This window comes from Cibotium barometz, chromosome 4 (genome assembly GCF_041138505.1).
Source record: "Cibotium barometz isolate CiBa-2024 chromosome 4, ASM4113850v1, whole genome shotgun sequence".
NCBI classification, from domain to species: Eukaryota; Viridiplantae; Streptophyta; class Polypodiopsida; order Cyatheales; family Cibotiaceae; genus Cibotium; species Cibotium barometz.
Window position 1 is genome coordinate 23,071,277 of NC_141049.1, and position 72,089 is coordinate 23,143,365.

Sequence of the window (72,089 nt, forward strand, 5' to 3'; positions counted from 1 at the left end):
GTAACGCCCGTAGCGGCGTTACGGATATCTAACAGAATAAGTAAGAAAGGATATTGTGCCATCTCCAAGACTTTCTTCAAGTAGCTTAAGCCTTGATGGTTGCAGGTTTTTGGTCTACCAAGGCCATACACTATGTGGTAACATGAGAAGTTGGGTATTTCTAGCTTGATAGGTGAGTACACATACATAGAGGAAACTATGCCACTACAATAGACAAAGAAGAAGAAAATTATGCCACCACAATAGACAACGAATAGCACATTCATATATAATATATTCAACAATGTTTTTGTGGATGTGAGGAGAGCACAAGCTTGCATGGTTGAGTATTACCGAATGACAATTGCAGGTGATATATTATTTGAAACCACAAAAGAGTTTAATTTTTTTTTCATTCCTTTTGTTTGCAACAAGAAGAGACATCTATCAAGTCTCTTTCTAATTATATTATCTTTATTATACATAGTGCAATGGCAAGCTTGTGTTTGTGCTTAAGCTTGATGAGGCTCAAGTTCTTAAGCATCAAAATATGGAACAAACAAGCATTTCATTAATGAATAAAGCTTTGGATGACTCCTAATGCAAGATTGATCTGCTTGGGTTTAGTGTGGTGTAGTCTAAAATGGAGATATGATGGATAGCATCAACTCAAGTGCTAAATGAGAGTCATGATATCCTCAAATGGATGTTCTCACACTATGAGATTACATCCATTATTGATGCTTAGAACAAAGGTGAGTTGCTACGAGTGGAAGATATAGGGGCCTTCACAGTAGAGTGGCATATGAGTGCAAATTTGAAGACCTTGAAATGTATTTTTTGCGTATCTGAAGATTCAAATACAACACACCCTTGCTTGTATTGCATGTAAATTATGGAAGACATGATAAACCGGTCCAGTTGTATGGTGACTCAAAAAAATCCTCCAATGAGATATGATGAAGCTAGTGTTCAAATGTTAAAGAAGCAACACGATGTTGAAGAAATGTGTCTATCTAAGAAGAAGAAGTCTTCATCTCACGTTTTGAAAAGCACCAAATCAAAAGGATTTGCTATCTCATTGTCCACTAATAGAGGAAGGTCATCCTGCACAACCACAACTTGTACCTGAGGATCCTACCTGGGATCTAATATTACCTTTAAATTTGGAGAGGGTGCATGTATATGCATTGCATGCAAAGATAAGGATAGTCGATAAGCTACTACAAATTCATCTTGATTATGCTTACTCTATAATACCACGAGAGATTTCAGATGCATGAATTGAACAATGTGAAATTTTAATTTCCAAAATGGGTTTCCATGGAGGACATGTTGAGATTAAGAGGGATGCTACAAAGTACACCAAATGCATGTGAGCAAAGAGCCTTTTGTTGTAGATGGTCCTTGTCATATCATGTTATATCACACCGATCAACCACTCAAGAAAGCCCAAGTATGACAAGTTTGAACGCTAGCCATGAGTCACATAAGGCCACCGAGAGGCGAGTTGGCCTATCAATGGCTATCCAAAAATGATCCTAACGATGTGAACACATGCTTGAAGACTATAAGACTTACATTAAAGATCACCGCCAAGTTGAGATTCTAAAAAGATGGTTGTTTGTTTAGAGCATTTAGGGTTGATTGAAGCAAAGTCCATGCAAATGCACGTGAAGAAAAATGGTGCTCACCAAATAAGAGATGTAGAAAAGTAGCGTCCCTTTCAATGTGGTATGAGGTCATCCTCTTTTCTTAAGTGTAGATCCCGTTTCTCCTACTACAAAAACGTACTAGTAATTATGCCCACTTTCAATGACCATTTATTTACGAAAATAAGGCTCCTCTTCCCGAAGTTTCAATGCATAGAGCATTGGATTGAGCAACTACATCCCTTCGCCCTCAAGTTATGAAGGAGACATTTGTAGATCATATACAAAGTTGAGGATCATAAGATTTGGCTACAAGGTTCATTATTGAAAGGAGTCAAATGGCACTTCCACACTAAATGACCCAAGTTTTAAGTCTAGGTACACTCAAGGTAGTTATATCCTTGGAAGGGGAGAGCATCAAGATCCACATTGTAAAATATAGCTTTAAAAATTTTCTTTTTTCTTTTGTCACAAACATCATTGTAGGTCCAACACGTACAAACTAGAGAACTTGTAATATGGCGCTATTTGATTGTGCTCTTCAAGATAATGACTACCTTGCCTCATGGTAAATAACTATATTCTAAATCAAAATTATATTATTAATAAGCACTTAAACAAAGCCCAAGTAGCATTAATCAATGTGTTTTCGAGTCCACATGTAACAATAAATACACATCTCAACCAAAAGGGTTCCCTCAAAGACAACAAAATATCAATTTCATGTAACTATAGTCACAAGAAACGTTTCGTCGTTTTATCATTTCAATGTGTTTCATTTCATCTTTATGGAACGAAACAAAGAGGTTTCATATGACACTCAACAAATCAAATTGAAAACAAGTGAGAATTCAAGGAAATTATAAGAAATTTCAACAATTTGGTGTAGTTAGATGTGATTAAAGTTGAAGGTAAGAAATTGGAAGAAAGTGAATTTGAAGAAATTTTAGAAAATTTTAACAATTGGTGTGACAATAGGTGCAATTGAAATTATAATATAAAATTATAATTTATAAATTGGAAGAGAGTGATAAATTGAAGAGCTAGGAACACTTCTAAACAAATTCAATAGATGGATGTGAAATTAGTTGAGATTGACCAAGAAGCCGAGTGTGGACAAAGCGATGTTTCGGCCGCTCAAGTTAAAAATACGAAGTTAGGATTTGTAAATTGAGGAACATAGAAGAGCTAAAGGAATACTAGTAAGAAATTTTAACAAACGGGTGTGAAATCAAGTGATAGACCAACTGGCTGGGTATAAGAAGACTTGGGAGGAGGCATAGAGGAAGTTGTTTGTTGGGGGAGAGGCCTTTTCTCCTGAGCTTGGGTTGTTTGCATTTTGATTATGTTTTTAAAAAAAGAGAAATGTGAGGTTGGCTTGTTCTCATGGTGCAAAGTGCAAAGCCATAGACGAAAGAAGTGTGTACTTAGGCTTGTGGCCTTTTTTTTTCTTTGGGTTGTGTAATGGAAAATTTCTCAAGCATCTTTGCCTATGAGCTTCTATTTAGTATGGACATTTTGCTTGCCCAAAAGTCTAAAGTTAACAAGAAGTGCTCTATATCGCCAAGAGGTAGCTATCACGTTAATTTTTGGAAGTGTAAACACATGACTAATAATTTGAAGAGAAAAAAGTTATTACAAATGGCAAATGGCTTGCTGTGAGAAGCATGGAAAGCACAAACATGTGGGGCAATGTAGGATATGTCGGCATATGTGACTTGTGACACAAAGGGATGGATCAAGCTAGAATGCTTGACATAAGTAGATGGCATAAAAGTGTCATGCATATGGCACAAGGATGAGGATAATCCACATGAGCATATATGAAGGCAAGCAATCCCACAAGGATAAGGATAATCCATATGCACATAGATAGGCAAGCAAAGACAAGGAACCACCAAGGTGCATTGCATGGCTGGGTAAGATGTGGAATAGGCGCAAGACAGGCTAGGATATGCTTCTACATGTCACTCCCAAACATGTGTTTGATTCCGTTGCCACCAGTACTTCCGTTTTGACAACTTCAACCATTTGTTTTACAGCCATGACTATTGGGTATTTCGGAGTCAGCTGGTGTGAACAGCCCTAATTAAAGTCTAGGTCAAAAGATAAGCCTTGATCCCTATAAAAGCATGTACTTGGGTGGTTCTATCATAGCAAGGAGTATCATTTGAATTGTGCAACTATTTCTGTTGTGCTTGCTATCACCTCTCTCTCATTCTCTCTCATGCCCTCTATCTCCTTCTCAGTGCACCATTGTCATGGCTTGAACTTATATCTCTCCTTTAATCTCACACACATCATGGATATCGTCCACCCGCCATAGCATGAGCTCTAATCCTGTGAATACCAAGAGACTCTGTACTATATTAGAGAGAGCTTGCCATATAAGGGCATGTATCAAGCACGCCATTTAATTCCCCATGTAAACCAGCAACAGCTGTATCTTCACACACTTCTAGTTTAAGAGGACCAAATGACGCAACAGTGTCATGTATGACCCCGATTCTCCATCACAAAGGGGACACCCTTAAGTATCCATCATACCATACAGTTTCTAAAGATTTTATTTCTTCACATGACTCAATGATTGATGTTAATGTGACCATAAGTGGAGGTTGGCATCATCATTAGCAGCCGAGTCATCAATGTCATGTACATATGGAACCTCTTCTTCATGCTTCCTCTTCTCGAGATTCTCTTCAAGATGCTTTTGCATAACTCTCTTCATATACGAAAACCATACTAAGCTCATTATTCTCACTGGAATGACCGAGATCAGCTCAATCAGAGCCTTTGCTAGAGAATCAGCAGGTATGCAGCCTCGTGCCAGAACACCGATAAGAAATCCACTGAAACTAGTAGTGATTAGAAGATCGCCTCTTTTTGCTCCCTCTAGAGTCTTCATAGCTACATCATCAGGTGACTCTGCGTGTGCTCTTTTGTAAAAACAGAGCTTATACAAAAGATCGGAACTGTGACAAGCTTTGTCAGCTGAGACAATCAAAAGAAACACTTTAAAAAACCTGACAATGTTTATCTCGGCACCATAATTACACTAAACAGCAAGAAAGTAGATATCAAAACCACAGTTCAATCTTGAAACACAAACCTCTCTCTCTCTCCCCACAGGTTTCTCCAGTCTCCCCATGCCCTGCAGGGGGGTTAAACTCCCAATCTTAGGGGACACAAATAGGTCATCCCCAGCTCTGCGTGACCACTTCCAGCTACATCTCTGGTGCTGCCTTGCAGCTGACCCTATTATATCTTCCAAAAATGAAATGAGCCACCTCATTTTTCCAACAAAACTGCAATCATACAAGGACTTTTCTTACAACTTACCAATGATGGCTCCATTCAGACACAAGGGATTTCACCTTGGCATATCGAGCACATGAGGATTACTTCGACCCTAGAACAAGGTGCTTCATGCCAAGTTGACTAACTGTGAGTTCTTTAAACAAAATTGATGTACTTTGGTTATATCATCATGGTTGATGGTATCCCACTGTCATCATTCATGCATCCGAGAAAGAGTTGTATGCAGTGATCTATGTTTTGACAAAGTGGAAACCCACTCTTCATGGAGTACCCTAAATTGTTGCACAGACAAGCAAAGCATCCAAACTTCATGGGCGGAAAAAGCACTTTCTAGCTTGCTTGGCTGGAGGATATGTACACCTGAAGCAACAACACTTCCAAGTTACTTCAATCAGATCCCTCACCACAGCCATGTATGGACACCCAATCTCGCATCTCTAGAATGGAGGCTGGATTATGATGATGTTGCACCTTATCTCTGGGAATCCCTCCCATTAAGCTAGCTGTGTTTGCAACACACATGCCCAATCAAATATTGACACAATTCCCAGCACAAGGGTTACTATTACATCCTGCCGGGCCCAGGATTAGAGCTAGGGACGTATGCTAACCCAAGACTAGGGTTAGGATTAACCCAAAGATTAGGGTTAGGAGCTTAGTTGGGGAGTGGGGACCTGGAGGGTTCACACGTGTGCTAAGAGCACTAGCAAAAAGAGGTCAAGATTGGCCAAGAGCTTATAATTAATAGCCTAGGGATAATAATGGCTAAAAGCATATAAATAAAGCAGGAAAGCTAATAAATAAAGCAAGCGCCAACAATAGCTATGTTATTACTAGTGCCCTCGGGGTCATTTATTACACACAAGAGGTCAAGTAGTCACGCGGTGGCCTCGGGCTCGTGGCCATGGAGCTGCAAGGTGGGTGGTTTGGTCTAGTGGTATGGGACGCTAGGTTGGGGCCATCGATACCTCAAGCTCAGGGGATGCTAGGATAGGCTTAGTGGTATGGGACACTAGGTTGGCCCACAACAATTAGACCTCTGTGAGAGAAGAAAAGCTAAAAGAGGTATTAATGTTAAAACGAGAGGAAGCATGAGTAAAAGAAAAGCATAAATTGTCAGAATATGCAGCGGAGATGATGACAAAATCTGAGAATACAAGAGCAAGTGCAGAAAAAATACAGCAATGGAGAGAGAGAGAGAGAGAGAGAGAGAGAGAGAGGCGTGTAACTCTGCTCTATATACACATAGAAAATCCCGAAAATAAGATACAATGGTGTGGGGGCCATGGGGCCATTTTATATGGCCCCAAACATACAGTCGGCCTGTAGAAAAGGCAGCCGACTGGACCTAAATGTCCACGACCAGATATATCCACCAGTCGGCCAGCTGTACACAGTCGGCCAGCACACATAAGAGGTCGGGGACCAGAAGAAGCACTCCAAGGGTGATGTGAGAGTGCCAGACTCAGTTCCAGGAATGAAGCCCAAGACGGTGTTCAGAGTCAGGGCAGGAATGGATTGTGGACTAGAGGAAGACCAGATGCATAGATCTTCATCAAAGGCAGAGTGGTTTGGAGAACAGACCGGATTTTCAGAGAAAAGGGTTTGCCAGGGATGGATGATGACAGAGGAACTTCGGGACAGGATTGGGATGATAACAGTCATCCAAGAGCAGGTTGGATTCCCGTCATCAAGTTTAGCAGAGGGGGATGTCATGTGCATCACAGATGCCATGGACATTCTCAGGGCTAGATCCAGAAAAGGCAACCAGATAAAGATTATGAACCCAGTAGAAGAACCAGGATGATGGAGCACAGAGCACCTCTGCAATGTAGACTGAAGCAAGGCTTGGAGAAGAACCAAAGGGAATGCTGTCGGCTGCTCACAGAACCAGTCGGCTGAGTCAGAGGACATGGGTAGCATCAGGCGCATCATAAACCAAGCAGCAGATCCAGTCGGGCAGAGTTGATCATCAGTCGGGCAGCGCTGCATATATGTATGGACATGGAACTGGCCGACCAGCAGTCGGCCAGCATAAAGGGGGTCAAAGACCCATATAAAAAGGGCCAAGTGCTCATTGTTTCATTCATTCAACCCACTAGGGGTATGAGTCATTAGGAGTCCTAGTCTAGGGCAGAATTTTGGTGTGTAATCACCTTTTTATGAAGGCAGCCAAGGGCTGCAAAGATATGTACCTTTTTGTACCATAGTATATACTGAATTTCCAGCACTTCTCTCTCTCTCTCTCTCTACTCTCTCTCTACCTACGTTTTTGCATCAGATGGTGCGTTTTTGCATCAGAAGGTTTCCAAGAGTGTTTAGGACTGAAAGAAGACTCCCCAGAGCTTCTGCGCGTTACAAGATGTATGTATGTGAAAGAATAGATGTAATTATATGTATGTGAAAGAAATGATATAGATGTGGAATGTGGATATGGATATATGGATGTAGATATGGAATATGAATGTGGATGTATGTGAATATGAATGTGGATGTGTGAATGGGGATATGGATGTAGATATGGAATGTGGATGTAGATGTATGTAAATGTTGAATGTGAATGTGGATGTATGTGAATATGAATGTGGATGTGTGAATGGGGATATGGATGTAGATATGGAATGTGGATATGGATGTATGTGAATGTGAATGAGGATGTGGATATGGATGTATGGATATATGGATGTGAATGTAAATGTGGATGTATGAATGTAGATGTGGATGTGGATGTATGAATGTGGATTTGGATGTGGATGTATGAATGTGGATGTGAAAATGGATGTATAAATGTAGATGTGAATGTGGATGTACGAATGTGGACGTGTGTGGAATAATGAATGCAAATATGAATGTGAATGGATATGAAGTCGATATGAGCGAATGGATGAGATAAGATGTTATGTGAATCAGAATGTGAATGAATAATATAAGATCTGAACGAATGAGATATAATGAGAAATGGATGTGAGGAGACATAATGTAAATTAAGAAAGATAGGAATGGATGTTATGTGAAGTGAATGAATCCTATGTGATGGGATAGAAAATGATGTATCTAATCAAGAATGGATACGCATATGAATTGGAATTGGATTAAATAATATGAATTAATGTTGGAATAATGTGGAAAGACGAGAGTTCAATATAGAACTTGTATTTGTGACCTGTTTGTAAATGACTGTTTTATGTCAAGAATGCTGGGGAAGCATTTTGACCGTCTTGTGATTAAGGTCGTGGAGACCTACCTGATAAAGTTGCAACTGCTGAGACGGAGAGTCAATGGAGGACGTCTCGCGTAGCAAGGTCGGCCGAGGTCTTGACCAGCCTCGGTTCGATTTAAATGGTGAGCTTCCGGTACGGTGGATGAGGGACCAAGGAAGCGGCCTATGAGTGAAGCGCTAGGTGACCTGCGAAGGATCCTAGAGGGTGCTGACCATACGGTGCTCGGGCTTTGGGTCGCCGAAGATACCCACACGTGCGTCGTGGAAGATATTGAAATAAGGAGTAAGAGATGTTTTCTGAAACCGGGCATGGATCTGGTTGATTGACCTTGCTGGTCCTCAACGGATGAGTCCATGGCTCTTTTATATGGATTTGTTGGTTGATCTTGCTGATCTACCACGGAGATTCCATTTTGTTATGTGAATATATTGCCGGTTAGCTAGGAACTATCGAAAAGGCCCCTGAGTGAACAGGTGGTGAGTGTTCTGGTTGCCAATGATGCCATAAGTACACCGATGAATGAATGATTGAAAATATGGATTCAACTAGAGATTTTGAGGATTGTGATCAGTGACTTAATGGTTTCATTAAAGGATCGTTTTAAAGTTAGCTTATGAGGGAAAAAAGGCAATTTCATATTGGGTGTGTAAGTGGTGTGACTAGTTTTATGTTTGCATGAACTTCCGGCTAGGGGGCCTAGGAACTCTTTTCCCTGGTACCCGGGACAAAACCTAACCAAATTCTAAATTGGATCCCATCACTACAGTGGTTGGGCGGTTGGCTAATCCATGGGACTGTATGGGGTTAGGCTGGACTGATGGATCCGTAAATCGAGACTCAATTTCTGTTTAGTTCGATAGATGAAGTAAATCCCGGACAAAAATTGTTCTATGGAAAAGAATCAACGGCTGTGCCTCTCAATGAGGAAAAAAGCGTTGGTCTCTATGATCCAAGTACAGTCTTTTTCCCTGATCTGACTATGGGACTTACGGGTTCGATCAGATGAGCTCAGTTAGTTAAGGTTTTTGACTACGTTAGGGAAAAGTTATCTGGTGGAATCGCCCGTGCTTTCCGGGCAAGAGAAGTTTTTTCCGAGTTTGATTTGGAAGAATCGAGGAATTAGTCACTTGTCCAGATATCCGTGGGCGAGGCCCCGAGTGTGGGACCCTGCCCCGCGCAAGATGTGCTACTTCCGCTGCTAGCACCCCGAATCCGTTGCACGGTGGGGACAGGGATCTTACACCATGCCTCCGCCAATGGATGACCATGGGGTTCGCAAGTGGTGTCAGGCGGCCTTAGCTAAGTGGGATTCAAGTTTGAATTTGTGCACACATTGGTGGGTTCAAGAATGGCTCAATAGTCTTTGACTTCAAAGAGTAAGTCACAACGCTTGTTTTACATACTTTTTTGTACAACCCCTAATTAATAATTTTTAATTTTCAAGATCTTTGCCAAATTGTGATGAAATCTCGTTTGTTGCATGCTCTTACACTTCCACCTAAAGGAATAGTTCTTTTTAAAACGGTAAAGAGATCATACCTAGTTTTACCATGAACCCTTCATGTTATCCCAAAAGCCACTAGGTGGCAAGTGGCAAGCAGTCTTGTTATCCAAAAAGCCACTAGGTGACAAATGGCAAGTAGTCTTATCAAAAATTGCCAAAACCTTGGAGTCTGGACAAGGTGCCGAGTTAGACAGTCTTGTGGTGACGGTCATAATCCAAGATGCCTAGGCCAAGATTCCAAATGGCTTACAGATAGCCAGTTGTATTGACTACAGACGCTAAGTAGAAGGATTCAAGCGTGAAGATGGTGGTATCTTTCATCCTTGACTTTGCATGAATTAGGTTGGCCCTCCAGTTGATCTAAGGTTTGACCTTGGTGTTTAGAGAGGATCTTGGTTGGTAAAAGCGTGGGTTGTATGGGAGGAAAGTTGGCCATTCCACCTACAATCATGCTTAACAAAGGTTTTATGTGGGGTGTGCTCTGGTGGCATGGGACGCCAGAGTGTATCCCCACGTAGGATCTCTTGAGGCTTCGCAGGTTTCTTGTCTGAGATACACCATTGTCTTTCAAGATCTCTATTAATGGAATGTTATAACCATTGTCTTTCAAGATCTCTATTAATGGAATTGCGTGGACTTCAGTAACCTTAAGTCCATTCCAATTTGATGGGGTGAGAGCCGTATGGTGTCTTCATGAGGATTGGACAAGAGAGATCTTGTGGTATTGTACTGAAAGTACATGGCACTAGGACTTGATTGTGCGCTAAGTAGACTCCATACGCCATTTGGTATAACAAGTGAGTTGTGTTGTGGGTCTGTGCTAGGAATGTTATGATAGAGCTTGTTGCAATTTAAGACTAGATGCATGCTCCTAGGACTTGGTGTGAAAAGATTCCTGCATACTTGGTTGCACATGGTTTTTGCAACAATCCTACTAAGAGCACTCTCTATGTCCAAAGGACTCAGGATAGTTTCTTGATCATCATCTTGCATGTTGATGACATGAGCAATAGATTTTAGCTTTCAAAGCCAAATTACATTCATCATTTGAGATGTCTCATCTGTGCCAATTGCATTTTTACTTGGGCATTCAATTCTTACAACATGATGATAGCATAGTCATGATGCAATCAAAGTACATACAAAGACTGCTTGAGAGGTTTAATCTTGAGAATTGTAAGCTTGTGTTTACACCAATTGAACACATGACAGGCTTAGCATTCAAGATTCTAAAGGGCCTTTTGATCAGACATTATATCAACAAGTTGTTGATTGCTTGATTTACTTATGCAATATGAGGCCAAACATTCAGATTGTGGTGTCTCACTTGAGCAAGTTTTATACATAGCTCAGGCTCCAAGCATTAGCAAGCTATCAAGCGGGTTTTCCACTACTTACAAGGCACTCAACACGTCGGATTGTTCTATCCCCAGGGGGTGATCCACACCTGTATGCCTTTAAAGATTCAAATTAGGCTAAATGTTACAACACACGAGCTTTTTCTTTCCTCTTCGTGATTCATGTATATCATGGCTCCGCAAGAAGTAGCCAACAATGGCCACTTTCAACTGTGAAGCTCAATAAAAGGCAGCTTTTACAACTACAATTGAGTGTGTCTAGCTTAGATACCTTATGGCTGATTTGGGTATTGGATAGTCGTCTTCCACTACCATTTTTACTAGCAGTCAGAACGCATTGGCAGTTGCGAGGAACCCAGTGTTTCATGCTCGCACTAAGCACATTGAGCAACATTATCATTATTTCACGGAGTGACTCTGCAAGGGAGACTAGCTTGGTTTATGTGCCTACACACGACATGATGGCAAATTTGTTCATGAAGGCTCTCTCATGAAAAATTCGAGCTTTCCGAAAACCTTTGGGCTTGTTGCCTTTTGGGGATTGATCAGCCATCCATGTACATGTTCACATCAACGTTTCAAGGAGGTTTGTTGATACCTATGTCATATGAGGAGTGGAGTGTGAACACTAGGATCTGCCGCGACACTTTTTACTCTCTTTAGGAGAGGTTTTTCCTATTTCGATTCTTGTTGCTTTTGAATTAGGAGGCAAGAATTGGGCATAAAACCACTCCTTACACTCATCCCAAGTAGCAATGGAATCCAAGAAAAGACTTTTGCAGATTCACCAATGGACAGCCATGCCCTTCAAGTACACACGTCTTATCTTAAACTTCCCCATGAAGTGTTCATCACTAAAGCCAATGTCAAATTGTGTAATAAAAGCCATTACCTTGCTTATATCATACTCACCATGATATGTTTCAAATTTGACCAACTTGTCGCCGGCCTTGAATTCCTTGAGCTTCTTGACATGGTGCACATCATCTTCATGCTTTGTCTTCCCCTTGTCCAACGGGGCAGCCCTTACTACATGGGTCTCATAAGTGCTCTCCGAGTTGGTGGGCTTGACAACGGTGGCTTTCTTGCATGCATAGAAACATCTCTCCTTGCATCACCATACTCATCTTTGGCATGAGAACTTGGAGCTGAAATGTTATCACGTGCATCGCCTACATAGTGGGAAAATCTCAACCCAGGTGTAGTTTCCCCACAAGACAGTTCTATAGGCAATGTACCATGCTTTGCATGAGATGCATGACCACATGGCTGTCCACTAGCCCTAGATGTGTTACTAGAGGAATCTATATCACTGTTGTTTGTCGTGTCTTCGCCCTTTTTTTTAGATGAAGAATTATCCTTGGTCTTAACCTTCTTCTTGGACAAACAATCCTTGGACAGATGTCCTCTCTTCCCACAAGAGAAGCAACTTGGTGAGGATAAGTACCACCAACTGAGCAGAGTACAAAGCAGCACCCATTGCTAGTAACTCATAACCTTGGCCTTCATGAGGAACGACTGCATAGAACTTCCTACAAGAAATAACAAATCGTAGAGCAACTACCCTCATCAACGAATCTCGAGCAAAGAGATCCTCCAATTTAGTCCATACCTGATGAGCACTGGTGAGAGTTTACACGGTCGATGAGACCTCCTGTGTGATGGTCCGTACAAACACTGAATGTCTTGGAATCACGATTCTCCTAGTCTTGTAATTCTGCAAGGAATTCATCCTCTTGATCCTGAGTCCACTGCCTAGAGTTATGAGGAAGCTCGGCCTTCTTCTCACTGCCCTAGAGCCAGAACAATCTCCCACAAACCCTTGTGGATGAACCAGATCCGCATTTACAGCTTCCAATGAACATAGTTGGGTCCATTCAGCTTGTCATCCTTCTTCATACAGGGAGGAGCCATATCCACAGCAACAAAGAACACAAATCTCAGCACTCCAACACTCCTCTCGAGTGCTTTCCAACAAAGCAAGGCACCAGGACCAATCAGCCCCCTCTCAAATCTAAGAGAGAAAAGAGGTTGGACAACAGCAAAACAGTCCTAGAACCACCAAGAACCTCCTACCGGTAGCGCAAGGACTCGTGGAGGAAGAAGAAGATGTAGTGCTACTTGTCTAGCAACACCACATGCAAGAAACTCACCACCAGCTAATGCCAGAGTAGAAACATAGTTACTAGGTGTTTCAGAAACACCTGATTTGAAACGGGTTTCAAAAAGGTTTTAGAAGTTTGATATTTTTTTGAAACGGTTAAAAAAAAGTTTCATACAAAAAATGTATATATATATATATATATATATATATATATATATATATATATATATATATTTCTCAATATAGAATATACATGAAAATATGTATTTAGGCCATGACGAAGGCTCAAGCATCCTTGTTGAGATAATCAACTAGACACTACCAAGCAAAAAAGGAATGTCAAAAAAAAGTTTCATACAAAAAATGCAAAAAATATAAGTTTAGAATATACATGAAAATATGTATTGAGGCCATGGCCAAGGCTGAAGCGTCCTTCTCAAGATGGTCGACCACTCATCGGCAACGAGGAAAGGACGTGCGAGTGCAAGTCGAGTAGCAAGCAACAAGAAAAAATGCGCTTCGGAAATGCATATGTATGAAACTGGCATGTAAGGTTTTTGGGTCTTAAAAATTTTAGGTGAATAAAAAACAAGTTTCATATTCTAAAACATTTCGTAAAAGTTTCGATCAGCCTCGTATGATTTGAAACAGGTTTCGTTGCTACTATGAGCAAAAAACGCAGCCACAACTCCACAACCCGCCTCTGTAGAACAAAACGTAGCCTAGAAGGCTGGCCGACAGCAAAAAATGGTTGGACCAAAAATTGCAGCAAGGTACATAGTAACGCAACCATTGTTGATGCTAATCTGCAGCTGGAGAAGCAATGGAAGCAAACGCACATCACTAAAGAAGACAGCAGGCAGAATGCAGAGTGTTGGAGCAGTTTGAACTAAGCGAGTGATACCATGTTGAAGAATGCACAGGCGAAAGCAAGAGAGAGAGTAGAGAGAGCTTGTGGACAATGTAACTTGGTTGAACACAATGCTAATCAATACACTTAAATATACTAAGATTTAATGGATAACCTACTCAATACAAGTAGTAATTTGCTGAATTGACGCAATGAGCCGGAACACCCGGCCCCTCCCTCAAATAAAGTATATTGATCATGGGAGAATCAAGTACATAGTGTCATGGGCATTTCTGACCAAATTTCCATACCAATACATATAAATACTGTATTGCATACAATGTGGTTGTCGATGTAGACTTGCAACTCACACTACCCTCTCAAGTGCCCATGTTCCCTACCATCTGCTCTCTATTGTTCCACCAACACATGGTAGCAACAATCTGCAAGAGAGCAAGTAGGTCAAGATAACACTACACACGGTATGTGATCTTGGAGTCCGGTCCTCCCTCTTGCTACTTGCTTCCATATTTAAGCATAAAAGCTTACCAATTGTAAGTAGAGTCGATGACAGCGGAAGTATTCGCAATGGAAGTGTTTGGAGTGTTGAAATCTTCGTTTTGTCGCTATCCTTTGCGACAAAAGTCTTCCAGAGGATGAAGGGAACCCTCGGAAAGCTTCCCCTATGCTTCAACATGCGTGTGAATATAGGGCTGGTCATAATTTATAAGTGAGTTTTGGTCGCCCAAAACTTAATGAAGTGTATACACACTCACTTGTAAATTAGTGCTAATTCCTAAGGCAGGGTTTATGACCAATACTTACCACATGTCACATGCCACATAACCATGTCAACAGACCGTTTCACACGTACGGTTCATGGACGGGCGTCTCCTTACCCAGAACTACACACTGATTAAGCAAGCATGAAAACAGCATGCAATTTCAATTGCAAGCAAGCACATACAGATGCTATGCAATGCAGCATTGGTATAGACAATTCCCGTTCATGAGACTATACCAAAATATAGACGTGCTCCACGCAAGTACATGAGATACCAGACCCAATGGAACACCAATCTACCAGGCATTTCGGGCATGTACACAGAGACATAAGTCCCAACGGAAAGCCAATTCCACAGTATCACATGAGCGGCATCAATCCCCGACATATACAACTGCCATGGACGCCAGTTCAATGTACATACATGATAAGAAAGCACGGCTGGACCAATTGGGTTGCCAAATGATGACAGACAAGATCACCATTTATAATAGAAAACAACTTTACAATGAAAATGGCCAACAAGAGAGAGAAACAATGTGCAGGGATTGGATGGATCTAGTGAATAATGAAGAGACTCCTTATATAGTGAATATGGGAACTAGTTGACAGCCCCTAGAGGCTGGGCGACTACTCCATGACCAACTCCATATAAAGAAAATAGATAAATGTCCATAAAATAGGCTTTATCCAAATGCACAAATTCTAACAGTTTGATTGTCCTCCATAATGTAAAGTATGCTATTTATATGGTGTCCAAGCCCACAAGATTGTTTTATTGCTGAGGAGGAAACAACCTTGTGCTCATTTCAATGTAATTCACCCTGTTGGGTGTGAGTACGTATTGGACACCGTCTTGTAAACAACAATCACTTAAACACTATTGAAATGAACACAACACAAAACTTAACAAAGCTGAAAATCAAAAATTGCACATGTATACCACCACATTGGGACAAGAACCCAAGCCGCCCCCCCCCCCCCCCCCCCTTAATACCACGTATATTATTGGAGTATTAGGGTTGTACAATCCTCCACGGACTATAAAAGCTAGATTTGCCATAAACAAAGAAAATACCACGTATATTATTGGAGTATTAGGGTTGTACAATACTCCACGGACTATAAAAGCTAGATTTGCCATAAACAAAGAAATGAATACAAATACCAAACAATGTTTGTTTGAGAAGAATTCCATCAAAGAAGACTTTCAACAACGATTTTCCCACCACAATAGGGTGCCCTGAGCACTTTGTAAAAACGTCCACCCATTTATAAATAATTGAAAACCTATACAACTTATAAACATTACAAAGCATTTTAATAAACTAATATAAGAGTTTTTGAGTACACTTATTGCTTTATAGGGTTTCAGCACATAGAGGGGACTCTATGTCAACCTTGGGAAAACCAAGGTTATAATATTCCAGACCTCCTAACCCAATTGCCAACCATATAGAGACCACGTACATGGGTAGCAAGGTTGAGGTCATGCATTTATATGTATATCTTGGAGCTACCTTCACTAGTCCACGCTTCTCTATGAGACGACAGCAGCGGATAATAGACTTATAAGAAGATATGGAGCTCTAGCCCTATAGGAGAGGCAATGTTCTCAAACACATTTTCAAGAGCCGAGGACAAAGGCTTTTTGACACCCCAGTCACCCCAACACTCATGTATGCGGCACCCTTAGTCCTTCTAGGCACCACATTTATCCCTAACAGATCAGCAGCGCATAAAGTGTCCTCAGATCAAGATGTTATCATGGAGGATACACAGCAAACCGTCTATTCCGCTTCAGATCATCCAGCCAAAGTTTGTTGCAGCTCCCATGTTGATAGAGGCTCTGTTCCGGACAGTCACATATAGAAGGTGAACAAGATGGATCCACGATGACTCCCACAAGGTTTATTGACTATTCTAATTTGGCTCTCCCATATCCCATCACTTATTGTACCCTATACCTAGCATAGCAAGATCTAATTTTTTCATCTTGTATAATCTCACTCTCTGAGATCCTAGCTTTCAGTTTTCAGTTTTAGTTTACTAATGCTTTTTCTTTTTTCATCCATGACAAGATTTCATAGACATTATGTATACATCATTTTGATCTCATACACCTTTGGGTCTTTTGAAGACGTTATTAAAACTCTCTCTCTCTCTCTCTCTCTCACACACACACACACACACACAACACAGAAAAGGCACCCTTTTCCTATAAATTACCTTCATCAAGCATAGGGGTATCTGTAAAACCTGGGCAGGCTAAGCTCACAGGGATGTTGTAAGGCATCAGCTCCATCCTCAAATAATCTGCAAGTCCTTTCAAAGCAAACTTTGTCGGAGTGTACATGTTAGCGTCATTAGTAAAAGCCTGCAAACAATAACCAACAGTTTCTTTTCATGGATGTATTTCAAAAATGGTCACAACCATCATAATAGAAGACCATGCAAATCTCAAGGGAGTGCTTGTGTACCATGCTCGACAAAGAGCCCATGATAACGATGGAAGACGGGTTTTCAAAGCTTCTCAACTTCATGAGTGGAAGCGCCGCATGCAGGGGAAACACACAACCTAAGATGTTAGTTCTGGTCACAGATTCCAAATCTTCCACATTGACTTTATCAAGTTGACCTGCAAGGACTTGACCGGCATTACAGATCAACATGTCTATGGGTCTCCAATAGAAACTCTCTTTGATAGCCAACGACACTGCAGCAGCATCACTCACATCAACTGCCTAGATGGAAACAAAAATAATAGGTTGATTTAAACATTGATACAACAGCATTTTGAACTCTAAAAGAAATGTGAAGAAAAGGACCTTTAAAAGTATGTGATCAGGTGGATAACCAAAGGTTCTGATGAGCGTTTCACGGGCATCGAGAAGTTTAGCATGGGTCCTAGCCATGAGGGTAACAAAGGCCCCCTCTGATAGACAAGCCTTTGCTAAAGCAAAGCCAATACCGCTTGATCCACCAGTGATCAGTACATGCTTACTTCGCAGGGTCTTCATGTGCTTAGGTTTGCGAAAAAAGAAAGCTATCAGCACCATCAGAATAAACCATGCAATGACTGCATTCGCAACGAGGCTCTCCATATTCTGATGCGTCTCTGACACCTTTCCAACGACTCAAGACAGTTCTGGTTTCTCTTCAGTTGAAGTTTTTCTTATGACAAATCCAAGTACATGAGTAATTAGAATATTCACTGTGCCAATGTTGAATTTAAACAAAGAAAAACACCTAATCCGTTAAAATTCTAAACCTGATAAGAAAGCAAAGAAAAGCTCAATACTACATTTAAAAGAGGCAAACCCCAATCTGCCGAATGCTAAATCTGACACAGATGCAAACCCTAATCTGCTAAGTGATACAAAGGCAGACCCTGATCAGCTAAATCATACTATACCTGAAAACAAGAGCATTTAAACCCTACTGTACCCATTGCGGTGCCTGATAAACGGAAAAGCCAACCCTAATCTGCTCAAATCTTATTCTCATACCCTAACCTGCTCAATGCTAACTGGGTTGGAGAGACAGAGGCTACCTCGTAACCTTGTGCGTTGTAACGAGCTTACTGCTTTTACATTTTGGTCTAATACACGCACGGGCACAGACAAGGGCACGTTAGACGTGGAAGAAAATGCAGGGAGTTTAATGTCTTCTTCAAGTACTGTAAACCTGGCAGGGTTGTAATTATTAACAACAAACACATCAGGCATTTAATGCAAGTTTTCATTTTTGAGAATTGTGAGACCTTAAATAGAAACTAGTTGGGAACCCTCTCACATCTTTTGAGGCTCCCAAACCTTCTCAAACCTCCTCCTCCCTTTCCCAAACCTCCAAATTCTTGCCACGTGGCAGCTTTGATAATATAGAGATATAGAGAAGAGAAGGGTATGGGTGAGTGCATGGAAATAGAAAGCATATGGGGGTATTATTTCATTGCCTTACATAGTCATTTCATTGACTTTTTCAAGTCATACTAAAATGGAACCTTAGAAAAACACTCTTATTCTTGAAAATCTTACATAATATATTTGAATGCAAAAAATATTTTGGTGCCATATATTGTTGTGCATTCATTCTCCAACTGTACTAAAATCAATCGTGTTTGCTTTTGGCTGACCAAACTTACAGTTATGATCAAGGCAAAGTTTATTGAGTTTGCGGGAAAAGCCTCGAAGAAAAGTCCCACCAGTGGGTGACCAGCAGGAGGTGGCGAGGGGAGTTCCACTTAACGTAGCGCCTTTTTACTACAGCCAATTAAGTGACGACCACTCGAGCGGAGAGGAAACTCATGGAGTCGAGATCACCGTCTACGGTCGGTTTTGGGGCAGGTGGTGGATGTTGCTAAGTGTAGTTGTGAACATGCACCAGTGGACCTTCACAAACTGAAATGCAATTGGCATATAAATTTTCCTCCAATGGACGACCAGTTGTTGGCAACTTAATACCAAATTTGTAGCGATATCAGCTCTTCCAAAATTTGATTGGTAATGGTGACAAGCAACTCAAGAAGATCAACTTAATACCGAATTTATAGCGACATCAACTCTTCCAAAATGTAATTGGTAATGATGACAAGCAACTCAAGGAGATGAAGAATCCTAAAAAGAAAGGAGATCCATTTTAACAATGAAGATTCATCAAATGGGTGACCCAAGCTTGATTTTTGACGGGCACCCTTGCCCTTCAAAATTGACAGGTTTGGTGAAATATAACAAGTTGTTTTGTATTTAGTGTAATTTTTGTGCAAGTATGTTTTGGCCAAAATGCTCAAAAATGGGCATGACACCCTTTAAGAAGCAACTATGAATGGGTCTATTTTCTTTTTAGGATTCAATAGTGGAGATTGAGGGGTGGGGCATCGGGCATTTTGGGTTGTGGCTCTATTCGGGATGTTACGAGTTCGATTCTCCTTCCCTTCGCTCAACAAATATGGGTGCCAATTTCTTTTTAAAATTTAAATAGGGTATGTAGTGTTCCTTACCAAAACAAACACAATGGGGATTGAAATTTGATGACCACTACGTGCACTGTAAAGATATGTTAATACCCTCATTTAGAATATAATAGCTTAATACCCTCATTTAACCCTTTTTTTGGGGGGGGGTTTCTATTTCTTTGCACAGAATTAGGACCAACACTCTTTGGTGCTGTTCACATTGAGATACCGGGAGCTCATTACAATGCTCGCCCACTGTCCAAGGTGGTCAGCAAAATTTCAATCTCCACCATTGAAATGGGTCTCCCTTTTTTTCAAGATCCTTTATCTCCTTAAGTTGCGTATCACCATCAGCAAACAATTAAATTCTGGAGGAGCTAATGTGGCTGCTCCTCGCAAATTTGGTAGTCTCCTCCTGTCATTCCAAAAATGGGAAAACCCATGTGTCAAACTTCAATGTTTTGGTTGTCATTGTTTGTCAAGGCTGGAATGTTTGACTCCCCTAGACTATGAAACAGCCCAAAATGGTCATGGGCTAACATGGGGAATCTTTCCCCCCCTCAACAAAATGGGGAGCCATGTTAGGCCACCCCTAATGGGTTAACAAGGTCTAAAGCTTCACAAATTAATTTTGCCAACAATGTTAATGAGTTTAAAAATTCAATTCATAGCATTTTTTCCTGCTAACATTCACCTTGCTCCCTCATTAGCACTGGTGGGATGTATGGCACAGCTTTTCTTCACCTTGCCCTTCCCATAAGCCCTAAAGGGACACCTCACACATCTACAAGATGCAACTTTCGCTTATGAGTTTGCTAGCTCCTTGTCCAAGTGGCTCTTTATCGTCACTAGTCGCATTGAAAAGCTTCGTTTTTGCTAGCTCCTTGTCCAAGTGGCTCTTTATTGTCACTAGTCGCATTGAAAAGCTTCGTTTTTGCTAATGGGGTGTTTAGGGGGAGATTTCCTTTCCTTAATGGAAGCAAGAGGATCACCTTCACTCGACTCTATTCAAGCTAGAGATAGAAGAAGAAGCTCTAAGAAAGAACAAAGACCAAGCCAATCCTAACGTAGCAAGCTATGCTAGATTCAACACAAGGCATGCAAGAGAGTAAGAGAGAAGAAGAGAGAGGGAATGACTTGTTGTATTGCAAAATGTCAAGATTACTTATATACAAGAAGCTATGTTCACACTTGACTAGCCAAGACTAAACATAGTCCTTGGCCTATAGTTTAGCTTCCAAGAGATGTATCCTAAACTTCTCCAAAATAATACATTAAGATCAAGGTAAAATCGTTGTTCCAACTTGGATTTCTTCATTAACACTCTGGACATAAGTTCCCTAAGCCTAGATTCTAGAATCTCTTATAGGCCTTTAGGATTTAAGGTTCTTTCCTTAATATATCTAAATGGATATTGTTTTCCCAACTTTGTTACATAATGTCCACTCTTTAGCTAAACGGGGTCGCCCGAACGCTAGTGTGCCATGCTAGTGAATTGGTATCGTGAGTGACCCCACATTAAATTGAGAAAGTTTGTAGAAAAGATCAAAGAAGGAAGTTTATAGCAAGTTTGAAACCCACAATTTGATCAAAAGTGAACATGTTTCAACCACACTCTCTTAGGTAGGCTATTTCTTTAGCCTTAAATTATGAAAAGAAAAATGGCATTCCCAAGGAAGCAATGACACCCCAAACCTCAACATCAAAGTTCTTGAACCCTAAAACCTTTCCAAAATCATTTGATAAACCCCTCAATGGCAATAACACAAGTATTGACATCAAGATTGATAAGTCACAATAAGCTAATAAAGATGATTCAAAGAAGTGCTACAGGTGCAATGAGATTGGACATATCGCATTGAAATGTCCAAGGAAGTCAAAGTATATTTCACTTGGAATAAATATGATCGATAATGATGATGAAGAATACCCTGCTCGAGACGAGTATTCCGACTCCTAAGGTAACATACTCATTTTATTTGATTATTTTTATAATAAATTTTATTTAAGACTTTTTATAAATTTCAAGGAGAGTTTTGATGTATCAAAAGTATAACTTCTTGGAGGAACTAGTCCTTCCATCTTGAACTATGCTTTATGAATTTTTCACTACGTATTAGTCTTGTGGTATGGGACACAAAAATTAATTTTGTGTAAAGGATTTCGATGCATACTTATCTCTAGATTTATGTGGGATAATTTCTAGTGGTATAGGACACTACACATAGAATTCCTTGATACATTCTCTTTTTGTCATAATTAGAGAAGATACTAGAATTAGTATATTGTAAGACATTGATATCCTTTGCTCGCAATAAGCAAACACACAATTGAGGTCAGTTGCTTATCGAGGCAGGGATGTTGCATAATGTCCACCCTTTAGTTGAATAGGGATTCTCGAACGCTAGTGTGCCATGCTAGTGAATGGTGATCCCATATTAAATACTAGTTACCTAGTGTTTAGTATGTTGTTGAAGTGTAACAAGTAGTGCCATGCTTGATGACCGTGTGTGGTTGAAGTGTAACAAGTAGTGCCATGCTTGATGACCGTGTGTGGTTGAAGTGAAACAAGTGGACTACACTAAACAACTGCGCATGGTTGAAGCGTAACAAGTGGTTTATGCAAATGATGTGCCATGCTAATTGAAGTGTAACAAGGGGTAATACACGCCATGCTAGATGATGTGTAAAATGATACTCTCATCAAAGTGTAACAAGTGGTGAGTGTATGTTGTATTTGTGTCTATCAACGTTTCATATTGGGATTAATTGTGGAGATAGCAATTAATTGGAACAACTAATGTGCTTAAGTTTGTGAGATAGGTAATGAGTAGTGCATGTGTTGTACATGGAGGATCTTGTCTATATCATCTTAAATTATTATTACTCATATGAGTTATTTTGTTGGTCATGTGCCAAATGATTGTACGTATTATTTATGCATGCTTATGTGTGGTGTTGCTATATTACTAGCACATATCTTAGAAGAGTTTTGGTTATTTTACACTTAGTGTGTGAACAAGATCTAGTGCTTGAGTTATTTTTGTAAAAGTGGAAAAGCAAGCCCTATTTTTTATACACAACTATCATAAGCTCCGTGAGCTATATTTTGAATACAATTCTCAAAATATTCATGTAGTGAGAGAAGGAGTTGCATGCATGAGGGAGGAGATTGCACCCAATAGTGTGTTGGTGGTGATGTTTACTCTATCTCATGTTTTATTTTATGCTCAATCTTGTCAATTTTATTCAAGTCTATGGTTTAATCCTTGGTGTATAAGTGAGTTTGATTAATTCTTCAAGAACTAGATGAGGTCCCGACAAACTTTCTCTTCCTAATCATTTTCTTATAGAAACACCCTTCTCCACATTCGTGGTAATGAGTCCCACACATCATATCCTTGGTATAGCTCATTTTCAGGTGCTTTAAATCCCTTAATCTAGATACACCCTGACTCTTAAATCTCTCTTTATAAACACACAAGTTATAGTGAACCTATGACATGTCTCCTATGTCTTGACTTCCAATGTTTTCTAAACCTTTAAATGTACAAACTTATATTTGATGGTCCCACTTGTGAATGTGTAAACCTAAGAAATGTCCCTCATGTGAAGTCATAATACACTACTCTGGTTCAAATATCATGCAGCAGCAAATCTAGAGACATCACTTGGCTCTTAAGTAGGAACCTCTAATACATCGTTTAAGAAAATCAGTAAGCACATAATGTAAGATCCCCATCCCCACTGAGCAACGGATTCTGGGTGCTAGCAGCGGAAGTAGCACATCTTGCGCGGGGCAGGGTCCTACACTCGGGGCCTCACCCACGGATATCCGGACAGGCGACTAATTCCTCGGTTCTTCCAAAACCGAACTTAGAAAAACTTCCCTTGCCCGGAAAGCATAGGCGATTCCTCCACTGGACAAAGATATACTCTAACGTAGTCAGGGTCATTACTGACCAAACTGATCCAACCGAACCTAAAGTCACTTGGTCAGATCAAGGAAGAAACTTGCACTTGGATCATAGAGATCAACGCTTTTTTCCCCATTGAGAGACACAACCGTTGATTCCTTTTTCCATAGAACAATTACTATCCGGGATTTACTTCATCTAGCGTACTATAATAGAAATTGAGTCTCAATTTACGGATCCATCAGTCTAGCCTAACCGCATCCAGTCCCATGGGTTAGCCAACCGCCCAACCATTGTAGTGATGGGATCCAATTTAGAATTTGGTTAGGTTTTGTCCCGGGTACCATGGAAAAGAGTTCCAGGCCCCCTAGCCGGAAGTTCATGCAAACATAAAACTAGTCACACCACTTACACACCCAATATGAAATTGCCCTTTTCTCAGTATCAGCTAACTTTAAAACAATCCTTTAATGAAACCATTATGTCACTGATCACAATCCTCAAAATCTCTGGTTGAATCCATATTTCCAATCATTCATTCATCGGTGTACTTATGGCATCATTAGCAACGAGAACGCTCACCACCTGTTCACTCAGGGGCCTTTTCGATAGTTCCTAGCTCATAGTAACCGACAATATATTAACATAACAAAATGGAATCTCCGTGGAAGATCAGCAAGATCAACCAACAGATCCATATAAAAGAGCCATGGACTCATCCGTTGAGGACCAGCAAGGTCAATCAACCAGATCCTTGCCTGGTTTCAGAAAACAACTCTTACTCCTTATTCCAATATCTTCCACGACACACATGTGGGTATCTTCGGTGACCCAGAGCCCGAGCACCGTATGGTCAATGGTCAGCACCCTCTAGGATCCTTCGCAGGTCACCTAGCGCTTCACTCATAGGCTGCTTCCTTGGTCCCTCATCCACCGTACCAGAAGCTTACCATTTAAATCGAACCGAGGTTGGTCAAGACCTCGGCCGACTTTGCTACGCGAGACGTCCTCCATTGACTCTCCGTTCTCAGCAGTTGCAACTTTATCAGTTAGGTCTCCACGACCTTAATCACAAGACAGTCAAAACACTTCCCTAGCATTCTTGACATAATACAGTCATTTACAAACAATTTACAAATACAGTTTCTATAATGAACTCTCATCTTTCCACATTATCTCTCATCAGTCCACATTACTTATTCCACATTCCATTCATGTGTGTACTCATTCTTATCCAATCACATCATTTTTCATCTCATCATATCAGATTCATTCCCATCACATATCATTTATTCATATCCCAATTTACATGCCATCACATCTCATCCATTCACTCATATCGACGTCACATCATTTCACATACACATTCGCATTCGTTATTCCACATACACATCCACATTCGTACTTCCACATCCATACATCCACTTCCACATCCGCATTCATACATACATATCCATATCCACATCCATACATCCACTTCCACATGCATACATCCACATCCACATCCATTTCCACATCCATACATCCACTTCCACATGCATACATCCACATCCATTTCCACATTCACATCCACATCCATTTTCACATCCACATTCATACATCTGCACATCCATTCTTTCACATACATATATCTACATCCATTCTTTGTTCTTTTTCATCTATCTGATTCATTTCACATCCTCATATCTATTTATAGAATACAAGAGAATTCTTATTTTTTATATAAGATTTCTTTACGCATCTATTTATGCATAAATTCCATTTTAAGAAGAATAACACTTTCGAAATAAAAATCAATCTTTTATGTATCTTCCTATGCTGCATAAATTCATTTTAAATGAGAATGACACTTTTGAATTAAAATTCAATCTTTTATGTATCTTCTCATGCATAAAATCAAAATTGATGAAAATAACTCTTTTGAACTAAAAATAGATTTCTTTATGCATCTTTCTATGCATAAAATCAAAATTGATGAGAATAACACTTTTGGGTTAAAATAAATTCTTTATGCATCTTTCCATGCATAAATCCAATTTAGTAGGAATTAGACTTTTAGAATAAAAGAATTTCTCTTATGCATCTAATTTATGCATAAAATCATTTATGATGAAAATCACACTTTTAATATAAAAAAATATCTTTTATGCTTACAAATCATTTATGATGAAAATCACTCTTTTAATATAAAAGAATTTCTTTTATGCATCTAATTTATGCATAAAATAATTTATGATGAAAATCACACTTTTAATATAAAAAAATATCTTTTATGCATACAAATCATTTATGATGAAAATCACTCTTTTAATATGAAAGAATTTCTTTTATGCATCTAATTTATGCATAAAATCATTTATGATAAAAATCACTCTTTTGAATTAAAAATAAAATTCTTTATGCATCTTTCTATGCATAAAATAAAAATTGATGAAAATAACACTTTTTGGATTAATTTAAATTCTTTATGCATCTATCCATGCATAAATCCAATTTAGTAGGAATTACACTTTTAGAATAAAAAAGTAAAACTTATTTTTACACAATTTTAGAAAATTTTGCCATAACCTCCTTTGTATGGCTGACCATTTTTCAATTTTTAACTTTCTAAAATCAACTAGAATTTCACCAAGAGTATTTAATTCATTCTAATGTAAGCAATTTCTACTTATTTAAGAGAAACATTATGAAAAACTTGATTTTATCCATTAATCATTCATCTGAGATAAAGAATGGTTGGATTTACTAAAGAAGAGAAGGGAATGCCTTTTTTCAATGAGGCATAACATCATTTTCATTTTAGAGAAGACAAAAATCATAAAAACCATTAAAATTAAGCATAAATGGGAATTTATGTATTTCCTTACTACCATTCATCAATTAACTTCAATAGCATTAAAAAGCCATTCCAATTAAGCTTCTCAAGCTTGAGAGGGGTTGAGAAGAGAGAAACATTGAGAAATTATGGAAAAAGATCAAAATTCACACTTTACCTTACAAATTGCTTGATTCTTTGATCACGGTAGAGGCCCCCAACCAATCAATTGGTTTGGTGTGTTGATGGAGCCACCAATGGAGATTGAAGGAGGAGGGAAGCTCCAATTTCTTCAATTTGGAGAGAATTTTAGAGAATAGTAAAAATTATCATTATTTTAGCATAATTCTGGCATAGTATAATTCTCCTATTTTTTTACAAAGTTCGGACTAGATTTGGACCTAGTTTGGTTTCTTTTTAATTCGGTTTGATCCAAGAGAGAGGAGAGAGAGAAATATCACATTATTTTTTAGTTTAAGACGCATGTGAAGTAGGCGCCTCCTTGAAGGGACTCCCCTTACTTACACATGTGTAAAAATGGAATCATTATACCCAAAATATCTCATTTTTTTAGTAATACTCATAGTTTTTTATGTACATAGTCAACTCTTCATCTTATGTGAGCATTTACTCATTTTTGGGTATTTTTCTTTTACAAATTGAATTTATCTCCTCCCCACACATGGATTGATCTTATTGGCCCATAGGAAACTTAATTTTAAATTTTGAAAAAATCTTGACCCTCAAGATAAGGCCTCTTGAACAGATTATACTTGACTTCTAATGCATCTTCTGAAAATCTTTTTGAACTTCTGTTTCGGGGGAGCTTATTTTAATAAGAAGAGATATTTTTCCATCCAAAAATATTTAAAAACTGAGTTACCACTCTCTAGAATATTTTCTCTCTCTAGGCCAAAACTGGCAGAAACAAGATCTTTTATATTTCTAAAGAGGGGATTGATTACAGGGGAAGATACTGGACATCCTGAGAGGCTGGGGAGGAATCTAACATTCTACCCCACTTAAAAAACGCGAGATGTCCTCATCTCGCAAAACTAGGAGAGAATTCTTTTTCTTAAGATCCAACTGATTTTGGGTTCCTTATAGTCTGGAGAACCCAACAGAATCCTGGGATAAAGATCCCTATATACAACTCATCATCAGATAATTAATTCACTCAGATCGTAACATTCAATTCTTATCACAATAATGGTCCATTCAACCGAAATTTCTATCTGAACAGTTCTTCATAGAAATTTTTCATTTATGCAGATTTTTAATTTGACCTCCTTTAACTTGATCCACTGGGTCAAGTATTAACAGCAGCAATCTGCCAGCACAATCCACTAATCTCATAGTGATTTACTGGAGTCATTAACATCATTCTAACTAAGAACATTATCACAGGGACTCCTCCCATTCATCCTCATTGAGGTTTTGCTTAGTTATTACAATTCGGCCAAAATTAAGAAATCTTTATTTTTCAATCAGAATCCAAATCAACTCATCATTTCAATCAGAATTTAAAATCATATCAACCACATTCGAATTCATCATCTGGACAGCATTAATGCTTATAATTCCAAGTCTTAGATTTACTCGTATTTACTGCCAGTAAAGAGCTGCATTTATACCCTCGATATATACGGGTAGTCGTGGTTCTTGGAACTATAAGGTAAATACCATCATGTCTTAGCCTCAAGCAATTCATTTTCATACAATTGCGGTACTTCCATTTGAAGACCCAATTACTAATGTACGATTTTCAATTTGAATAACAAATTGTATGAATTTTATCACACAATTACAACCTTTTTGTGCTTCTTGATAAGTTTTTGACATATTTGGCTTCTCGGTTGATCCTCATTAGCCAATTAGCTCTGATACCAAGTGTAAGATCCCCGTCCCCACCACGCAACGGATTCTGGGTGCTAGCAGCGGAATATCTTGCGCGGGGCAGGGTCCTACACTCGGGGCCTTTCCCACGGATATCCAGACAGGTGACTAATTCCTCGGTTCTTCCAAAACCGAACTTAAAAAAACTTCCCTTGCCCGGAAAGCACAGGCGATTCCTCTAGGATAAAATTTTACTCTAACGTAGTCAGGGTCATTATTGACTAAACTGATTCAACCGAACCTAAAGTCACTTGGTCAGATCAAGGAAGAAACTTGCACTTGGATCATAGAGATCAACGCTTTTTTCCCCATCGAGAGACACAGTCGCCGTTGATTCCTTTTTCCATAGAACAATTACTATCCGGGATTTACTTCATCTAGCATACTATAATAAAAATTGAGTCTCAATTTATGGATCCATCAGTCCATGGGTTAGCCAACCGCCCAACCACTGTAGTGATGGGATCCAATTTAGAATTTGGTTAGGTTTTGTCCCGGATACCAGGGAAAAGAGTTCCCACGCCCCCTAGCCGGAAGTTCATGCAAACATAAAACTAGTCACACCACTTACACACCTAATATGAAATTGCCTTTTTCTCAGGATCAGCTAACTTTAAAACAATCCTTTAATGAAACCATTATGTCACTGATCACAATCCTCAAAATCTCTGGTTGAATCCATATTTCCAATCATTCATTCATCGGTGTACTTATGGCATCATTAGCAATGAGAACGCTCACCACCTGTTCACTCAGGGGCCTTTTCGATAGTTCCTAGCTCATAGTAACCGACAATATATTCACATAACAAAATGGAATCTCCATGGAAGATCATCAAGATCAACCAACAGATCCATATAAAAGAGCCATGGACTCATCCGTTGTTGAGGACCAGCAAGGTCAATCAACCAGATCCTTGCCTGGTTTCAGAAAACAACTCTTATTCCTTATTCCAATATCTTCCACTACGCACATGTGGGTATCTTCGGTGACCCAGAGCCCGAGCACCGTATGGTCAATGGTCAGCACCCTCTAGGATCCTTCGCAGGTCACCTAGTGCTTCACTCATAGGTTGCTTCCTTGGTCCCTCATCCACTGTACCGGAAGCTTACCATTTAAATCGAACCGAGGTTGGTCAAGACCTTGGCCGACTTTGCTACGCGAGACGTCCTCCATTGACTCTCCGTTCTCAGCAGTTGCAACTTTATCAGTTAGGTCTCCACGACCTTAATCACAAGATGGTCAAAACACTTCCCTAGCATTCTTGACATACTACAGTCATTTACAAACAGTTTACAAATACAGTTCACAAATACAATTTCTATAATGAACTCTCATCTTTCCACATTATCTCTCATCAGTCCACATTACTTATTCCACATTCCATTCATGTGTGTACTCATTCTTATCCAATCACATCATTTTCCATCTCATCATGTCAGATTCATTCCCATCACATATCATTTATTCACATCCTAATTTACATGCCATCACATCCCATCCATTCACTCATATCAACGTCACATCATTTCACATACACATTCGCATTCGTTATTCCACATACACATCCACATTCGTACTTCCACATCCATACATCCACTTCCACATCCGCATTCATACATACATATCCATATCCACATCCATACATCCACTTCCACATGCATACATACATATCCATATCCACATCCATACATCCACTTCCACATGCATACATCCACATCCACATCCATTTCCACATTCACATCCACATCCACATCCATACATCCATTTCCACATCCACATTCATACATCGGCACATCCATTCTTTCACATACATATATCTTTATCCATTCTTTGTTCTTTTTCATCTATCTGATTCATTTCACATCCTCATATCTATTTATAGAATACAAGAGAATTCTTATTTTTGATATAAGATTTCTTTACGCATCTATTTATGCATAAATTCCATTTTAAGGAGAATAACTCTTTCGAAATAAAAATCAATCTTTTATGCATCTTCCTATGCTGCATAAATTCATTTTAAATGAGAATGACACTTTTGAATTAAAATTCAATCTTTTATGCATCTTCTCATGCATAAAATTAAAATTGATGAAAATAACTCTTTTGAACTAAAAATAGATTTCTTTATGCATCTTTCTTTGCATAAAGTCAAAATTGATGAGAATAACACTTTTGGGTTAAAATAAATTCTTTATGCATCTTTCCATGCATAAATCCAATTTAGTAGGAATTACACTTTTAGAATAAAAGAATTTCTCTTATGCATCTAATTTATGCATAAAATCATTTATGATGAAAATCACACTTTTAATATAAAAAATATCTTTTATGCATATGTTTATGCATACAAATCATTTATGATGAAAATCACTCTTTTAATATAAAAGAATTTCTTTTATGCATCTAATTTATGCATAAAATTATTTATGATGAAAATCACACTTTTAATATAAAAAATATCTTTTATGCATATGTTTATGCATACAAATCATTTATGATGAAAATCACTCTTTCTTTTATGCATAAAATCATTTATGATGAAAATCACTCTTTTGAATTAAAAATAAAATTCTTTATGTATCTTTCTATGCATAAAATAAAAATTGATGAAAATAACACTTTTTGGATTAATTTAAATTCTTTATGCATCTATCCATGCATAAATCCAATTTAGTAGAAATTACACTTTTAGAATAAAAAAGTAAAACTTATTTTTACACAATTTTAGAAAATTTTGCCATAACCTCCTTTGTATGGCTGACCATTTTTCAAATTTTAACTTTCTAAAATCAACTAGAATTTCACCAAGAGTATTTAATTCATTCTAATGTAAGCAATTTCTACTTATTTAAGAGAAACATTATGAAAAACTTGATTTTATCCATTAATCATTCATCTAGGATAAAGAATGGTTGGATTTAGTAAAGAAGAGAGGGGAATGCCTTTTTTCAATGAGGCATAACATCATTTTCATTTTAGAGGACAAAAATCATAAAAATCATTAAAATTAAGCATAAATAGGGATTTATGTATTTCCTTACTACCATTTATCAATTAACTTCAATAGCATTAAGAAGCCATTCCAGTTAAGCTTCTCAAGCTTGAGAGGGGTTGAGAAGAGAGAAACATTGAGAAATTATGGAAAAAGATCAAAATTCACACTTTACCTTACAAATTGCTTGATTCTTTGATCACGGTAGAGACCCCCAACCAATGAATTGGTTTGGTGTGTTGATGGAGCCACCAATGGAGATTGAAGAAGGAGGGAAGCTCCAATTTCTTCAATTTGGAGAGAATTTTAGAGAATAGTAAAAATTATCATTATTTCAGCATAATTCTGGCATAGTATAATCCTCCTATTTTTTTACAAAGGACTCAAGTTCTATTTATAGGAGAGGGAGGCTCTAACCAAGACCAACTAATTTCTAGAATTTTCCAGATTCAGTTTGGTTGAATTTGGACTAGATTTGGACGTAGTTTGGTTCCTTTTTTATTCGGTTTGATCCAAGAGAGGAGAGATAAAAATATCACAGTATTTTTGAGTTTAAAACTCATTCAAGCATGTGAAGTAGGCGCCTCCTTGAAGGGACTCCCCTTCCTTACACATGTGTCAAAATGGAATCATTATACCCAAAATATCTCATTTTTTAGTAATACTCATAGTTTTTTATGTACATACTCAACTCTTTATCTTATGTGAGCATTTACTCATTTTTGGGTATTTTTCTTTTACAAATTGGATTTATCTCCTCCCCACACATGGATTGATCTTATTGGCCCATAGGAAACTTAATTTTAAATTTCGAAAGGTTGGCAGGAAGAGTGGTAAGAGCCGTGTGATAGGCCACTATTGGAATAACTAAAGATAGGCTGTGGGGAGATAGGCCCGCCCGAACTCATCCAGAAAACCCGAAGATGTGAATTCTCCTGATAAACCCTTAATCTGACCACTTTCTTTAAGGTTGGTTCCACTTTGGAAAACGGGGTAAGCTAACTCGTTTCCTCGTTCTTGTTTCGAGGTAGCGCATAACGCTCTCCCGTCTTCGGTCCTTTGTCGATGTGCCAAAACCCGGGAACATAAATGATCGATTTCAAAGATAGATGAAAAATAACGTATATAAAGAGGAACCGGTTCCGAAACCTTTTCTTTGGCAGGTTCTTTGACAACAGGTTCCGAAACCTCTTCTTTGACAGGTTCCAATGGAGAGGTTTTCGGTTGCTCACTATAATTGAGCACAGAGGACCATAATTCCACTAAATTTTTGATATATTCAACTAAAGAGCCCTGATCAGCCAGGCTGAACGTGTGCGAGAGAATTATGCCTAATAGGAGGACCAAAGGGAATATCAATATGAAATAAAGAACGAATTTGAGAGCCAAAAATCGCTGATATATTTCGGAAAATCTTTTCCCGCTTGCCTTGCTACAAGGGCTAAGGCAAAGGTTGTTAAGGTGCTGACGACAAATGTGTAATCCAAATAATTGAAGTTATTTAGATAGGATCCACTGGATTTCATCATCAAAACTTGAACGATTATATAGCCCAATAAATGCATTAATAGTGTGGTCAGACTCGTTGATAACAAATGATATTTTAACTCCACAAATTTGTTAGTATCTGCAAAGCCCGTGATCAATTTCACGATCTTTATGTAACTCACTCTCCTTATGAGAGGCATGCAAAACCCATAGTAAATAGATGAAAATACCTTAGCAACCTTGGCTCCTCTTCCTCCGTATGTATTAGATCTTGTACTCGGTTCTGCAGTGGGCCTATCGAACTGGTTGTTAGGTACTGTATGGTAGCCTGAAGGCGGCCGACCCGTTTCTGTTGGAGCAGGTGAACACGAACCTTCAAGGTTGGTTGAAGGCGGCATGCCTTTAGGACCCGTATATCTGTTGTTGGTTTTGACGAACCCGAGGGTGGCTTATCTTTAGGACCCGTATCTGTTGTCGGTTCTGACGAAGGAGGCTGTTTATCCTTAGGAATCGCTTCTGTTAGGGTTGTGGCTTCTGAGCCCGTAGTGCTTGAAGGTTTTGACGAACCAGAAGGCATGTATTTGAGATCATTAGAAAAAAAGATTCCGAATTCACACCATATCGAATTCTCGCAGGTCTCATTGTCAATATTAGAATCATTAAGCATTCGAACGATGGATTACCAATTACTTGATTCTGCGATGTGGGGTGTGTGCTGCTAAAGTGTCTAACAACTCTTGACCCCAGCTCATTACATGTTTTCAATGGTTCACCGCCACCTATAATGCGCGAAACTCCTATTGGCCTTCACCGGTTTATGAAGATCATCCCTTCTTTTACGAACATTTCCCTTTCTTTGATAAGCATCCGGTATCTCAGCAGATGAACATTAATCCAAGCTCTAGCTATTTCTGCTCATAGTACGTCTGCTTCCATGATCTGACGAAAAGCTAAGGTTTCTTAACGTTCTTTGGCAATAATCTTGGGTACATTACGAGTAGTCCCTGCGATTCTTACTTTCTTGACTTCGCGAGTAGGCTTGACATTCTCTATGGCTAACGCCAGAAGTATGATAACATGAACATCGGGTTCGGTTCAGGAGAGACGAGAAGAAGTTTAGGAAACAATAACACGAGATTTTGTTCTCTTACCATCAATCATACAAAAGTGGACTAATTTCTTGATTAATCTTTTTTGTTTATTATCCACTCTCCAGATGTAGCTTAATTTCTCCGAGCAACTGTATGTGCTTTCTCCACGGCCTCCCTTGGGTCTGGGTGACAAAAGCCCTGCTAGATGGGCGCAGAAATATTTGCAATGGGATCAAAGCGGATGGCTTTCCGTTCCGAAAGTTCCCACCGGTCGTTCTGAAAGTCTTCCCGAGGAAATAAACCGGTCTGAAGGTGATGAGCGAGAAAAGCAACCATTCCCTGATTTGACCTTTTTATTCGTATCGAATTCTTAGGTTTCTCAGTACCATATTTTAATCTGCCTCATTTTCAATCCGGGATTCCCTACGAATCTTTAACTCCTCGAATACGATGATAATTCACACCTAACAAATCTTTCACTCTACCTCCTCTAACCGTAACCGCAGGATGCTCCTATAAATTATAACCCTCGCCAAAAATGTAACCGCAGGATGCTCCTATAAATTATAACCCTCGCCAAAAATGTAAGCAATAATATTCCTTCGATTGCTTGAACGTGCCTTGGCTATCTTGCAGAAAGCCAGATTAGGTTTTTTTGTGTTCTTGTCGAAACACGCGGGCATACCCCAAACTTTTAGAGACATTAATTCGAAGCTCAAGTACGTGTTTTGTGACGTTTTGCCCTTCTACAATGACGAAGCAATTGATTTATGGTAGGCGTATTTCGCAATTTGTGTTTTTCCTTCTGCGTGCGGCCCTGAAAAGTGTTTATCATGCATTGCCTTTAAATAATCTCATTTAGCAAACGTTATGGGTGCGCTATAAAACAATTTTTCATAGGAAAATATAAATATGAACTGCAGTGAGGAACATACTGGCCCCATTGGCATACATGTAACAAAGCAACCAGCCTCCCTTCACATCTCTCATAATGTGTTCTACGCTGTTGAAAGCCAGATCGACATGGGGTGTATGATGCATAGCTGAAAAGACGCCGGTAATGATCTAAATGACTGGACGAAGATCGGCTAACAGACCAAACCCCCACCGATAACTTATATTGCTCAGAATCAGATGATCTATCGAATGCTAGTTAAATATAGAAAATAAAGGCTGTTTAAGAATTGAGAGTCACCTGGCCGTGATAGTAGTAGTAGTATTCGGTTCATCCTGGGTTTTTTTCTTCACGTGCGGCCCCCGTTCATCAGGCATCTGCCTCGGAGCCTGACTCTTCAGTGTCGGTTACTCCCGATCCAGAGCGCCCTTCTTCCATTCGTGAAGAAATCCAATGGTCGAAATCCGTACAAACACCATCATAGACCGAAATCCAAACCAACCAATCTTGTTCGAGGATACTACCTAGGGAAACGAAAAGGTCACTTCCGAATCGAAGATAATGAATGAAGGGAAGACCGAATAAGGTCATGTATCAAAACGACTTCTGGCATCACCAAGTAGGTCAGAACCGCGTTCGTGAGCTGACAATTTATCCGGATAAGCCGAACCTTTTGAAGCGAATGCGAAAGAAGCACCGATTAGGATTTCCTTTCCTTTTTTACAGAATAAGAAGAAAATAAAAAAGTTTCTTCATGCGTTCCATTCTCGTGTGTTCGTGGGATTCCCTTCCTTTCCTGTATCCATAGCTTTTTGTTTTCCGATGAGATTCTTGCCGCACTCTGTTCGAAATGCATAGCCTGCGGCCTAAGATTCGAATAGCACTTTCACTAGAAAAAGCAGCCCGGATTGCACGTTCTTTGGTCCCTCTTATGGTTACAAATTCATTCCACACTTTGTTGCTATTTCCACAGGTAACGTTAGACTAGGAACCCAGGGGATTCAAGTGATTCGAGACACCGGAGACCCTCCCTTCTGTTTCTATTTACAATTATGGGGGCACAAGCTCCTTGTGCTTTGGGTGCAGTCGTATCCCGTGAAGACTTCCAAGTCCAAGTCCAAGCTGTAGTTTGCCTCTATCTTGTAGAAGGATTTCTACGAGGTTTATGTATCAAGCATCTGCGTCTGATATAAGCCCATCCCGGGTTTCTTCACAGTTAACTACTTTTCTTAACGTCAAAAAGATCTTTAACTTTAATAAGAGGGGAGGTGTTTTTGTCACCTTTAAACCATTCAAACTGGATAATATTGATAACTTTCATCGTCATTATCATAATGATAATGGGGACAATTCCTCATCTTCAACCACTCATCCCGATGCTCATTCCAAATTATTTAAACTATCTTGGGATAATTTCAAAGAGAAAATGAATATAGAAGAGGATACTTATTCTTATTCAGTAGAATAGGTTACTGTAGAAGAATCTCATATTATGGATCAATTCGAAGAAATAGCCGAATCTTTTAATACGGATCAATTCGAAGAAATAGCTGAATATGATAATACGGGTCAATTCAAAAGTTTTTTTACAGAGCCTTTTGCCAAAGCCAAGGCGAACGCGCAAAACCCGTGCCAAAAGGCTTCCACAGGAAAGGCTTTTGGACCATCCTTCGCGTTCTTATCGAGATGGCAGACCTCGTGGCATGGTCCTGGGTGCCCACTTTCTTCGCTTCGCGAAGCGTTCCTGCGGGCAGTTCTTCTCCTTACACTGCAATTACGACCATTGAACAAACTTGGTTGACACACGTGGTCTATGCGCTGCTAATGTTGCAGCTTCTTAAGCATTTGACAAACTCACACCATCCGTTTCGGATGAGATCTATCCCGTCACCACACGAGCCATCCAACCTGTAGAATTTCCTTTTCCTTTTCCCATTCTCACTTCCGTGGGTTTACGGGTAATGGGAATATCTGCGAAGATTCTTACCCATATTCGACCATTTCTCTAGAAATGTCTGCTTGTAGCGCGACGCGCTGCTTCAATGGTTTAATATAGAATACGACCCGCTGAACAACTTTTAATGCCATATTCTCCGAAACTAAGTCATGTACCGTCCGTTCTGCAACCTTTACATTTGCCCTTTTAACATTTCCAAAACTTTGTACGTTTTGGATATAGCATCCGAATTGAGTCCCTTCTTGTTCTTTGAAACATGTTTGGAATACGAAATCCACACTTTGACTCCCGGGATCCCATAACGAGTGAATGTTTCTGCTCTTGTGTAATCAATATAATCAGAAGATACATGTAAGGATGTTGAACCATATTTCATACATTCAGTTTAAGCTATTTGTCACGTAGGCTGTAATGCCTTGACCGACGGCAGACCGGATGGCCATATCCGGGGTTCAGTGGGAGAGGACGCCCATGCAGAGTCATGGGCGGCCAGGCTAGTGTGGACGGCAGGCCACACACTATATAGCTTGGGGGATGAGGGGCAATCCTCATTCTTCCTCTATGGCTGGGTGGTGAGCCAGAGGCCGTCCCCTCGCAATGTTTGGAATGCATCGATTCCCTTTAACTTGAGTACGTAGAACCCCTACAGCCTAAAGACTTAGCAGAGGCAATTCAATATGCACAGATATTCGATGACATCAAGTGCCGTAGTGCGCGTGGTGGCTTTAGCAGGGCCGAGGGTAGTGAAAAGAGGAGGTCAGGCCTCAAAAGAAAAGGGTTCCGTAGTGAGAAACAAGGGGATAGGACAGACCAGGAAGGACAGGGTGGTCATTGGTCTAAAAAACCGCGACCATCCAGAAAAAAAAGCGACACCGAAAACCAAAAGAAAGAGCAATATATTAAAGCGCGAAAGGAAAATCGCTGCTTTAATTGCAATGAAGTAGGACACACGAAGGCTGAGTGTCCAAAGCCTAAAGCCAGCACGAGTGGCAACGAGCCCAAAAAAGATGGTAAATCTTCTAGGCAATTGCATACAGTGCAGAGACTCCCTCTCAGTTCCGCAGAGTTCAGAGAGGTGACAGTGTGTCATTGTGATGAGCATCACGCTTGTTCAGTGACACCAGCGATGTGGCAGCCTACTGTAGGTCCGCATGACATGGTGCGCATGTATGGCACCATACGTGGCCGTAGAGTCACAGTTTTTATTGATGATGGAGCTAGTCACAACTTCTTGAACTACTCGTTAGTTAAGAAATTGGGATTGATTGAGACCCGGAGTGATCATGAGTATACTGTTGGCCTAGCCAACGGATATGACAAAACGGTATGGAATACCGTAGTATTGGGGGTCCCATTATCTATGCAGGACTACAAGGCTCCGCTTGACTTTCAGGTCATGCACTTAGCCAGAGCAGACGTATATCTAGGCAGGGAGTGGCTGTATGGCTTGGGCCCTAGTCTAGCTCGGAATTACTTACATAATACGCTATGTTTTGAGCATGGAGGTAGAGTCATCACCCTGCAGGGCAACCGTACTGTCCCTGCCACACCACTTATTTCCTCCATGGAGCTGTGTACAGCGGTCCGCAGAGACCAGATAGCAGAGGTATATGCTTGTTACCCTCTTTTGAATTCTGTTTCCGTAGAAGAAACGATAAATGATGTTTGCGTAGACAAACAAGAAAAACAAAATAACCTTGGATGAGACCCACTGTTTGAAAACCCTGTTTGGCATGCATGTGATTCAAACAAGAAAAAATCCAAGGTGAATGAGACATTAAAGAAAAAGTATGTAGATACTTTAACGAATTTATTAGAGGAATTTCAGGATGTTTTTCCTGATGATTTACCAGATGGTTTACCACCATCTAGGGAAGTAGACCATGGCATCGACGTTATGCCAGGATCAAAACCTATAAGCAAACCTGCTTATAGATTAAGCCACTCCGAGGCACAGGAGGTGGAAAAACAATTAACGGAATATTTGAACAAAGGCTTTATTTGGCCTAGTTCAAGTTCGTGGGCATCGCCTATTCTTCTGGTAAAGAAGAAAGACGGATCTATGTAGATGTGCATAGACTATAAGGCTCTTAATCAGATAACGATTAAGAACAAGTATCCGATGCCACGCATGGATGAGTTGTTTGATCAACTCTATGGATCGAGATACTTCACAAAAATAGACCTGAGATCTGGGTATCATCAGGTTAGAATAAAAGCAGAAGATGTTGCGAAGACAGCATTTAGGACCCGTTTTGGGCATTTTGAGTTTTTGGTTATGCCATTTGGGCTAACCAATGCTCCAGCGACGTTTATGACGCTGATGGACAGTATTTTACGTCCATATCTGGGAAAATTCGTACTAGTTTTCCTAGATGATATTCTTGTGTACAGTAAGACACAGAAAGAACACATAGAGCATTTGCGTCTAGTGTTCGAGTTGTTGCGAGAGCACAAACTATTTGCAAAGAAGTGCAAATGTGAATTTTTTGAAACAGAAATTCACTATCTTGGCCATATTATATCCGCCGATGGTACGCGGATGGAGCCAGAAAAAGTAGAGGCTATTCTTAAATGGCCAGCGCTGAAGAATCTCGAGGAACTGCAGATTTTCTTGGCATGTCGGGGTTCTACCGACAGTATGTGAAGGACTACGCGAAGATCGCAGTCCCGTTGACTGACCAATTGGTCAAAAACAAAAAACATTAGTTGGGGGGACGCCCCCAACAGAAGAGCTTTGACAAGCTCAAGGTGACCGTAGCAGCTGCACCTGTTTTGACAATTGTCGATCCAAATGAGCCGTTTGTTTTGGAAACAGACGCTAGTAATTTGGGGCCGTACTTATGCAAAGGGGACGCCCAATTGCATTTGAAAGTAAAAAGTTAGATCGTGCGCAGCGTAACTACTCGGCTTACGAGCGAGAGTTACTAGCGATAATTCATGCACTGAAAAAGTGGAGACACTATTTATATGGTGCCACTTTTGAGGTCCGGACGGACCATGAAAGTCTGAAATGGCTTTCAAGTCAAAATGAACTGAAGGGTAGAAAAGCTCGGTGGGCGGAGATTCTACAGGAGTTTGACCTTCAGATACGTTACCAGAAAGGTAAGTATAACGTGGTGGCAGATGCACTTAGTCGCATGCCACAGATAAATGAACTTAGTTTCACAGTCTTCAAGAATGATTTCTTGGAGTCCCTACGTGGTTTATGTGAGCACGATCCATCTTTTACAGAGGTCTGGCGCGCTGTACGCGTACGCACTTCTTCATAGACGCGACCACCTCCCTCGTTGGCACGTATTGCTAGTCCGGAGAGACTGGCCGAAGGTGCAACGGGAAGGGAAGTGAGAGTTAGTCCGGAGAGACTAGCCGTGTCTTCTGGGTATAGTTTGGAGCCGGAGACTTCTGACGTAGGCCTTTCATCACCTTTGACTGCCACGGCTTCAAAGGGGAGTGATAAACTTCATCGGGGGGAGAAATATGCTAATTACTCCATTGACGACGACGGGTACTTACTCTACAAGGGTAGAATATGTGTACCAACTATTGGTGACTTTCGGGCCCAAATTCTTAAAGAAAGTCATGATAGTCCAAGTGCGGGTCATCCCGGGATTCAGAAGACCTATGCGCTAGTAAAAAGACAGTTTTATTGGCCTAGTTTGTTTAAGGACGTCCAGACTTATGTGCTGAAATGCAGTAAGTGCCAGGTCAATAAACATGAACGTCTTAAGGTTGGAGGACTACTCCATCCGCTGAAGATTCCTCAAGGGAAATGGGAAAGCATTTCCATGGATTTCATTACTGGTTTACCCAAGACGAGTCGAGGGAATGACTCGGTGTGGGTGGTAGTGGACAGGTTAACTAAAATAGCAAAGTTTATTACCACGAGAAAACTGTAAAAACGCCAGAGTTGGCAAAACTCTTTATTGAACATCTCTATAAGCTATATGGCCTGCCCGCAGATATAGTGTCGGATAGAGATAGAAAGTTCAACAGTCATTTTTGGAGGGAAGTCTTCAAAAAGCTGGATACTACTCTGAGTATGAGTACGACAGATCATCCGGAGTCTGATGGTCAAACTGAAAGAGTTAACCAAATTCTAGAGGATATGTTGCGTTCTTATGTTAGTAAGAAGCAATCTAATTGGGAAGAGTACTTACCCTTACTGGAGTTTGCCTATAACAACTCCAAACACTCAGCAACTGGATTTACACCATTCATGTTAATGTATGGATTCCAACCGAGATCTCCGATGGCTGTAGGCCTAGAAAAGGAGAAGATTCAATCTATCAAGGATTTCCTTGAAGATATGAATGATATGCTCAGAGTCGCACGTGAGAGCATTCGTAGCGCTCAGGATCGCGCTAAAACTTATGCGGATAAAGGACGAAGAAAGGTGACCTTTGTAGAAGGTGACTTTGTATTCCTCAAGCTTCCTGCGCAGTCAGAAACCATGAAAACGGGAAAGTGTGATAAACTTTCTCCGAGATATTGTGGTCCTTTTAAAATCCTTAAGAAGATTGGGGACGTAGCATATAAACTTGAGTTACCGGAGAGTTCTCAAGTCCATCCTGTCTTCCATGTCAGTAAACTGAAGAAATCAGTTCACGGGTTAGAGAACGCAGTTTCTCCAGAGATTTTGGTGGACTTGATAGAACCACCAAAGATACCACATGAACCTGAAAAGATTCTACAGTATCGTGATAGACAGACCCGACATAAAGTGTACCAGGAGGTACTTGTTAAATGGACAGATAGGGATGAGGAGGTAGCTACCTGGGAACGTCGTAGTGCAATTTCCAAAAGGTTTCCCCAGTTTGTTTTCGAGGACAAAAACTCTTCTTAAGGGGGGGTAATGTCACGTAGGCTGTAATGCCTTGACCGACGGCAGACCGGATGGCCATATCCGGGGTTCAGTGGGAGAGGACGCCCATGCGGAGTCATGGGCGACCAGGCTAGTGTGGACGGCAGGCCACACACTATATAGCTTGGGGGATGAGGGGCAATCCTCATTCTTCCTCTATGGCTGGGTGGTGAGCCAGAGGCCGTCCCCTCTTGTGGTAATGCCCGTAGCGGCGTTACGGGAATGTAACACTATTTCTACACCATTCGATCAATCTGGACAACAAATACGGATTCCCTTCACACATTCGCAGTTTTCAATCTATTAGGATATGGATGTACAAATTTATACAAATGATTTCTTTTTTTCTGGTCCCCAAGGTATCTCCTAAGCTATTGGAAAAGCACTTTAATGGGAAAAATCAGCTCTTACTGGCTTGATCAAGATATTAGTGCTTGTTTCACTAGATGAAAAAAGTTACATTTCAGGCCACCAAGGTTTAATCTTCTTCCGGCAACAATGACTGCATACTTTCTTAGTTCCCCTGAATCAGGCATTCGCTATGTACGAGCGTCAGCGGGCATCTCCTCCTGAAGAAGAGTAACTACTGCACGGATCCTTCTCTTTGGGTTTCGTACATTCGCGTGAGGCATCCCTATTATAGTGGTACCGACAGCACGGATTCCTAGCTTTCTCACGTAAGGCATTCCCTATATACAGACACAGTTTTCTCTTTGCAAACCTACCCCAGGCATTCCTCATTTTATCAAAGCGTCAGGCGGCATCCCTACCATAGGAAAAGGATAACAGAGAGGAAGAGAGAAGCAAAAGATTGTCATCAGTTATGTTAACCGTAGTGGGGTCAGAATGAATTTGGTTCTTCATACGAGGAAAGTGTTGCACGACCAGAGGCGTAATAGGTGCGGTTGCCAAGGGGCGGCGGGAGTTTTCGGAGGCCTTCTCGCGGTTTTCCACTAGTAATCCTCCCTCTTCTCTCCCTTTTCGTATTGCCCTGCGGTCCGTGAGATAGAGTCGGGAGTCCACCTGCGCCTAGTGAGAGGGGTCGGGCGGAGCCCCGCTTCATCGGCTTGACGAGGGCAAAGCACAGGAAAGGTGGCAGATTTTGTCGGGCCCGCATTTCCTATGTCCCATCCCCCTCCCGTAACTGGTCCAGGCTGCACAAGTGCTCTTCGAACCGGGCTGGATAGTCACCCATCCCATCACACAGCTCTCTAACTTGACGGATGAAAGGCCGGGTTCCCACCCGGAAATTACCCCTCTCCCCTCCGGCTCTCAGAGCGTGAGTGCGTAGGCTCCTTCCCTTCTACTTGGCATTCGCCAAGTGCTTCCCGGTTCCTAGGAGGGTAAGCAAGTGGTGTGGGCCCTCTGACTTCTTTCTAGGGCTTTCCCCCCATAAGATCTCACCGTTGTTTCCTACATGGCTTGTCTAATTGTTGATCGAACGCCCTGTGTTGGGATGTCATTCAGTGTTTTGTCCCCAGTAACATGGGTAACCTGCTCTATCCTTTCCTTTCCCTTCTGTGCAATGGGTGGGTCGAGGGAAGATAATTTGGCCCAATTAATCAAAACCCTCAGTAGGCATAGAGCGAGGCAGCGTGCGTTCGCGCTCCCCATTCGCAGAGCTTAAGTGCCAATGGTTAGCTGTCTAGGGTAGCCAGCCCCGAAAGGAACTTTGATTCGCCAAGCTTTGCCCTCATCTTAATACGGGCCTTCGTTCGTTCCGCCAACAACAAAGTTCTTCGAACTTTAACCTCCTTGCCGCACATGCTTTGGTCCCCGCGTTCGTTATCGAGCAAGAGTAAGTGCAACGCCTTTGTACAGTACATAATTGAGCTTGTACAATGTTTTCATGCAAGAACTAGACCGGTCGCCCTCTCGATTAGCGTCGTCGACAGTGTCATCAACCAGGAAATGATGGTGGGCGTCATTAAACTGGAAAGAAGAATACATGAATGAATGTCCTTTTAGGGAAATGATGAATGATACACCTACCGAGACGAAGGTCAACTTTGCGATTTCTTCCTCTAGTTTTCCTCTTTCTTCCCCCAGTTTTCTCTCTTCCTCCTTTAGTTTTCTTTTTTTTTTCTCCGGACAAAATCCTGGGAAAAAATGAACGGAAAAGATATTTAGAATCTACATCCTAATACAACAATTTTCCATAACAGTAGATGGGGTCAAGAGTTACTCTGTCTGGCTGTGAGAAAAGCCGTGTGAACGGCGGGCTTCCATTCACCAGCGCAGACTAAATCAAGTGCTCTTCGAACCGTGCAAGATGGTTGCCCATCACACAGCTCTTCAACCCAAGTTGCCTATATCGCGGTGGATCCCGGGTGAAGGGGACTTTCAAGAAGCGCTTGATCCTCTGCAAGCCCCCCACGCTGTGCACTTGCTTCTCTCCGCCGATCAAGCAGCGATGCTGCTCGATTCCTGACGGTTCCGACACTCTGCCGAAAAGAAAGGAATGCCTTTCGAAAACGTGAAGCTTTTTCTCTAAAATGCCCACTTGCGTGTGCCACTCCGTGCGCTCTCCCAGTCAAACGTGGGTCGGAGGCTTGAAAAGAAAAAAACGCGTTTTCAGTCAAAGCCTTCGGCCTTGGCTCACTGAATCTCATAGAGTTTGAAGTGATTCCATCCGGGTGCCTGCTAATGACCGTGATAGCTTCAATCAGGCGGCTTGGGCTATCCACAGATTGAAGTCTTCCACGAGGTTTTCCCTTGTTTCAATGATGACTTAATCTCTGGCCGAAGGGCACAAGGTCGATCAGCATGTGTCAAAACGTAGCTGTTCAGTCTCATCCGAAGGTTGACCCGATATCTCTGTACTGCTTGAGTGTGCAATGTCCCTATTGGGTGGGTGCGTTGATTTAGGCTCCTCTCCTTCCACCTAAGCTGTGCTTCCCCATCGTGGGGTCCGCGATAGGTAGGCGGGTACTACGAGCCTTCTGCCCCACGCGTCTGCCCGCGGGTTAGATGCGTGGTTCACCGGTTCCACCGAATACTCTCACTTGTTGAAGCACAGTGCGCTTTAGGCCCAAGCCACAGGGCTTCCCGAAGGGCTCGGGCCCCCCTTGTCCGGGTACATGCGCCAGCGATCAACGCATGTACAGAGAAGGCGTGGTGTTGCCTTTCCCCCTGAAAAGCTAGGCTTGGTATCCCTCCCGCACCTCGCGTTCATGGTATCTACATTCAACTGTGCTTTAGAGACACGGTCGAAGTACGCCCAAGGATTGGTTAGGCTCAGTGTGCTCCTTTCACGACATGCTCTGGTCTCCTCCCTTCGTTCCCTGAGGTGCTTCTTGTCGCTGTGGTCCCCTATCGTTAGAATAAGTTGTGTCCGTCTCGTTGCGGGGACATCTGCAATGCCCCGACCGACATGCGGCAGGCAATTCATTCGGTGACTCCGCGGTCGCCCTCACTAAACCGACTTGAATCTGAATGGTAGTTCGGATTAAGTCTAGTTCGGATTAAGTCTGACTGAAATCGGATTTACCTTTCGTGCCGTATCCTATTACCATACCTTCTATCTCGGCTTGATCTTGGTTGTTCTCGAGGCCTTTCATATGGAAGCAAACTCTCCAAATTTATGACCAACCTTTTCTTTTGTAACCTTCAAACGAATAAAAGATCGCCCATTATGAATTTATGCATAGCAACCATCAAATTTAGGCGAAATGAAAAATCTACATGACCAAATTCTCCCCCTGATCTTTTTCGTCTTTCTCGACAAGCAAGCATCAACAAAAGGGCCTTTCCATACAGATCATGCCATAAACTAATTTCTGCGTTTCCTCACTATTGCTCGAAATCCACATTTGGTGGGCTTTCCCCAAGGTGACACCGAAGGTCTACCTCCTTTCGTGCGTCCTTCGCCTCCTCCATAAGAATAATCAACCGGATTCATAGCAACACCTCAAACAATGGGGCGTCTGCCTAACCACCGGCTTTGCCCTGCTCTGCCAAGCTTACGTATGCCATGGTTGGGATTAGACACTATACCGATAGTAGCTCGGCATCAGAAATCTATAGGTTTGTGAACACCTAGGAGTGACCGCGCAATACATTATGTATTCTCTTTCTCAATTGTTTTAGCTTTGACCCCTGCAGCTCAAGTTGACCCTGCACCTTAACCTGGCTTCCATTTGGTATTATGTACCCATGCGCCCCTAGCTATATGGGCTGATGGTATGCGATTTCCCACCATTTAAAAATATGAATCAGGTACGTATTTTTTATCGCTATAAGGGTCGGCGTAGTCTCCTCCAGGGCGTAGCTAGGAACCACTCTAACGGCTCCCCCATGGGAGCTTCTCTTCTAACCACTTTCAGCCTTCATTCACTGTGTTGAACGAGGTTGAAGGTTTAGACCAATCATAATTCATCGCCATCCTGCCTGCTTCCAATTAATAACTAGCTAATATATGAGTGTTAGCCTAAGCCGCACCATTACTGCTGGGGCTTGGCTTCCGAACCGTGTATGAGCTATAGGCCTCACACGGCTCTTCCTAAGAGCTTAAATCCTCACTGGCTCTGCAATCCCTGATCAGAGAGCCTGAACATTCGGTCGAGGCCTTGGGCCGGGAATAATACGCTAGAATTCCCGTTCTGCCCGCATCTCCAGCCATTCGTGGCTAAGGTCCTAAGTCTTCGAGTCAGCCTATTCTTTTGGAAGAATCCCGCTGCACTCACGGGCATATGGCCTGGCAGGCCTTCCGTTTCCGGAGCTTCATGGGCGTTGCCCCGTTCCTCAATCAGATGTTTGGATGTGAGCTATACTCCGCGAGAAGCTCCACGAGCGTATGGCCTTGCCAATTGACCCCTCTTCTCGTACGACTGGGAACGTTGCTCAGTGACAACCTCTCAATCGTCACCACCTTGGCCTCTCTTGCTACCACGATAATAGGCCTTCGGTGTGGTCAGCACCGATCGTGTTTGGGCCACGAAGCTTACACTCATTCACATTGGTTCATCCTGCTACGGCCCGGGCCTTTCGCTCTTGCAACTTCGAAGGTGGCCATTCTTTCATCAAGGCCTGGAAGTCAGCCGTGCATCTCAGCCACTGGCAGGACTGGATACCCGCATCTGATCAAAGTTCTCATTGCCTGAGCAACGTGGGTCGCTTCGCGAAAGACATTGCTTAGGACCAACGGGTCACACGGAAGGTGTACGATCTACTTTGCACGCCTTATCTCTCGGCCTTTCATCTGCCCGCGGCCGTCCCTCAAAGCTATGCTTAGGTTCGAGAATCCTCTTTTCGTTTTACCGAAAACTCTCCAGCGCTTTACGTTTGATTCTCTGCGCCCAGAGAACGCTATGCGTTCTCCACCTTCGCGGCGCCCTCGCTTTGGAAAGCGCTTTGCACTTTTCAGAGCGTGGCACTCCTTCAATCCATCGTACTGAAGCAATCCAAAAGGAACAATTTAGGTCATATTCGATCCTTTCCACAATGCCCAAAGATGAAGCGCTTCATTTCCAATCAATTCTTCACTACAATTGCTTCGATCCACCTCCCTAGTGAAAAATCGTGATACGCCCTGATGGATTCCTCCCGGCGGACCTCTTGTTACTACTGGTCAACCTTCTTAGTGCTTTTTCTTTCCAGTAACCTCTCATGGATTCTTTGGTTTCTTCCCTTCACTCAAAGCATCCGTGACATCGGAAAAAGGTGGTACCATGGGATGGGTACACCCCAGTGTCAACGTCATCAATCATATATACGATGATTGATCGCTTCGTGCATGGGATATACCATATAGCTGATGTTACCCATGAGTGGGCAGTGGGCTGGCGTGGTTAAGTGGGCCTTCGGCCCGTGGTTGGTTTTTTTCCCTTCCTTCTAATAAACTATATAGGTGCTATGATCCCATATGAAAGCTAGGCACACTGCATCATGTTCATGCATGTGGCCACTATTCCATACGACCCAAGGTGTTGCTTGTTCGAAGCTTAGCATAAACTAAACAAGAACGAATTTCAACAGAATTCTGCACAGCCAAACAGATAGTGCGATCCTGTCCCTTTGCATGCATAACAATACGGCATGGTGGAAAGGGTAGCTATCATCCTCTCTCTTTCCGGTCGAGTGTCCCCCGCCGCCGAGTGGGGGACGGGGGAAGCGCTATGCGCTTTTCTGTCCTCTTAGGGGTAGCGCATGGCGCTTCCCTGTTATGCTTTCGGTTTGATCTCACTACGTCCGGATTTGTTTGTGCAAACGCTTAGAGGTGTAATTCCGTATTTTTCTAAAGAAAGACCTGATTTCCAATTTGACTAGGGTTTGACAATTAACTCTAAACCAGTTTGATAATGAAATAGAATTTTCAATTAAACTCTGAGTGGGTGGTGGAATTTCAACCGAAGCAACTTTTCGCGCAATTTATGTGTTTCCGTTTCTATGACCGGCAATTATTTATGTATTCCCATTTCAAATTGTTCTCTAGACTTCTTATCAATATGGAGTAATCACAACACTGTATACGAGATTCATTTTCTAGGCAACCCAATCTAGCATGTGTTATGCGGATGCCCCGTCGGTGGTTTCTCGAGAGATTTAATCATAATGCATACCTTGGCAGTCGTTCCGAAGTAAAGGGTGGTTTCCTCTTTTTGTTGATTATGCCACTATCATTAGTTTCTTCTTTCCTCTTTTTGTTGATTATGCCACTATCATTAGTTTCTTCTTTCTCGTATCCATAACCTTTTTCCTTCCGAAAGCTGGCAAATCGGAGTCTTTTTCGGGTGACCATGCCCTATTCAACGTGTTGCCAGATAGACGCGGATATGCTCCCTACCTACTATAGGCACATCATGGTCAGGCCCGAGTGCCACTTCTCCCTCCTTTCGTTTACAGAGAGCGGATTACCTATCTATTGGGGACGGAAGACTGAACGACATCCCGGCAAAAAACGTGGGACCTTTCAACTCTTATCTTATTATGGTCCCAACCATCCGCAGGTAACACCGGCGAGATCTTCTAGGGAGGAGGAAAGCCCCTTCGCCCTCGGCCTTGTCAGGCCTATTCCCCGAGCTTCTACCAGCGAATCCCCAGCCCTTGACTAGATGGTCCAGCTAGCAGCCCCTAGTTCATGCTTAGGCGGTCGATCGATCCCCAAATATCAAGTACTTGGGTGTGTGTCACACCCTGGCTATCATCTGGCCAAGGAATCCGCCCGCCCCTAGTGTGCGTGCCTAAGCGGTGGATCGAACCCAAATATCAAATACTTGCATGTGCATCCCAGCCCTAACCATCCTCTAGCCAAGGTAGCCACTCCTAGTGTGTGCTCAAATGGTAGGTTGTACCCAAACACCAAATACTTTGGTGTGCCTCCCAGCCGCCGCCGCCCTGACTATCCTCTCGAGCGGGGTATCCGCTCCTAGCGCATGACTAGATGGTGAATCGTTGGGCATCTTTGTACCAATTTGGGGTTTAAGTGGAGGGACACACAAATCATGGGCAGAATTTTGCTTCTTTCCATTAGTTCTGGCTACGTATTAAGATCCTTCTGGGCTGCTTGGCCTAACCTGCATTGGAGACTGATTGAGAAGGTGGTGCCTTCCCCATCTGACGGTTCGTACACGTGGTAGATCCCTATTTATAGAATATACTGTGCCAGAAACTGCCTTACACGGTGCCCCCTATTTCGGGAAACTTCAAGACGGGATCCGTCTTTCCCTGCAGTCCAATTGTTCGTTTAGCGCAAAGAAAGTCGGAAGAAGAAGAATAATTCGCGCTTTTTCATTCGCAATTCCTTTTATTACGTAAACACCCACGTTGGGGCGGTTGAACCAACTCTCATACGAGCTCCTGGTGGTTCATTCATCTGATCATAAACCAGAGCCACTTTTGATTCTGATATATTTTGTTCATTAATAACTAAAGATTCTTTCGTCTCCATATAAAGATCATTACCTTCACGTGTACGTTCTCCCACCCCACCGGATACAGATACACCTCCATGAGCTTTGGCAATATTATTAATTAATTCCATAATAAGAACCGTTTTTCCCACTCCAGCACCCCCAAATGATCCAATCTTCCCACCTCGGCGATATGGAGCCGAAGGATCTACAACCTTAATCCCCGTCTCAAAAATCGATAGTTTAGTATCCAATTGGGTAAATGCCGGGGCGGACCTGTGAATTGGAAATGTCGTACTACTCTCTACAGGACCAAGATTATCCATAGGTTCGCCAAGGACGTTAGAGATTCGGCCAGGAGTAATTTCACCAATAGGACCACTAAGAGGAGCTCCTGTATCAATAGCACCCATACCTCTCATTAAACCATCTGTAGCACTCATAGCTACGGCTCTGACTTCATTATTGCCTAACAATTGTTGTACTTCACAAGTAACATTAATCTCTTGGCCCGCTGAGTTCCGTCCCTTAACTATTAATGAATTGTAAATATTGGGCATTTTCCCTAGAGAAGAAGCCACATCTAGTACTGGTCCAATGATCTGAGTAATGTATCCTACATTGTTTTCCACCAATTCAGAAATTTTGAAAGACAGAGAACTAGTTTTCATAACTATTTTGGTGTATTATCTTTATTTGATTACTGAATCGATAAAAGTGTCTGGTATTTCTTCGCTGATCGATGGTGAATAAAAAGTCAGTAGTTTCAAACTCCCTTTTCCCTTTTCTCATAAATATAGCTAGAGATAGATGGAATAGAGAGATGGGCAAAAGTTGCGGTAGACCCAGCAAAATCCCCCTTTTTGTTTATGATTCAAGGACTAATAAAATCCACGTTCTATAAATAAGTCCACTTTGTTACATGCGACTATCATGTCCTATCCATTGAATCTCATTATTCATTTTTGTACTTTTCAAAACGGACCAGACATTTGGTCCGATCCCTTTCTTTCTTCTATCGACCAGTCTAACCACGAAGAGATTCCCGAGTCAATGTATTGGGGTGGGATAGAATCCCATTTCTCAAGTGATTTCTGCAAAAAACCTTAGTAGTTAGTTGCACTCCGCATGAAACGCAATATAAAATAGTAATGTTCCATGCTTGAAGTGGAGTTTCGACAAGTATAAGTATCGCGCACAGGTTGAATTACCAAAACCCACTTTGCGTTTCACATCGAAATACTCCACCTATGTCGAGTAGATCTCATCCTTGCAAGATTTACTAATTTAGTCATAGGGAGGAACCCATGTCACCACAAACGGAGACTAAAGCAGGTGTTGGATTCAAAGCTGGTGTTAAAGATTATCGGTTGACCTATTACACTCCCGATTATAAGACCAAAGACACCGATATCTTGGCAGCCTTTCGAATGACCCCGCAACCTAGAGTACCGGCTAAGGAAGCTGGAGCTGCAGTAGCTGCGGAATCTTCCACAGGTACATGGACCACTGTATGGACAGATGGACTTACGAGTCTCGATCGCTACAAAGGTCGATGCTATGATATCGAACCTGTTGTTGGGGAGGAGAATCAGTATATTGCATATGTAGCTTATCCTTTGGATCTATTTGAAGAAGGTTCCGTTACCAATTTGTTCACTTCCATTGTAGGTAATGTTTTTGGATTCAAGGCCCTACGCGCTCTCCGCTTAGAAGATCTTTGAATTCCTCCTGCTTATTCTAAGACTTTCATTGGACCGCCTCACGGTATCTAGGTTGAAAGAGATAAGTTGAATAAATACGAGCGTCCCGGATGTACAATCAAGCCAAAATTGGGCTTATCTGCTAAGAATTATGGGAGAGCCGTTTATGAATGTCTCCGTGGTGGACTTGACTTGACCAAGGATGATGAGAACGTGAATTCCCAACCATTCATGCGTTGGAGAGATCGCTTCTTATTCGTAGCAGAAGCTCTCTTCAAAGCTCAGGCCAAAACAGGCGAAATTAAGGGACATTACTTAAACGCTACTGCAGGTACGTGTGAAGAAATGATGAAAAGAGCAGTTTTTGCTAGACAATTGGGGGTACCAATTCTAATGCATGACTATCTAATCGGAGGGTTTACTGCAAATACTAGCTTGGCCTTTTATTGTCGAGACAATGGGCTGCTTCTTCACATTCACCATGCGATGCATGCTGTCATCGATAGACAGAAAAATCACGGTATGCATTTTCGTGTGTTAGCCAAAGCATTACGTATGTCCGGTGGAGATCATATTCACGCTGGGACTGTAGTAGGCAAACTAGAGGGAGAACGAGAAGTCACTTTGGGCTTTGTTGATTTGCTTCGCGACGATTATATTGAAAAAGACCGTAGCCGCGGCATCTATTTCACCCAAGATTGGGTATCTATGCCGGGCGTACTTCCCGTAGCTTCGAGGGGTATCCACGTCTGGCATATGCCTGCTCTAACCGAAATCTTTGGAGACGATTCTATCTTACAGTTCGGTGGAGGAACCCGGTGGACATCCTTGGCGAAATCTTTGGAGACGATTCTGTCTTACAGTTCGGTGGAGGAACCTGGCGGACATCCTTGGGGAAATGCGCCCGGTGCCGTAGCTAATCGAGTCGCGTTAGAGGCTTGTGTACAAGCTTGTATACCTCGCTCGTGAAGGTAATGAGATTATTCGTGAAGCTAGTAAGTGGAGTCCTGAATTGGCTGTCGCCTGCGAGATATGGAAAGAAATCAAATTTGTATTTGATACAATCGATACATTGTAATTTCCATAACTATTTGGTACTATCAGTCAGTCATTCCACGGGACTCATGAAACGGGCAGGGAGTATCGGGAGAGAAACATTCTTTCCCATACTCCTCATATGTGACGGATTAGGTAAATCTGAACCGTGGCAATTGTGCCACTTAAAGCAAGGGCACTCGACTCCCCCATTACCATCATACCTGTATTCTCACCGCCAATCCCAGCTGAGTAAGTGGAAAGCTCTGGCCTTCACACCTACCGATCGAACACCACCCAGGCGGCTGGGGCCGCCCATATGCCATTAATATTGAATGAAAACTCGGCGCCCGGTAAGAAGCAGAGTTAGGACGCTAAAGTCAGCAAGCGGTGCAAAGGATAGATAGGCCGCTGTCTCGAATCCTACAATCTTCTCCAACCCTTGCTGAGTGAAATGCTCCTCGCTAGGAATAATACGATAAACCCTTATCATCTCATTCATCAAAGTAAATATGGGTTTGATCCTGAGGGCTTTGGAGCAAAGGAACGGGGAAAACTTGGAGCAAAGGGTACAGGAACGCGTAGCACAGGCCTTGAAAGAAAAGGAAGAGTCTATCCCTCCCTCCATCTGGGCTACTTCACGGCACAGAATCCGCTTTGTATGTTTTCGAAATGATCCATAGTACTGCTGCGGTGCCCCTCTATTAAGGCCATAAACTTGCTCTGCTAGTCGAGTGTCCTAAAGGACCCCTTTGAGTGCGGAGCGTTTTCCCGAGAGAAACCAAACATAAAAAGTTGAATTCTCAATAAGGTGAACTTTTACCTTATAGTGCTTTTGATCCCTATCGAAGGATTAAGGGTAGTAGTCTCTGAATTAAGATTCGCTAAAAAACCTCTAGCAGATTAAGGTTTCATGCCTACAACCTCCAGCAGAAAGAGGGTTCTCCAGCGCCCATGATCGCCAAACTGCCGTCCTTGGATTGAACCTTGTCTTTCATGCCTACCACCCGTTCTTGTTCCCGAAGGTCCTTCTCCATCAAGCTTAATCTCACGGAGTCTTTCAAGAGAATATCCTTAGTCTCAGGGTAAAGACTTAGAAACCTCTTTCTTTCTTCAAGAAGCCCGCATATATATTGGACATATAACAATCTTTTTGAAGTTTTTGGTGTTTTCTTAGATATAAGTGAAATAACTTCCTTTATAAGATTCCTGTCAATTGAATGCAATAGGGCATGTTTAACGTTCTTAGCATGTAGAATCTCAAGATCACATGATTCATCATCACTTGAATTGGCACATAATATAGGTGTAATCTCTGGATCAGCACGTAATCTAGCGGGAATCTCTGTATCCGGACCTACACATAATCTAGGGGTAATATCCGAATCATCGCATAATTTTGAATAAATCTCCTTGTAAGTAGAGAGCTTATGGTTACGCATAGATTAAGAAGGTAAAAACAATAGGCAACTAACATGAGCATGGGAATGTTGAATCATCGTGGCATTGAAATAACGATGGGAACAATAAATGTAGCAATGTGATATACTTTGAATGAATTATTTGAATCGTGTTTTTTTCAGGATTTCATGTCTATATATACCCGGACAAATGGGTTTTTCATGCCTATATATACCCGGACAGATGGGTTTTTTCATGCCTGCGATAACTCCTCCTTGGCAGATAAGGGGTTCATGCCTGCGATAACTCCTGCCTGATAGATAAAGGGTTCATGCCTGTATTGTATTACCCAGACACGTTAGGTGTTCATGCCTATTAAACGGGCAAATCCGCTTTTTCTTTTTCTTGTAGAACTAAATCATCTTCACGGGGGGCTGAGGGCGATTGGCACTCAGCAGACACATTCTCCAAAGGCACAGGCACAGGCAAAGATTCTTTTAAAGGAGTTTGAATAGAAACGGGATGAACGGATTCCGTCTTTTTAGGTAAGTCGGGGTCTGAGACAACAGGTTTTGGGACTAAGAGCGTATCACGTAAAAACAAAGAGTCGTTCGGGTCCTCACCTGCAGCCGATTTAAGCTTATTACGTTCCTTATCCAATTTCATTAAGAGTGTCTTAACAAAAGCAACTGATCCCCGTATATGGGATATGCTCTTGGATTTGATAAATTTATAGCATTTTTTCTTAAAATCTATGATATTTGTGGGCTTGGTTGGTGTGTAGATGGTTTTTGTCCCCCTATTAGGAATAGTGTTTGGCTGTTCCGCCCCTTGGAAATGAAAATCCTCGTGTCGTCTGGATAATCGATCAGTCGAGGCTGCAGGGAGCGCGCCTTACCCTGATGTAGAAGAAAGTGCCGGTAGCCAATGGGAGACCGCGGGAAGCCACCAACCACCTGCGAAAGAACCCAGCTTCCTGCCACCAGCTAGGGCATTGGAAGGAAATATACCAGACTCCGGACAACAAAACAAGTAGTCGAAGAAGTGATGTCACTTCCCCGCTCGGTCGAGGAAGGCCTGCTTCCAAGCGTTGCGAGAGCCCCCAGCCTGAGCATCCAACAATGAATGACCTGCTTCCAAATAGCCTTGGCTGGGGACTGGGGTACCCCTTATAAATAGAAAATGATTTCTATTTCAATTTCTATATCTCGACAAGGGTGTTACGTTGGGGCCGTTTGATATTGCCTTTTCTCACGACCAACCAACCTCTGAATTTCTTTCTTTCTTTATTTGCACCACTCTTGGACGTAGGCAAGGCTGCAGTCTCACGGGGGCTGCTGGCAACTGGACCTTAGATCTCTGACGGGCGGCAAGCTAGTGGAAGGGAGCTGGCTGACTGGCTGTGGCTCGATGGCTGGTGGTTTCTGTTGGCCACCCTGCTCCTTTACCAGGCTATCACTGGACAAGGTCCGGCTCAAGGGCAGTATGTCACGGCCCCAGACCTTGCACTAGCCCTGAGGAGGCGCAGAGCTTACTAAAGTCCTCGGCCACCTTGTCAGGCAGTGGGATTGTCGTGCTCTCCCCGAAGGGTGCTATCAAGGGATAAAGACAAAGGGACAAAGCGCAGCTTGGTATGACAGGTGGAGAGACGGAAAACTCTCTCTCTTGTAGTAAGAGGAGTACGATCCACACTAAGCTCACTCCAATGGGATTTGCATCCCTTTCGGAGCTAGGGATTCGACCCGTACCGGTGCACAAGAGCTTATCCACAAATGGAGAGAATGCTCATGGCTACCATCACTTGACACTAGACTAAGCATGCACACAAGCTCAACTTGTCCTCATTCCTACACACCCCTTCATTCACAAATACAAGCAAGAGGAATACAATCACTATGCACTCAAGCAAAGAGAAAGACCTCACTCCACTCCTATCTTCCTACAAGCATGCATACATTCAAGCATCAAGCTTCCATGAAAGCTTCAAATCAATCCATGTACTCAAAAATGAAATACTAAAAGCATGCATAAGAGTAAAATGATTAGAGTAGAGGATGAGAATGACTCATGACATTGCTAATGATTCAATGAAGAGATTTATCTCATACAAAGATGTAGATGGGGTGAGAGAAGAGTCTTCACCTCTATGGAGAAGAGGGAGAGTAGGTCTCTCAAAGGAGCTCTTGCATGAACTAAGCCCAAAGTGTGTCTAAGCTCTCAAATGAGCCACCTTTTATACAAAAATTCTAGGACTCCCATAAGTCCCCATGTGGGATTATTATCAAACCCTCTCCCACATTCATCTACAAAGTGGAACTCTTTTCAAGAGCCCTAAGTATCGTTTTTGTTGCATCCTGGTATTGATCTTCATTTGCAAGCAACACTCCCCCCTTCCTATTTTGCGCACGTCCTCGAGCGCGGTAGTAGCAAGAGCTGCAACAAAAAAACAATTGATACAAGTAAAGTCCTTTATTGATAAAAAGAAAAGAAAGATCAGCAATAATAATTACACACGTGAGCATACAAGTGCAAGGCTGATTAAAGTTTTAATGAGTACTAAAAGAGGTGAGTAAAAACTAGTCAAAGTGAGACTTAGGTAGTAAATAATGCTATGCAAAGGCAAGTGTCTTTGTACACCTCCGGTTATGACCGCAGTCTCAATGTCCTATCAGTATGGAAGTTACTCCTAAGTGGCAACCCTACTCCTAAGTATGAGCAAAGGTGATTGGAGCTTTCTCTTGGTTTTTTTTTTCTTTTTTCTTTTTTCTTTTTTGATATGTGTATAGAAGGTGATAAAGATTAAGTTTCTATCCCCATGAGACCCAAGCAATGGCCAAGAGACCTCCGCCAAGAGAATCTAAAGACCGCTAAGTATCTCAAGGGCGACAGACCCTTTTTCTTTCTTTTATGACCTAAGGAGTACCCCTTGAAGATGAGGGCATCGGTCTTGAGGGCCCATAGTGTACCCCCGAGTCCTACCAACATCTATCAAGGCGATAGATTCCTCAAAGTTCTTCTTCTGAAGTTTTTAGACATCAGTGTTCACCCCATGGAAACCAAGGCATCGGCCCCAAGGTGCTGAGACATCCCCAGGTCCTACCAAGCACTTCGCATGGCGGTAGACACTTCATGTCGCAATTCACTTTGTATATATATATTTTTGTAGGGTATATTTTCATAAATTTTATTACTCCTAGCACCTAGCTCATATCTAAGAGATAGCTACCACTAGGGATAACTAATATACCTTGAAGACATATGTACTTGGCATACTCCCTTGGTATATATCCTACACTGTCTTTGGATAGACATATCTTTTACTAAGTCTTCTAAGACTCTAGAATGCACTCACCATATTTTAACTACAAATCAAAAACTCAAACCAGCCAATATTGTGTACATGCAAACCATATATTCGAAAGATAAGAGCACTTAAAGAAATAAAGATTAAGATTTGCATACACCTGTTGTAGTGCCCTGTTGATGTTGTTCGTTTGCCTTGAATAATTGCTGATTTTGTGCAGATTGCTTCTCCTTGATCCCTGTAGGCATAGCATATCTCCCCCCTTCCTAATTTGTGTGCACGATAGGTGGACTGTAGGGGCGTATCTGATGCTCTTCTTAAGCTGAGATCTCTGCAAAAAATTTATTAACAAACAAAGAAAAAACAAAAGAATAAAATTTGTTAGTGGTGCCAATCACCAAATATAGCCGAGGGGAAAAAACCCAATGGGAGAAAAGTGCCCTGGCTTGTCGATCTTATTTTGGAGTCGTTGAACTTACCCTTGCGCTGGTAGTGGAGATTATCTCAAAAAGAATATAATCCTTTAAAGGCGTAAGGCACCACACTATTCAAACATTGATCTACCAAAGAGCTTCATTTGTAGTGTTAATGCCTTATCTTTGGTTTTAGGTATGTTCTTCTTGGGTGGAAATTTTATCAATTGTCTTGGAATTTGAGCAAGATAAGAGGATTTAGGCATTGAAGTACCAGAATCTATGCTCAAATGAGACTCCTTTGGACTTGTCTTAGGTACACCAGTTGATGATGGAATTGTGTAACATGGAGAATTTGGGACAACTGGTGACTCTTTACATGTTTTAGGAAGATCAACACAAGTAGATATGTAGGTGCTATCACAGCTACCTTTCCTTTCTTGAAGAGTTTGTGTTGATTTCTTTTGTACCCACTGATATGGGCAATCAGGGGTGACTCTTGGAATCTTTTTGAAACACTCTTTTACCTTTAGCAATCCATGGCATTTTGGAAGCCAAATTGATGTTGCACCCTCATAATAGCCTTGTGCTTTGAGCACATGTTTTGGGACCCATCGAGTAACAATCCGAGGTTTGGGCTTGGAAATGATGTGCTTCTTAAGAGGCTTAGCAACTGGACTAGATGGTACAAGTTTGTACGCAGCTTTGGGTAGCCACATTGATAATTCCTTCTTACCTGGCCTTCTTTGAGCAGCAACTAGAGTAGTTGGAACATACCAGCCATGGCCCTCACTTGAGTACTCATCAATTATCCACATCATTTGTTTTGGAGCTTCAAAAGCAGATTTTGATTGTGGGTTGGGTAAGGTAGAAACATTACCCTTTTGACACGATAAAGCTCGTGAAGTAGCAGAGACTTCCTCTACTTGCAGTGCTGTTGTGGATGCAATCCTATAGTACAAATCATCTAGAAGAGCACGTGGTTGTACCATTCGTATAGGTATAATGTCATATCCATCTGAGTCACAGAATTGAATTGGCTTTGGTAAAGCACATGTCGATAATGTTGCAAGGACATGACTCCATTCTAATGGATCAATTAAATGCTCAGGGAAGGGTTGTGGAATGTATGCCTCGTCAGATACACTTCGATTACCCTTAAGTCTCTCAGTGTTGAAATCCCTACATGAGGCTCCACACATCCATAGATCTTCTCGCCCATCTGACAATGTAATTTTTGAGCCCTTAGATGAAGCAGAATCAAACTCATCTATTGGAGACCTTGTTACATCACGATACGAGTGATTCCTTAGGTTGACCCTTGTGATGACAGAATCATGTCTGAGGTACAAGTAGTTGTATCCCCAATCTTGAATCATTTGAAATTGTCGCATGAATGGTCTACCCAATATCACTTCATAGTTTGGATGCTTTCCGAAATCCACTACTGCAAAGGTATGCTCATATTCAATCCCACAGGTGGTGACCAATATGTTCTCAAGCAGCCCAAGGGGATGTTCTAAGCTTCCATTTGCTAGCTGCAAGCGCATCCTTGTACTCCTAATAGCTGGTTTGCCCCATTTCTCCCAAATGGACCTTGTCACAATGCCTACTCCTGCACCACTATCAAGTATTGCAGTTGAAGATACTTTTCGCACTTCTAATGGGAGGGTAGCATTTCCCTGATCATCCTCACAAAATTTTCCAACTTTGTTGATAGGAACTTGCATTACATGCTTTGTTTCAGGGTGTATAGTACACTCATGGTGACCCTTTTGTAGCAATATATGCTCTGACAAACATGTGGCAATATCATTCCACAACTCAGGTTTAAGCTTTATCAACTCAAGCAAAGGTAAGTTACAAGCCACTGGTGCAGACAAAATAGCTTGCACCATACTCATATCTTTCTCCTTAGTCAACCTTTTATGCATGGAGGGTATCCTCAAGGTTTGAGAACAGTTCTCATATTCTCCCAGATAGGATGGTAAGGTTTTCATTGTATGCTTACTTCTAGGAGAAACAATTGTTTGACCTTCCTCCTGGATGCTTGGGCGTCCAAAGTTGTTTTCCGTGTCTCTGGTAAAATCCACCTCAGAGAATGGAGGCGAACTAATAGAAGACATGTTCTCATTAATTTTCTCATTTACTGCGGCCCACATGTCATTTGCCATGTCCTCATTAGCATCAATAACTTCATCATTGCATGGGAAGACAAGGCTGGGTGGTGGCAAAATGTCATCTTTTAATGGAGTGTCAATTGGTGCAGACCTTTCGCTCTGAGCTTGTGAAATGAACTCACTTTTCATTTCCCTACTTGATGACACTTCTGGTATGGTTTCTAATGTTGGCTTAAGAGAGGCTGGGCCACGAGGAATAGGTGGTGGTGGTCCCTCAAGTATCGACTGAGCTTCCCTAATGAGTTGCTGATTAACAGCTAGATTGATCTTCTCCTCACGAGGGTTTGGGTATTCTTGAAGCTTTTTGGGTAGCTCTGATAAGGCTGCAATGCGACTTCTATGAGCATCAATGATGGCCTCTAGAGTCTCATTCACTTTATCCACAAAAATAGAACCCCCAGAACTATCCTCAGTCGTACTAGCCTTATCTTGTTTAACACTAGGCTCAGGTTGAGGTTGATGTTCCTCACGCACTTCCTGGGATGTAAAAGTTTTATCCTTTATGTTTTGTTTAGAGGTCTCCTGAGAACTAGAAGTGGATGCACTTTTAGTTTGCTTGTTTCGGTTCTTCTTTCTCCTAGTGGTCTTTTTTCTACTGGACTGTAGGGTCTTGTCCACTAGATTTGTCTTTGCGTCCCTAGTTCGAGGTGTCTCATCAGTTTGCATTTCTGCATTTCGTGTTTGTGATCTAGTCATGACTCTAAGTGGCACGACATCCTCATTCTCAGATGAAGGTGGTGATGGAATTGTGCCTACAAGGTTAAGTGAAACCTTTGGTTGGGAGGTGCCTTCCTCATGTGGTTTCAACAGACAATCCTTCGGAAAGTGTTCGACACAACACCCTAGACAATATCTCTCTATTGGTGGAAACTGTTGTGCTGTTGTATTGGATCTAGATGCTTGCCTTGAGCGATGTGGACAATCACGAGCCCAATGGGGTTCTCCACACTCATAACAGGGGCCCATTGGTTTGGCCTCTACTTTCCTTGGCTGCCATTGACCTGAGGGGCCTGGAGTCCTAGGTTGGTAGCCGCCTAGCAACATTAAAGAGTTTTGTTCCCCTGGTTGAATCTCCACCAGTGCTTGGTTTGGGTATGTGGGACTTTCAAAGATATTATCCTTGGATGAATATGATGTGTATTCTTCTTCCACATAGCCTGGGTTTACCAATTCTCTACACACATTTGAATTGTCATAGTCGACAACCCTCACAGGAGCAGTCCCTGGAGCAGGAGGTTGAGCACCAAGAACAGGTCGTGCTTGTTCTTGTGTCATCGGTGGCTTACGTTCAAAACTAGTATACTGTTGATACATTTGTGGAGCCACTCCACCCCTCGGCTGCTCACGTTCCTGTCTCATTCTCGCAATGCGAGTACATTCCTGTGTGGTATGAGTAAAGTTCCAAGCACAGGCTTGGCACCACTTCTTTGTGGGTTGGTTTGTGACTAGAGGAGAAAAGGTATTACAGTCCTCTGTTTTATGGTCACCGCCACATGCTCCACAAAGATGAGGACCTGTAGGAAGTATACTCCTCATTCTCTGCTGCTGTTGTTGTGGCTGCATGGGTGGACGATAGGTCTGTCCCAATCTCCTTAGTACTAGGTTGGCTATTTGGTCTGGATTTACTAGTGCGCTAGACCCTGAACTTTGATCATCACCCCACTGATTTCTAGGTTTCACCTCAGGGCCAGAACCATCCTGGAACTTGAAGTTATCGGTGAAATCCATAGCATCATGGCAACACTCATTGAAACTTGTATGTTTCTTAGCATAGAGATGTGTATGCAGTGTCGAATTTTTGAGGCCTTTTAAGAAGAGAGAAATTAATCGACTTTGGGCGGGCTTCTCATCTTCTGGGCAACGATTAATGTACTGCTTCATTCTATTTACACAGTCTCTAACACTCTCATTCTCTCCTTGCTTGAAAGAGTAGATATGCGCTACTGTGTCATGTTGAATTCCCATCAAGGAAAAAGCAGCAATGAATCTCTCTTCCAAAACTCGTAAAGAAGTTTTGTCAGAAGCCTCTAATGCCTGAAACCAAGCCAGGGCTTTTCCTTCAAGAGTGAGTCCAAATCCTTCAATTTGAGTATGCTTGTCAGCAACTTGCTCAGCTCGAACTGCTTGCCTAAAAGCTGCTACATGGTCGTATGGATCTCCCGACCCTTCATATTTCTTTACCAATTTCTGAAGAGTTGATGGCCTTACTTGTCGTGAATACTCATCATAGGGCCTACGGCCTCTTACCCTTAGTGGGAATTGTTCCTCTCTTTGGAAAGATGGTACACATGTTTCCAAAATTGGTGTGGGTACCCTATTACCGGCCTCACCAAACCCTTCCAAAGATCTTGTCACCCTCATTTCAGGAGGTGCACTTATAGGAGGCCGAGTTGGCTCTCTTCTCATCCGATTGTCATAGTGGAAAAGATGTTGTTGTGGTGGTGTGACCTGTGGTCGCACATTTGGTGTAGGACGATATCGTGGTGCTAGAGTTGGGCTACTAGCAGAGGTCCACTTAGATGTTGAGGGTCCCTCTCTAGTGAACTCTCGTAGGGGAGGAGCAACAGTTTCTCCAAGAAAGGCTGTCTCTCCTGGTTTGGCTGTATTTGTTGATAACACTTCCATAAATAATGGTTGTCCTTTCCACGTGAGTTCCCGAATCTCCTTCCAATCTAAGGTTCGGTATTCATTGGCCCATTTATCAACTATTCTGTTCATGTGTCCTGCACGCTTCTCAACTACCACCACATAAGCTAGAGGAAGATCCAGCTCTGGCGATTTAGTTGTGGCATAGTATCCCTCTAACGAATCCTTATAGACCTCTTGAAGTGGGTCATCCTGTAAAACCTTTGTCACAGGAATTTGTCGTACAAACTCCCATTGGCATTCAGCCCCCTGATCCAGTTTGCTCTTGCCTTTCCTATCCCTTTCCAAATTTAGATCTACAAGAAGTAAATCATCTATGGATGGCTTTGAGGACTGGGCATTGGATGGTCCAGGCATGTCTGGCTCGATGAGCCAGTCATCTCTAGACTCCCTTGCTCTGGAAAGTTCTGATAAATCTAAGAACTCGGTTTTAGAGAGCTCCCCTAATTTGTCTACCTTTTCTGGATGGTAGGTGACTTCGTAGCGAACACCATCTCCACCCATGTACATGTTACCCTGGTCATTGACTAGAGGTGCTCTATCAAGTTCTGAGAATATGTCGGCTATCTTAACAAGATACCGTTGTTGTGGGTCCCTAAAGATCTCAGCTCCTTGAGCATTTGTGTAGACATATTGGAGTCTCACATTGAATGTTAACCCCATGGTATCGGCTTCAAATGGATTAAAGGATCGTGTGGGTGTCCTATTTTGGGCTACGGGATAACTAGTTGATGGCACTAGATCGTCCATGGACAATGAACTAGTTGTTCTGGAGGAAAGGGTATCGGATTGGGATTCAGTAAGGGTTTCAGCAATATCTGCCAAATTGCCTACCGATTGGGTCCCACTTTCCTGCGTAGGTACTCGAGAAGGTGCCCTAGACTCTACAAGACGTCCCGACCGCAAGTGCATAAGGTCAAATTTTGTTTTGGGTTTTTATGTGTTTCTGTTTCGTTTGTTTTTGGTTTTTGTGTTTTGTTTTTTTTTAATAAAAATATATATATATATATGTATATATATATATATATATTTTTCCCTACCTAACCCCTAAAGGCAACTAAAAAGAATATGTGTAGTGTACTATCTACCCTATTTTTTTTTATTATTTATTTTTTAAATGTTTTTTTTAAATGATTTTATGTTTTTATGATTTTTACTTTTTTTTTAACACAAAAATTATGAATCACAATAAAAAATACTAATTATGCACAAAGTTAAAAAATTTAAAAAAATGCAAGTTAAACTAATTATGCAAAAAATTAAAGAATGAAGAATTACAAATTATGCAAAAAATAGACTCCTAAAAAATCAAAAAATTTTCTTTTGTCTTCTTTTGTTTTTTCCTCCCTTTGTTGGTTTTTATTGTTTGTTTTTTTTTTAACTAATAAATGTTGTGCCTAATTGTAAAAAATATAAATCTACTAATTATGCATGCAATTACAAAAATTCTATAAAAATAAAAATGCAAGATACTTAACTTATGCAAAATTTTAAATGATGAACAATGATTTCAAAATATAAAAATTGTTTTTTTTTCTTTTGTTTTGTTTTGTTTTGTTTTGTTTTGTTTTTTTTAATAACCAAAAGTTAAAACAATGCAAATTACTCTAATTATGCTAAAAATTATAGAAATGAAAAAATAAAAAATATGCACACAATATGGACTCCTAAAAAAAAATAAAAAGAATTTTTTTTATTTTATTTTTTTATTATTTTTTAATATATTTTTTTAATCTCTTTTTTCTTTTTCTTTTTTAATCTCTTTTTTTTTTAAAAAAAAAATTTAATTGTTTTTTTTAAATCTTTTTTTCTCTTTTTTTTTAAAATAAAAAAAAATATTTTTTTTTGTTTTTGTCTTATTTAAAAATACAAAAGAGCATTGAAAAATTAATTAAAAAACAAAAAAATAAAAAATAAAAAAAAAGAAAAATACCACCTACCTTATCCCTCGCCGCTCGGCTTCTCTCGCTCCCGGATTTGTCGCCGGCGCGCACGTGCGTTCCACTTGCTCCGCTTTAGATGCCGCCTCACCTTCTTCTGCTCGCGCTTCCTATTGCCAGTCTCCACACCAACTCTCCACGCCAACGCCGACGCTTCAGCTGCTACCCGCCTCTGCAGGCCACGCCAGCTGCTGCAGCTGCTGCCGTCAACACTGCTGCCACTCTGCGCTCTTGCCTTTGCTCTGCTGTCGGCTATGCCAACGCCGCCCAGCAGCGCCTCCTTTGCTATGCTTTCTTCTCTCGCCTTGATCTTTACTTAGGTGCCGACCATTGTACTCTGTAGTCCACGCTCTCTTGCACTCTTTCGCTGCAGTCAGCAGCACCACTTCCTTCTGCAAACGACGTTCTCTCCCTTGGCTTCATTGCAGTCGGCACTAGCCTCCTTTTCTCTGCTTACTACAGTCGGCATTCCTTTCCTCCACCACGGCTTCACTGCTGCGAACAGCTACCTCTCCAAACTCGCTGTTACCAGCAACAACTGCCAGCATCAAAACCAACCAAAGCAACACCTACCCCTCACCGCATCCAGAGGCGGCAACCATTGCCGACCATTTCGCCTCAAAGCTGCCATGTCAGTATATAAAATATATATATTTATATATATATTTTGTTTTAAAAGCCACCTTCGTTGTCATCTACACGCCGGCTACGTATATAGATATATATATATATATATATATATATATATATATATCTAGTGTTTGGCCGCCTACACTTAGCTTTTCAGCTGGCCGCCTCACAGCCACATGAAATAGATATATATATATGTATATATATATCTATTTCTTTCTTTGATATGCTTGATGGAAGCGCCTCCCCACACCACAACAACACAATCAAAACAATAGAAGAAAGGTCGCCTTTTACGCTTTCAACCTACCTCTCTCCTCTCTTCCTTAAGCGGACTTCATGCTTGGGAGTCTATGGAGCTTGCATAAGCTATGGAAGAGCTTAGCAATGCACCTCTTTTCTTTTTTCTTTTTTTACTAATCACGTGTTAACGAAGAGCATGAAAGAATGAAATGACAAAAAACAATGAAGGTAAGCATAATGAACGGTACTTGAAAAGCAATAAACAATAAAACATAAAAAAAACAATGCGGGAGAAACCTCAACCGCTCAATGGTTTACCTTATCCACTCACACCGGGATCACACACCCAAACTTAACCTAATCACTCAATGGTTTTGCAACCAAAAGAGGAAATAGTGGTGGTTTCCACACACTCTCAACCGGATTTGAGTCTTCTCCCCGGCAACGGCGCCAATGGAGAGACGGAAAACTCTCTCTCTTGTAGTAAGAGGAGTACGATCCACACTAAGCTCACTCCAATGGGATTTGCATCCCTTTCGGAGCTAGGGATTCGACCCGTACCGGTGCACAAGAGCTTATCCACAAATGGAGAGAATGCTCATGGCTACCATCACTTGACACTAGACTAAGCATGCACACAAGCTCAACTTGTCCTCATTCCTACACACCCCTTCATTCACAAATACAAGCAAGAGGAATACAATCACTATGCACTCAAGCAAAGAGAAAGACCTCACTCCACTCCTATCTTCCTACAAGCATGCATACATTCAAGCATCAAGCTTCCATGAAAGCTTCAAATCAATCCATGTACTCAAAAATGAAATACTAAAAGCATGCATAAGAGTAAAATGATTAGAGTAGAGGATGAGAATGACTCATGACATTGCTAATGATTCAATGAAGAGATTTATCTCATACAAAGATGTAGATGGGGTGAGAGAAGAGTCTTCACCTCTATGGAGAAGAGGGAGAGTAGGTCTCTCAAAGGAGCTCTTGCATGAACTAAGCCCAAAGTGTGTCTAAGCTCTCAAATGAGCCACCTTTTATACAAAAATTCTAGGACTCCCATAAGTCCCCATGTGGGATTATTATCAAACCCTCTCCCACATTCATCTACAAAGTGGAACTCTTTTCAAGAGCCCTAAGTATCGTTTTTGTTGCATCCTGGTATTGATCTTCATTTGCAAGCAACAACAGGGTTGACTTGATCGGATTGAGTGGTGCCTTTATTTACCTACCGTGGTTGTAGCCGCGTGCAACCTATCATAATAAAGGTGGTATTTTGGCTGATGCACATTTCAGATGCTGCTAGGTGGCTTGGAACTGAATCATCGAGGAAGTTAACCGGATCAGAGGGACCCATAAAGCCTTTTTTACCTCTTAGACTGTAAACTATTTCTTGCTCTCGATCGAAGAGCCTCTGGGGCCGACCGGTCTTAAAATCACTTGCTGAATCCCATCATCTTGATTTGGTCACGTTGATCATTACCTATCGAGGTGTCGCGTAGCCGACCCATGGGATGACCGAACGGATTGTGAATTAGCTCGACCGAAAGGCGGCCCGGGGAGCGATGCGAAAAGAGAATGCATGCGTGTCATAGACAGGACTCCCTGCTTGTCGGTTTGGGCAGCTGTTGAGCTTGATTTATGGCTGTCCCTTCATTCAATAAGTCAATGGTTAACCCAGGGGGGGAGAGGGGACCAATCTTGGAGGAATTGGAACCACCACCATAAGTCCCAATAAGCAGAGAGTGGCCGAAGGCCGGGGAGGAATAGGGTCGGGAGTTGCGATCAACTACAGCCTTGTACCATCCCGAATCATGTGGAGGAATTGCTTTATCCCACTTCATGAGAGAAAGCTATTAGCAGAACGAATTAAATCTTAACCAATGAAGCAATGCACTCGCCAAAAAGAGTGATAAGCTAAAGAAACGAAAAAGTCAGCTGATAACACATAACATTTATTCCCCGCCTTAGGCACTCACAACAAGCCCAGTCATGACACCCGTTGGTTGGCATTTTTAGGATAGCGATTCCCTACCCACTCATGACGGGACGAAAAGATATTCTCACCCTGAAAATGATTTTCCTCTTTCTTATTCTCACTCTTGAAATTGTCAAAATTCCTATATTACTAAACGAGAAAATCACGTATTATAGAGAAGACGAACGTGACAGGAGCCCTCCTCGAGTCCCGAGATTTGGTGCTTATCAGCACGCACCAAATCCCGGTCTTTCGTATGAAGTCCAAAGTTTTCTTCTTTCCCGCCTCTATCGTAGAAAATTTCGAAACCAAGGAAAATTCCGAAACCAAGGTTCTGGGACTCGACCCAACGGCCCGGTCTTAGGTTCAAAGTGGCCATTCCATTAACCCATATTTTTCCAACCATCAGAAAGAAGCGTTTTTCCTAGAGCTTCTGATTGATTGAAACAGAAAATAAACGCCTCACTTTTTGAGTTATAAATAGACTTTTCGATGCAAGAAACACCAAAGGTTTAGTTAAAGGGTCGTGGTGATGGGTAGAAGATTCTTACTAAGTATCCTATCTATGGCGCTGCTATCGCAGAGTGAGGCTATACTCGGCTTGGGATGGGTTTAGCCGCTCATCCCGATGTAACAAAGCCACACTGAGGGCGCTGTACCATATCCCCCGTGTAGCTGCCCCGTCCTATTATGTCTGCCACCACAGAAGGGAGTGCCATTTGATTGGGGCCAGATTCTATATGATCCAAGGTCCATATTAGATATAACAGTAAGATTGGGTGGATCAGTGCTATAATGGCTATGTTGGTATTTCTGCAACACGAAGGCAAGCTTATCACTCGCCCGTGTCTGTGGTACACTTCTAACTTCGATAAGAAGCAATAGTTGTTGGCCACGGGAACTGATAACACCAATGTGTGTGATCCTTTGAGATCGAACGCAATGAAGTTAAAACTCACTATTCACATCCTTGGAACGACAGATCCTCTGGCCAGCAGAGCGCTTCTTATGCCTAACTTTTAAGGGGAAAGGGAAGTTGTTTTCTGAAATACGAATAAACAAACCCCGAAGCTTTTCTTCGAGCTTCTCCCGTTTGGAACATTCGATTCGTAGCTCTTCTCCGAGCTCATGTAGCTTCCGCAGCTTTTCTTTGAGCTTCTCATGTTTGGAACGTTCGGTTCGTAGATCTTCTTCGATCTTATGTAGCTTCTGTTCTAAGGCACTGATTTGGTTGTGCTAGCGGTTCATTGCCAGGGCTCAAGGCCAACTCCTGATTGTCCATATATCGCTTTAGATCATAGAACATACTCAAAGGTGAACTGATTTGGGTTTTCGGTTCGCTCTCATCTGGTATTGATGGCTTGTCAGTCCCATTGATTGGCTTGCCAGCCCCAGGCGTGCCTGGCCTTCGCCCTTTGACTCGTGATTTTGGCGCCTCCTCGATTGGCAGGGTTTTAGGTTCGCTCTCCTCTAGCATTGATGGCTGCGAAGTGATCGGAAGGGTTTCCGGTTCTCTTTTATCTTCAACCTTTTTAGGTAAAGTATCCACCCATCTACCGTATTCATCAACCACGAGGTTTCTTTTGGTTGACGGGTCAATACCCAGATTTAACATGATCTTTGCACGGTAAACACAGAGTTGTGGCCAATTGACACGGAAGTTGGCTGAGACAGTGCATTTAGTTACTCGACCGATGTCCTTATATTGTTCCATGAACCATTTCAGGTCGACCTTATCCTTGGCCAACATCCCCTTTGTTTTACGGACTACGTTTGAGCCTTCTAAATCTGGCTGTCCACCACACTTTACTTGTAGCGAAATTTCGTATCTTTGGACGACAAAGAGAATTTGGTTTTGCATTATTCTCGAGCTACCCGCCCGGAGCAGGTAAGCCACACCATTTGCTCAGGGTTGGTGCTAAGATCGGACAGATAGAGAGCTCTGTGGCTCTAGCTCAAAGAGGTTTCATAAGCTGCGGTTTTAGTTGTATCTAGCACATAATTGTCCAGAGATTTGAACCTAATAATTCGCGACTGTTTAGGAGTGGACTTGAACCACTGACCTAAGGATTTTCAGTCCTTTTCTCTAACCAACTGAGCTACCTAAACCGTGAGAAGAGTCACTACCAACTATTACGTAGTCATCATAACCCTCTTTGATTGCCAAAGAAGCAGCCAATTCATTTTGCATCTTCTAGCAATTGGAGATCGTATGCGCTACGCACTGTGGGTTCGAATCCCAGCTTTTTCATATCCTTGTGGGTTTGGGGCACTTTTACCCTTCCCTGGGTCCAGGCTCAGTAGTTCGGCTTTGCTCTCAAAACCTTTCTTTAGGCCTAGTTGTTCGGATAAATTCGTATCCTCATCTGGATACGAACCCTGCCGGCCTTGGTCTCTTCTCCATAAGCCGAACCACCAACGTCAAGGCGAGATCACATTGGTCCAGTCCCCGGAAGCCCAGTGGAAGGGTGAGGTAAGGTGCATCCACTCAGATAGCATGGGGAGGTCGAATGACTGCGGCCATGTCAATCCGCCGCTAGCAATTGTCTAGCTTCTGTTACCAACTGAAACCCCCACCGGTTTCATTTCATCGGGAACCCTTTGATGGGTTCACCGTCTTCTGACTTTACCTACTAGATAATAGATAACCGGTTTACCTACTAGATAATAGATAAGATGAATGATTTGGAGTAGCCACTAGAAGAGATCTTTACCTACTAGATAAGTAGCGTTAATCGCGCCGATAAGTAGTACGATCCGGACAGAGTACTGAAAGACTAGATAAGTCGCGCTAATCGCTAAAGACTAGAGCGGGTTACTCCAAATGATCTGCACCTTACAAGATGCTTAAGCCACCACCTGCAACGCTAGATAAGTATGCGAGAAGCCATTCGGCCGATAAGTATGCAGCCAGACCGATAAGTATGCAGTCGGGACCGTCCCGAACCCCACCCCGATAAGCAGTTGGTTACGATACTGTTCCATCGTCGAAAAAGGGGTGCTATTCTCACCAATTGTTCCCGGTTCACCTCGTGAGGTTACTTCCCATTCTTAAGGATGGATTATTATACGATAATCTTCGTTTGCTTTTTTACTGGTAAAGAAGGAAAAAGTTTCTGGCCGATACCAGATTTGCATCTGAAGGCAATAGCATATACGATTTGAAACCCGGGGTCCGGGCTATCGAACCACGTCTCCCGAAAATTATCAGTACATATGGCAGAAAACGCTTTTCACATATCGAGGTCAGAATGGGATCGGGTGTTCCGCGTCTTACTAGGATGCCCGGACGGAACGAACACGCTTGATTAATGAACAAAAGAGTGCTAACGACAAAAGCACCGAACAGAGAAAGTGCAAATACAGCTGGTACAACGCCTTTGATCGTTCAATCGCTACCAACCCCACAAGGAGGTCATCAATTCGCAGGTGGTTATTAAGTAAAAGGTGTAATATGAATGGCTACGCTTTTTTGAATATTCATGGATTATTATACGATAATCTTTGTTTGCTTTTTTACTGCGCCAAAACCACCGTAAAGAAGAGAAAGCTATGAATACAAGAGAGAATCTCACGAACACATGGGAATGGAACGCATGAAAGAGCTCATTTCTTTTTCAGGTAGTACTTGTTTCAAAGGTGCAGTTCTGGGGAAGGGCGTTGGGGTGGCCATCACGCGTGAAGAGCACGTTACGACCCGTTGGCCCCAAGCTCCATGGTGGGTAAGCGGTAAACCCAACTCCACCCACCCGAAGGACAGTAAGGGCATTAAGACCGAAGTTGGTGTAGCGCTAGCCAGAGCGTAAGTCAACGAGTCCCGTTATAGGCTCCCCTCCGGCGGCGGGGCATGCACGGGGAGATGCATGGGCGCAGCTACTGGGATCATGGTATGCCAGGTTCCTGTCGTGGTAGGAAGTAGCGGCCCTCTACCATCCTCAAGATGTGGCTACGCCATCGTATTTATACGTACAGTTAAGAGTCTAGGGGGCGAAATGGCTGGAGCACGGGAAAATAACGATCTCCGCCAGAGCTTTTGGGGATTTCCTCAAGGCTCCGCGATCTTTTGCAAACCCCATGTCCAATATCGTATGGCAGATACTAGTTGTATGGCGGGTATTAAGGGAAGCAGAAGCTTTCACTGAAGGGTAGAGATTCGATGGGTTAAGAATGAGCTAGGGGAACATACAAACCTTTGTCGCATTGTGAGTGACCCCAATGTCGTTCGGGCAGCTTATGAGCGCCCCAGGTCAACCCCTGAGAATTTGGCTCCAGGCGGAGACGAAGGAAGGGAACCCCAGAGTTTTCTGGCAAAACCGGAGTGGTTAAACCCCCGAATCTTTGATCGATGGGTTAATGAGACTTGCCAAGCTATTCGGGATGAAAGTTTCGAGGGAGTTCAACCCGCTCGACGTGTCGTGATATCAGAGCCTGAGAAAACTGGAAGGCCGCAACGCATAACTTCACCGAGGGACAGGTCGTGTAGGAAGCTGTTCGAATAGCTCCAGAAGGCGTATATGAAAGTACCTTAAAGGATTACTCGCATGGGTTCGGGCCGAACAGAGGGTGTCACATGGGACTGGAGTTCATAACAAAAAAATGGACAAGCATCTCTTGGTTGTTAGAGCTCGACATCGAGAAAGGTTACGATTCCATTGATTAGAACATCCCTAAGTCTTCCATTGAACGAAGGATGGAAGATCCTGGGTTCATGCTTCTGCTAGACCGTCTTTCTGAGGCGAGTCTAATGGGGGGTGAGCGAGGAAGGCCTAACCCGAATGAAGGAGTACCGCAGGGGAGTATCGTTTCGCCCCCTCTATGTAACATCCACCCCCATGAGCTAGACGTGTTCATTGATTCATTGGTTAGACAATATGACACTACCAAGACCTGTAAGCTCCGCAGAAGGAATAGGGCATATCCCCGCTTTGAAGCCAATCAGCATATTATGAAACTCCCTCCCTGGAAGGGAATATCGATCGTAGTTATGGCCAAGAGGGCGGCTAGAAAGGCGGGCATCTCCCCGTTCAAGGACCCCAAATCCATTCGGGTGAAATACGTGCGTTACGCAGACGACTCATTGCCAGGAATTGCCGGTTACGTGAATTTGGT

At 42.0% G+C, this 72,089-nt stretch overlaps 1 protein-coding gene and 1 non-coding gene across 4 annotated transcripts; both read right to left on the reverse strand.

The window, feature by feature from the left end:
- Positions 1-4,014: 4,014 nt before the first annotated feature.
- LOC147639047 (3-dehydrosphinganine reductase TSC10A-like) lies at positions 4,015-18,511 on the reverse strand. 3 transcript variants are annotated; one of them, XM_086786819.1, is made up of 5 exons: positions 18,327-18,511; positions 17,602-17,947; positions 17,254-17,517; positions 17,033-17,150; positions 4,015-4,625 (listed from the first exon to the last, which is right to left on the reverse strand). In XM_086786819.1, exons 2-5 carry the CDS (start codon positions 17,875-17,877, stop codon positions 4,228-4,230), a joined length of 1,056 nt encoding a protein of 351 aa, XP_086642945.1. In that variant the 5' UTR covers positions 17,878-17,947; positions 18,327-18,511; the 3' UTR covers positions 4,015-4,227. The 3 variants fall into 3 exon arrangements, with proteins under 3 accessions (XP_086642945.1, XP_086642929.1, XP_086642937.1); XM_086786803.1 differs by having other exon boundaries at positions 17,003-17,150; positions 18,327-18,505; XM_086786811.1 differs by having other exon boundaries at positions 17,003-17,150; positions 18,189-18,327.
- A 50,504-nt stretch (positions 18,512-69,015) lies between these two features.
- On the reverse strand, positions 69,016-69,089 carry TRNAF-GAA (transfer RNA phenylalanine (anticodon GAA)). The gene has a single exon. It is a non-coding gene; the product is annotated as a tRNA-Phe (tRNA).
- Positions 69,090-72,089: the final 3,000 nt, after the last annotated feature.

Coding starts and splice junctions, on each gene's coding strand:
- LOC147639047 (XM_086786803.1), bottom strand. CDS start 17,877: ATGGAGAGCCTCGTTGCGAATGCAGTCATTGCATGGTTTATTCTGATG. Junction 17,518..17,601: donor CTGATCACATACTTTTAAAG/GTCCTTTTCTTC, acceptor GTTTCCATCTAG/GCAGTTGATGTGAGTGATGC. Junction 4,626..17,002: donor TACCCCTATGCTTGATGAAG/GTAATTTATAGG, acceptor TGATTGTCTCAG/CTGACAAAGCTTGTCACAGT.